This window comes from Dermacentor silvarum, chromosome 10 (assembly GCF_013339745.2).
Source record: "Dermacentor silvarum isolate Dsil-2018 chromosome 10, BIME_Dsil_1.4, whole genome shotgun sequence".
NCBI classification, from domain to species: Eukaryota; Metazoa; Arthropoda; class Arachnida; order Ixodida; family Ixodidae; genus Dermacentor; species Dermacentor silvarum.
Window position 1 is genome coordinate 105,727,905 of NC_051163.1, and position 71,819 is coordinate 105,799,723.

The 71,819-nt window shown below is 44.9% G+C and overlaps 4 protein-coding genes and 1 long non-coding RNA gene across 5 annotated transcripts in view; 3 read left to right on the top strand and 2 right to left on the bottom strand.

Annotated features, from left to right (window-relative positions):
• Nucleotides 1-551: 551 nt before the first annotated feature.
• LOC125940702 (uncharacterized) lies at nt 552-4,142 on the top strand. The gene is made up of 2 exons (XR_007463905.1): nt 552-820; nt 3,929-4,142. It is a non-coding gene; the product is annotated as an uncharacterized LOC125940702 (long non-coding RNA).
• An 11,422-nt stretch (nt 4,143-15,564) lies between these two features.
• On the bottom strand, nt 15,565-31,338 carry LOC125941085 (uncharacterized). Its single transcript, XM_049658016.1, has 5 exons — nt 31,312-31,338; nt 30,877-30,897; nt 28,865-29,090; nt 18,531-18,687; nt 15,565-15,576 (listed from the first exon to the last, which is right to left on the bottom strand). The coding sequence occupies exons 3-5, from the start codon at nt 29,062-29,064 to the stop codon at nt 15,565-15,567; spliced, it is 369 nt and encodes a 122-aa protein (XP_049513973.1). The 5' UTR covers nt 29,065-29,090; nt 30,877-30,897; nt 31,312-31,338.
• A 4,048-nt stretch (nt 31,339-35,386) lies between these two features.
• LOC119431737 (autotransporter adhesin BpaC-like) lies at nt 35,387-42,352 on the bottom strand. Its single transcript, XM_037699209.1, has 3 exons — nt 42,265-42,352; nt 40,683-40,844; nt 35,387-37,272 (listed from the first exon to the last, which is right to left on the bottom strand). Exons 1-3 carry the CDS (start codon nt 42,350-42,352, stop codon nt 35,387-35,389), a joined length of 2,136 nt encoding a protein of 711 aa, XP_037555137.1.
• Nucleotides 42,353-48,745: 6,393 nt separating this feature from the next.
• Nucleotides 48,746-50,525, top strand: LOC119431738 (putative nuclease HARBI1). The gene is made up of 2 exons (XM_037699210.1): nt 48,746-49,399; nt 50,298-50,525. Exons 1-2 carry the CDS (start codon nt 48,746-48,748, stop codon nt 50,523-50,525), a joined length of 882 nt encoding a protein of 293 aa, XP_037555138.1.
• Nucleotides 50,526-69,482: 18,957 nt separating this feature from the next.
• Nucleotides 69,483-71,819, top strand: part of LOC125941086 (uncharacterized) — an 11,616-nt gene continuing 9,279 nt past the window's right edge. The window contains exon 1 of the mRNA XM_049658018.1: nt 69,483-69,778. Coding sequence (XP_049513975.1) covers nt 69,483-69,778 — 296 coding nt within the window. The remainder of the gene's footprint in view (nt 69,779-71,819) is intronic.

The window sequence follows — 71,819 nt, forward strand, 5'->3', positions numbered from 1 at the left end:
AAAAAAAAAAAGCACATTCGATAATTGGCGGTATCTTTCAGAGCCGCGTATACTGCATCTATTTTGTCTGCTTTGGACGTGTTATTAGGTGCACATTACAAAATTGCGATATCGTTTAGTATTGCTATGTCGCAGAGTTGTAAACATGATAATTTCCAATTTTCGAGACTCTTTCGAAAGACAGCGCCGACATTAAATCAACATCTGCTTCCAGCCCATACTTGATTTTACATTGTATTTTAAATGCAAGAAACGTCATCGAAATCGGTGTAGCGATTGCCGAGAATGTCGATTTCACCATTCCTAAGTATCCGGAGCTAACGCTGCAAGCATTGCGCATTTCAGTGCGGGCGCGTCCGGAGTTTCCTTTCTCCGTGCAAACGAAAGGCTAACGGCGCCGCGACTGGCAGACATGGAAGGAGGATGAGATTGGAATTTTCTGCCTCCCCCCATGCTCGGCGGCCCTGGCTGCATAGCGCCTCTTCCTCTTCACAACCACTCTCTCTAGACGCCTCCAACTATCACGTGACAAAAGCCATGAGCGAGGGAGCTCAACCTCCCTTTGCCGTTCTCTCTCGCGACGTGCCCTTTCAATCTTTTCCGTTTCACATCTTTCACGGCGGGAAGCGGCGCCGGTTGTTCGGGCAAGTCGGTTCGCGCGTTTGTTTCCGACTTCGAAAACTGGCCGAGCGTGCTCTCCATTTTGTGTCTTCGATGCGTTAACCAAGGACCCTTGCTGACCCTCGGAGTACGCGGCGTCGCTTCTTTGACTCGGAAAGCGGATTCTGCCTCGTCGATACGGACAAAAAAAAAAAAAAAAGTGAGTACCGCACGAAAGTGCCTTATTTCTGAGAATTGTTACCCCCAAATGCGCTTTGTATGGGCATGTCACGTTCGCGCCACGCGCTCGAAAAGTATACTGTGAGCTTGCCGCCGTCTTAAACGTTGATACATGTTTGTCACAGATAAAATAATGCTTGCTTTTTCCACATTGTGAATAACTATTTCATGACGCGTTTTCGTGTTTTTTCTCGATGATCCTGACAACGTGCGAGATATAGCGCTGCACTGACAAGTTTAATTCCTAATTATATTGCAGTCATCCATGGTCCGTGGAATGCGTTCGGGACAGTTAGTGTCCCTGTGGGGCTGAAGTGCTAAAACACCCGTGTACTTAGATTTAGGTACACGCTAAGGAATCCTAGGTGGTCCAAATTATTCCGGAATCCCTCACTTTGGCGTGCCTCATAATGTAGATCGTGGTTCTGGCGCGTATAAACCTCATAATTTTTTAACGTTAAGGAGAGTCAATTACTCATGGCAGGCTTATCACAGCTGCTGCTGTACGCATGCCGAAACTTTAGGGCTTCAACTAGTGTCGCTCGTTTGGCGATACAGAACTACGCTGCTTGCTCTTCCAGTGGACCACCATTCCTGCATTAATATTGTTGGCGATCACGAACGCGATGAGGCAAACTTGCGTAGCCGACATGATTTGTTTGGCATGTTTATTGTTATTCAATTCCTGGCTGGCGCGGTAGCGCCATTAAAAAATATTCCTTGCCTCGAATCTTGATCCCCACTGTTCTCGCGTAAAATCGCGCGCTTGCTGTTGCGTGTTACTGCGCTTGCTTGTAACGTGTTATGTTTTAACTCGTATTGTACTGGTTGCGTGTGACTCACTTGTTTTAGTCTTTTCATTTGCGTTTAGTGACGGTGATGTAACTGTGTACTGCGCATTTGGTCGAGCTACTCTCACCCACGCTTCGAATCTATTGATTGCTGGTAGGCATTTCTAAAATATTGCGATCTTTGTGGGTGCTTGCTCATGGATGCAGACTCGGGAACACGCCGCTTTGCGCATAATTTTCTTTCGCGCTATCAATTTAACCCATAAATTGTGCATGGCTTAAATTAAGTCGCATCGGCGTTCCTACCGCAAGTCATAATCTGAATATGCTAAATCTCGCAGGCTGAAAACGAAACGTTAGGTGAACTCGTAACTAAAATTCATGAAAATCTGGGGCTTTACATGCCGGAAGCGTGATATGATCATGAAGCACGCCTTAGTAGGGGACTTCAGATGAGTTTTTACCACCTGTGGCTCTCTAGCGTGCAGCCAATGCACAGCACACGGACATTTTTGCATTTCGCCCCCATTCTAATGCGGCCGCCGCAGGCGGGATTTGCGCACCTTCAGCACGCCCCATATTTTGTTTCCTTGTTTGTTTCTCTGGTTAAAGAAATATCGCCAGGCCATCTACGCGTTTCCACGCTGTTGTGTTCTTTCGGGGGTTTTACGAGCCAAAACCACTTCTGATTATGAGGCACGCTGTAGTGGAGGGCTCCGGATTAATTTTGACCACCTCAGGTTCTTTAACGTGCAATACAACGCAAGCACACGGGCGTTTTTGCATTTCGCCTCCATCAAAATGATCTCGTGCTCGCTCGGCAGCGCAAAACGGCTTAGCCGACTAAGCCACCGCGGCGGGTCACGCTGTTGTGAATTGTTGCTTTGTTTCTTGTTTAACCGTTATTTTATCAGAGCTTAATTCATGGGATCGCTGGTAGCGATGTCCTCCAACGCACTTCTCTGAAAGGGAAGGGAAATTGAAATTTTAGTGTTGTTACGAACGTTTAGCAAAGCAGCTATACATCGCTTTATACCGTTGCCGCGACGTTCTCAGGCACAAGTCTGGTTGGCGCGTGCTCGCTAAGCTGCGCCAGTTGTACGCGTGGCGTGCTTTTTAGGCAATGCAAGCAAACCAACCGGTAGCTGCTGGATACGGTAGCGGCAATAGTAGAGCGGCATATGGTAAATGCTTGTTCATTTAATGTTCCAGTGGGAACCCGTGAGGTACCTGAATAATTAAATAAATTGAGGTATGTGTACCTACTCGCGCGTAGCGTCAAGCGTTGAGCAAAATCAGACACTTGCAGCGTTCTATCAACAAGCTGAAGCGCTGGTAAACAGGACGATGTATGAGAGAGTGGTTTCCTGTGATCCACTTAACGATAGGCCTTTGTTATCGCAAGACTAATTATTTGAAACGCTGAAAAGGTCATTTCTTATTCCTCTTGTGCCATAGACATGCGAAAATATAGTCTACAAGTCAGGCCGCATTGTTGTTCCAGAGCGGATTATGTGACCATATACGTGGGGTCTTTTTTTAGCTGCACCAATTTTTTTAAAATTGCCTGTGGCAGATAGCACAATTACAAACCTTGATCAAAATTACTCGATAAGGCGGCCATTACGTTACGAGAAACCAATATGCTTTCCGAATAATTTACTTAATTGCGCTAATAAACGAACTACTTTGCAGCACATATTTTTAATCTACGAATTGTAGCTAGTGGGTATGCAATGCATATCGACTTGGACCGAGATTTGAGGACTACGCTAGTTTCGATATAATAATTTTGAATGTGTCCACCGAAATGCATTGGCGTTCCAGTTAGTGTGTGCTTCAATGTATGAAACAGTGTTTTCTTAAAAATTAAGTTAGAAAACTGTGCATTTTTACTGCAAGTTTGATACCGCATATCTCGAAACCGCTGCCATCCTCAGAATTTGTTCCAAGTCGATATGCCTGGCATAATCACTAGCTACAATTAAAATATGTGCAGTGAGGTAATTAATAAAAAGTTAATTAGTGTAAGTGTCAATTGTTCAATTAAACGTTTAGATTTTTCGTAGAAGCAATAGGCCACCTCATCGAGTAATTTAGAACAATTTGGACAGCACAATTGTGCTGTCTGCCACATGTTCTTACAATTTAGTTCAGCTAAAATAAAAAGGATATCTTCGGAGATTTCAGCGGGAATGTCATTTTGTTGTATACAATAATTTGTTATACCCCGTTTCGTTATAACGAAGTTTCACTGTAACATATCTAACATCTTTTGTCTTACCTTCTAATTGCAGGTGCGAAATCTGAGGTCAAGCATCATTGGAACACGCTGAATTTTCTGCGGGTGCATCAGCCTGTGGAAATGTCTAAGCTAGTTCCCTGAATCGTGAAGTGTCCAATTTGTTATAACAGCCAGCCACAATGCAAAACTCTAGGAGGTGCATTAGAAACATTTTGCTTATGTAGTGGCGTGTTATTGATTTATTAAAAATTCTTTGAAACCTTTGACCACTTTAGCGCTTCATTTGTGTGAACAATCATGCTTTATGTTAAGCATACGTGGCTTTGACACGTGTTCATCACTTTTGTGGCTTTGCCAATATTTCAGTGTTGCTATGGTGGGTTGTAAGAAATGGGCCATAGGGATTGGTGCTATCGGTAAAGCCAACCTTTTTTCAATATTGCGAGGAATACGAAAATCCTCATTGATTTCTCTATGTAGCAGATAACAGGGAGACACTCAATTCCTTTATAATTAATGCTATAATGGAAGGGTGTTTTGTGTATCTAAATTCTTGTGCGTGCCAAACATCCATGCAAGGAAAAATTCTGTAATAGTGTTGCAGGAGGCTTTTATATTATTCCATCTGCAAATCTAGATCAGTGTTGACAAGGTAAGTAAAATGATATTGGGTCTTCCTGGACGTAATGCGCAGTGTATGCTGTTTCTAGCCAGATCACTGAAGCTAGGCAACATTTCGTTGGATAGTTGACATCTGAAGGAGACAGACCAGCTGGATTGCAATATGACCTAATTTCAGCTTCTGGAAACTACTTAAAATGTCATTTGTGCTAGTGCTTCCCCTAGGTGACAATAGATCAGGTGTTGAACTAAAGTTTAGAGAGGTCAAGTCCGTTGTACTTCATATATTATATATACATTCATAGCATGGTTATTGCTTATTTGTTTCTTCACTTTTTTCCTCAAAGTGAAGATTGCGTAACTTTATGGAATACATTGTGTTGAAATAACCTACGTCGTGTTCAAATTTCACATCCTCTCCACTTTAGATCTAAGTATATTTCCACTGTCACTATCTTTTGTAAATACTATAAATACTGTAAAACAATATTTAGGGCTTAAGTAACTAAATACGAGCGACTAGAAAATGCCATGCCTTAGTCGACCAGTAGATGTTTAAAGCATTTAAAAACGTTTTTAAGACATCCTCAAAACGTCCAGCAGAACGTTTTGTAGCCGTTTTCAAAACGTTCCCAAGATGTCTTGCAAGATGTCTTCTAGCCGTCTTTGAGACGTCTACAAGACGTCTTGTAAGACGTCTGATATCCCAAATTTGGCGGTGCATTAGACGGTCTTAGAGACGGCTACAAGACGTTTTAAGACGTCCGACAAAATCTTGGTAAGATGTCTTGAAGAAGTATTTAAAATCTTGCCAAAACGTCTTCAAGACGTCTTGTGAACGTTTAAAAGGGTTTTCACGACGTCTTACTTATCTTGTCAAGACGTCTTGAAGACGGCTTCTAGACCAATGTGTGTTCAGTGGGCAAGACACAACCTTTCCATGAGGGAGGCTATCTCGATTCATGTTCTGAATGGCTGTCTGACCCTTAAATACTATTTTCTATTAAAGAACATGATCACAGATTTGAGGAATATGTGAACACCCAAAAAACAACCGGCAACGTTATACCTTGCTGTGAAGCCGAAGTTGTTACTGCGACTCACGCAATTTGTACACGCGCTTATGTACGGAGTAATATGTCTTATACGCAATTGAAACTCGAAAATGACATACCAACACTACGCTCACCTAGTTTTATCGTAATTTCTTCAGTGAAACGTAGTGCTGTCATCAGAATAGATCACCTATACTGTCGAGAAGAGCTTTAGAAAACAGAGTAGCCAAAATTTTGAGCAATGATTCTTTTTGTTCTTTTTTGCGCCATTTCAAATGCCCGGTTTTTTTCTGAACAATGATAGGTTACTTCCTTGAGTGGGCGCAAGATACTTTCACCGTAAAGTTACCTGTTCTGAAACTTATATATCCACATCCCCCGTTCTCATTTTTAATTTTATGCAGTATGTAGGCATAGGTATCTAGAGATTTTCCGAGAAAGCAACGCCGAATATTAACAATTAGCGAGATCGCCAACGCTTTTCTATCAACAACAGAAAAAGGTATCGAGAGCCAACTCTAGCCCAAACATTGCAATTATAACTGAATCAGGTTGTTTACTTATTCTTGCAATCGGTGTCATATCGTCACATAGCAAATTGTTGCTAGTTTGGAGCCTATAATTTTATAACTGATGAGATGACCATATCAAAAATGGTTTTTCACAAGCGGCACTTCTGCAACAAGTACTATAGTTGAACCCCTTTGGTAAAGAATTTTGAACGCGAGATTCAACGGAATGCGCAGCGTTCACAAACAGCTCGTCGTCCTCAAAGGTAGCGCAAATTGCTAGCTTGAGGACGACGAGTGTGTACGGGGAAATGGTGAAATTTATTGCCATTGGCTACGAGTTCTTTGACACTAACATCTTGGGCACTGCTGTCGCAGAAAGCTCTGTATGCAAACTGCTGTGGGAACATTCAGCTTTTAGAAAGCACTACAATGCGTAAAGGTGTAGTCTGTACTTCAGACATTCAAAATATCCACGTTAGAATAAATCACAACAGCATTGTCCAATTTAATGTGCTCAAGTGTTTCGGAATTTCGCCAGGTCACCGCTAGTTCGTGAAAGGGTTATGCTACATTGGCCAGCATTGATTTTACATCGGTAACATGAATACACTGCTGGTTGCAAAAGAAGCCTAAAAGCAAGACATCAAGCCCAGAAAAAAATGTGATTGTGATGACGTGTACCTGGCAGGTGCTCATTGAGTGAGTCAACCCTCTTGTTTTTCGTGCATTGTTTTCATGTATTAAAACCACTTTCGCACTTTTAAAGTAATTATCCATCATCGTAATTATTGAACACAAGCCACATTAGCTCAGCAATCGCGATTTCAAACAACACATTGTATTTTTTCAGTGCAAGGGTGGAAGTTTGGACAAGTTAGCCGTAGTTTATGGCGGTGTTGTGCGCAGTGCATGAATAGCTTTAGGAAGGAATAGTACAGAGCTTAAAAAGTGATTTTTGCCTTCTGTAATCTTCTTTCGTAAAGCCATACGTGCGCTGAAAAATACAGTCGTTTTTTTTCAGTATTTAGTGCGCTGTCTAGGAAATCTTCTACAGCAGAATTATTGTTGTTGAGCGATACATCACCGTTTCACAGAACATCTATTGCCTTATAAGGCCCCAAAATACGTTTCCTCGTCAAAAAATATGACAAAAACAGCATGATTATAATAAGTTACCATTTTACCCCAGTAAAAAAAAAGAAGGATTTCTGAATACAACGATCCCATTGTAATTACGTTAAAGCTTATGGTTACTGCGAAAAAATAGGTGTAAAACCTACCCTGTTCCCTCAAGGATGTTCATTCCAATTACATGCTGAAACAGTGGTATGTGAAGCCCATATTTGAATTAGGAACTGTCGCGTCGTAGTTATTCACAGAAGTGTTCTGGACGCAATTACTGTTGACTGCAACAGTTGTGTCACACTGTACTGCTTTTCCTAAATGGGTTTATGCTTTCTGCAGTGAAATTTCTTAGCCAGATAACTGTATTGTGAGCTTTCCACTCCAACACAAGCTTCCCCTTATGGCTTACCTTATATCGAAAGCTTTCTTCATCGTCGTATACAAACATTCTTAGCAACTCTTTGCTGTACACGTAGGACGTCTTTTGTTCCTTGTCAATAACTTTCGGCGAGAAGCTCGTGTTCTTGCACACCTGTTTAAGCAAACAACGAACGGTGGTCAGTGGCAGTTCAATCGCAGGTACAGAAGTGATACTCACGGAGCAGATTGAATGAAGCTGCTTGAAACAGGCCTATTTAGAGCGTATCACCATTGATCCATTATTACCTTGCAGTTATTGCGACCAATAATGAGTGGTCGAGGATATTGAATTACATAAAATAGCGCTGGATTCATTGCGGTAGCTACGACACTGGTGATGTTACAACCATCTGGTGACGTAATGACAATCCGGATTAAACAGAAGTGAAAACATTGTTGCACTAGTACAGCGCCGTAGGCAAATAGAGCAAGAAAAAAACTCCAATATAGTAAAACGTTCTTCCTTCGATGTGCGTGGACTTCCTCGTTATAAACACTAGCAGGAAATATATTCGTCTATGTGTGCAACTGTCACTGCGTGAAATATTACCAACATAAAGCTTGACCACGGCATCAGGCGGCGTATCCAGCATAGCTTTTAGCGTGCACTATGGTCTTAGCCATATTCGGTTATTTTTTTGCATTTGCGTAAAAGAGACATGTAATAAAGACAGCAAATAAACATAGATCAGTAAAGTATACTTTGAGAACAATATTTTCCTTTATTTGGCGGGAAAGGATTGATTACCGCTGAAGAAAATGGAACCAAAGATTCTTGTATTTTCTACACAAGCTGAGCGTCCTTGTAACTGTTTGTGGCGTAAAAGGTGAGCGGAAGAGAGATGAGACAGACAAAACTAGTGACTGCATGCACACAATTGTATTCCGTGACAACGCGCGCATGTACTGATATCCTTCGATGCGCAGATCCAAAGTGAGCAAAACACAAATACACGCAATTCGACGCGCTATCGCGCACTGATATTTATAATAGAAAAAGACTCATTCTCTTCACATTAAACAGAAGGGACAATGTTGTCCAACTAAGCTCGATGATTTAAGTGCGGTTATGCGAGTTATACGGCTAAGTGACTACAAGACGAAAGCAAGACAAGCGGAACATATTTTGCTCCACTTGTCTTGCTTTCGCCATTCCAATGTTTTCAAAACTTGAAACGTTTAGCGCTTGCTGCTTTAATAATGCAAGAGTCCTTCCTTTTTTTACACTTAATAAATTGTACGATCACTGTCAAAATGCTAAACATCGGCGAGCTATTGCGAGAATTGTCACACTGCCTGCAACCCCTGTTTTTTGCTTTGCTTTTCTGCCTTACCAGGCCCGACCTGATTTCATTACAGCAATATAGTTGTTATTTTTGGGGACATGCTGTTTACTAATGAGCCTCATGTTTATGGTATTATATTTCTTACAGTTTTTATGGTTATAATAGAAAACCTCGTAGAGTAGCCCAAACTCGCAAAATCACAGCCGTCATTTTACCAAAGCAGAAATTGAGGCAACGAAACTACAGTACTCAACGGGAGCAATAGTTCTCGAAACATAGAGGCCATTTCCGGTTTCTCAAACGTTTTCTCAAAATTTAGCATTCTCCTGACGCCTTCATGAGCCTCGCCAAGCAACGGCCCCGTCAAGTGTGCGCCTGGTTATATTTCGAACTCAAAAACAACCCACTTGCCATTCTGAACACTTGAAAATTTTTTTCTAAGTGACCATGGTCTGCCCTATATTATTCGTGCAGACGTATGCAAAAATGTTCAGATGGAAACTGAGCTCTTCGCCTACAGCAACGAGTTTGAAATTTATTTCCATGCCTCAAGGAGCGACTCAAAGGTAATGTGCAGCAGTGAGAAATATCTTATAGTGCCTTCAATAGACACATCTCCTTCATGGTTCCTCAACGAGTCCTAATTACCACTCAGAATATTTCTACGATGTTTCATTACGACATGCTTAACATGCCGAAAACGACAAACGTCTAAGTCCCCTGCAAGAAAGCATAATAACTCTTAAATTGATAATTCTATGCTGCATCCCAAAGGTACTTACGCTATTTCTTCAGCATGTTACTCCTATACACTTCATGCCTATCAAGACTACTTGTGCTCTGTATGTCAGAAAATATCTCCTGCTAAATACCTTAAAATTAAGAAACCAAAATTAACAAGGAATCGGTAACTTGAAAGAAGAAGTCAGGAATATGAATATTTAACCCGCATACTTTGAAGTTTTCTAACATGTTGCTGGTGACGTGCCAGAATGTATCTCATCTTTTAATTTCAGAAGATCCAATGCCTTCTCTCCAACAAGTTTCATCTTCTCTTGTAGCGGACATTATTTCACTGGTGCATGTTGCTAACAAAGCTTCACTATAGCCCATCGGTCGTTGCCATGGCCACAAGCAAAGGGCGACAGCCCGCTACATGTACTTTCTAGACCACTTTGCTTTGCCAATGGATGACCAACGCTACGTCTCCAAAATTATATAGTGCCAACTGGTAACTCGATATTAAAGCTCTTTTACATGAATGAGACATCTTTTATTTGACCTAGCAGTCTTGAATAAACAAATTGATAGCAATAATGACAAAATAAAACTGATACTTTGACCTCACAGTCACAATAAACTAAGCAAAAGCTGCGCTCTACATTTGATGTTTGCAGGATTTGGTAGCAGGATTTGGTTTTTCCAGCGTTGTGGGCGAACGCTTATTCTGTCAATTAGCATGCGTATGTAATGCGAAAAAGCTTTAATTGCGTTCTGGGCATGCGCCATTAGGAGACGCTATTTTAAAGCGTATGAAATGGGCATTTTGTAATGTGATTCCGTCAATTATGCTCCTATTACGCTTGCGTGGCGCGCGACAGGATTAGCGGTGAACGGTGCATGAGCCCTTGTTTGCCGCCTATATGCTTCTCAATACTTGTTGATACAGACGACACAGAGCTCTCGCTGCCGTTCACGGCGCTGGTATGACAAATTGTATGCATACCGACAGAACTTACGACCCGAATGCAAATGGTTCTGCGAAAGGTGGTAATGTGTACCGAGACTTCCGAAACGAGGAGTGCGCTGCCACACAAATGATTAATCGCAAGCAAGCTGGTAAAGGAACTCACCTTAACTATGCTGTCCATCTGCTTTTCTGGTATCTTGGCGCATCGCTGGAGGAGAGAGAAATTTCCCGGACGGTCTTTGACTTGCGGGTCCGGATAGGCGGGCGCGTACCACCGGCCGGAGAGCGCCAGTGAGATCGCCATCACTGAAGACACGCTGGCAGTCTGCATCTCCTTGACACTGGCCAATGCCGTACCCTAAAGCAAGAAAAAATAATAATAATGTACCACCAATTTGAATAATTATTGCAGAGACAGCACTTTTTTCTTTCTGTGTCGCCGGTGGCAGCACTGCGAACGGCGCTTCGATAATTTCAGCATGGGGGACTAGCATTTGTCGTCGGCTACGCTCCGGATGGAATACCTACGTTTGCTGCCGCTTTCAGTGCGTGTTCTCGTATCATGGCGCTCTATTATCACTGTGTATACTATTTTCGGATGTAAGCTATCTATTTTATCTATGTAAGTTATATTGCTGGAAGTAATGCCGGTACAATTAGGCCTAGAAACGTTACATATTTTAGGAGCCTTCCATAAAATGGCGCCCGTCGTGGTGAGGCACGCAAGTCGCCAAACATCTCGCCGAGTGAACTCGAGTTGGCGCAGATTTGGAGCCGAAGCGGAAGTCTCAATCGCATAATGGTGGGTTGACATTGCGCCTACATTTTTACACATTTCTTTCTACACAAGTGAAGATATCGTTGACATAAACATCTCATAATTTCACTAAGAAGCAGGTACTTTGGACCACTGGTTTCACTACGCTTCATAATGTCTCATAATCCTCAGGCATGGTTTACACTATCTTCTTGCATAAACATTTTATGATCAATTTCAATTTGAAAATGCAAAATGTTAGCAAAATGGAAACACATCTCTTCAATTCACCTTTATCAAACACGAAAGCAGTCGCAAATCATCCCTTTTGATGATTTGCTTATGATGATTTGATTGTGGTTTGCTTAAGATCCAAATCGTAACCTTTCTGCTGTAATGTCCTACGGGACGATGCAGGTAACTAATAAATAAATATTCACAAAGAATATTCAATGGCATTAAATATAAATTATTTTGTTCATTGAAGGCAAAAAGAAAAAGAAGAAAGAACAACAGAAAAACTTGTCTTTCAGGTGGCAATGCGCACAACTTTTTTATTGCATTCTGTTCGTTCCCTTCTCACCTTGTCTGTTTAGCACTTCGCTTACACATTTTTCAAGCATTACCAAGCTCAATGTTTTCAGTTCTTTGTCTTACAGCTTCAAAATACATATAATGCACTTATAGAAAAATATGCATATCCAACGTAAATCTTGCAATCAATGCTGATCAAAGCTTTAGTGATGTGGGTAATAAATCCTATACAGACTGCGATGTGTCCAATTATGTTTATTTTCATCGTATGCAATGATCGAATAAATTCATGCAATGCTAATGTTGATACCCTTCAAAACTTTATTTTCATGTGATGTTTATGTGCTATACCGTTCACAAGCTAGGTCAGCACTGTCGCACACGACTGTAACTTTCTTTTGCCTACTATTTTCGTCCGCCTTACTATAAGTTCTACAGACTTCGTAACCACCAGAACCTTCTTAACCAGCGGCCATCAGTAACCTCTGGTATGTGAACGGCGGCGCTTCGATGAGTTTTGGTCGACATTCTGGCATTGGAACTCACTGATACTAAAATCGAACGCAACTTTTCATACTAAACGTGGAGAATCTTTCTTTTTTTGCAAGTGAAAAAAGAATGAAATATCAGAGAAAGCCGGGGCTTGGCAATATAGGCGACGCAATGTTTGTCTTCACACATATAACGTGCTTTTCAGCAAGTTGGGATTTCATCATACCCGACCAAATATCGCTGCTTATTTAATGCCACATCACGGCAAAATGGCACATTTTGCTGCAGTGCGCTGCATGGGCGCATCGAAGCGACAGCTTAACTCCTAGAGTACGGCATAAAATGCTTTCTGTCATGTACCTAATGCACTGAGTGGCAACAAAATTGAAATTTATGTGATCAACGTAGCGTGCTGCCGACCACCGAGGCTGCGCTGTTCACAGGTAAACACGGAATTTCTTGCAGCGTATAGATGGAAGTACAAGCCCAGTGCTACAGGTCGTCGTCAAAAAAAGAAAAAAAAAAGGAAGGCAAGCTATAATAAGTGTGTCAAAGCCACGGAACGAACTACCTTACCAAATTATCTCTGCCATACTCGCACACGCTTTAGGGGTTAGCTGACGACTCGAGGGGTGATCCACGCTATAGGCATATTTCCGACGGTCCCTCTGGCGGCAACTTCCTCTACCTTGTGGTGCATAGTGTTCTAGAATGTTCCGCACACTTTAGCTTAAGATTGCAGTTTAAAGAGACCTTAAAAATTCGAGCAAAGCAGCCCGTGCCAACCCCCTCAAGCAGTTTTCACGCAGCGAGCACACGCGGTGCGCCAGCAGAGTCCCCCAGCTGACGTCACACGCGAGATGATGCCACTCGCGTAACTTCTCGGGGAGAATACGATATTGTTTAGTCAGAAATGTAAGTATTTTGTGGCAACGGGGGCATCAATAGCAGCGCAGACGTCACTATATGTTTCATAATTGCAGAATAACGAAATGACCGTCTAGCAATTATCAAATGCATTTTCCTGTATTGCACGATGGTACAAGTTGGCATGCCTTCATATTTTGTTTATCATTAAAATAAAAAGAACATAGTCACAATTACGGAAGTGAAGGGAGGGTTAGAATGCTAAAAGAAAACCGAGTGGTCTTGAATACGCTTACAACATGCCAGCTGCACCCTTGTCTCTGCACGCGGGTGCATTTTACTAAATCTGTGTATGTGTTATGCACAATAAACAAAAGTACCACAAGGAGTTGATGAGAATTGCTTCCGCAGCTTGCAAACTATATAGATATAGCATCGCTCACCATGCTGAAGAAGTAAGCAGGGGACGGAGGCACGGAAAGGAAATTGGCAGGCAAGGTCAAACAGCTAGCAGATACGCTGTCATCCGCGAACAGCGTTCCCATAGATATGATAATATCTGGCAAGAATATTTCTCTGAAAAATGGAACGAGGAGACAGTTACAATACACTTACAATTTGACTGATTTATCTGTCTAGTTTGGTTAATTTAAGGGCACAAAGGAAAATAAAAGGCCACGTTAGGCCGACAGATCATTGATCTAGATGTAGATGACTTGTATTCTGAATATATACAAATTATATTAAATAAATAGGTTTCGTAGAAAATTGCCATCAAATGTTTCGTTGCTGCTCTTCAATTTCAATCACCCACGCCCAAACTAACGAGTTGACGCAATCCCCAAAGTGTCCTTCCTCTCTGCTGTTCTCCGTTAACGAGCCACTGCAGACGTGACAAGAGCGGTACCATAGTACAAAATAGGCGGCGCCATAACGTCTTTTCATTTTTTTTTCGTTATTGTTTGCGGAAGTTCTGTTCTCGCTACGAATGACCACTTCGTTATTACAGAAGCCAAATTTTTTTATTCTAGCTCAACGTAGTATTTTCTCTGAAAGTAACTTTTCAGTTTAAAGCACAAACGCAAATAACAAAAAGGGAAACAAAAAAAAAGCAAGTTTAGGTGTAAGTGCGCAAGCCTTTAGAGAAAATTGATTTTCTCTTGCGCACAGCCTTGTTCCGTCGTCGCACACAGCTTGACTGTCAGGCTCGTTAAGAGCATTCCACACAGACTTGCTCATAGAGGTCATTTCAGCTCCTCGAGAGGACATATTTTGCCCCTATAAAGATTAGAGTGCAATTTGTGGAGCAATTTTATTTTTGTGCTATCGTTCGTTTAGACTAGAGCTTTCTTGAAACTCTTGGCTCTATAAGATGCTACACGCTTTTACGCTGAAGCTCGCACATCCCGGTTCAGTATTCCGGCCACGCAAAAACGCAGTGACAGTAATGGAGTAGCCCAATCCGCGCCGCTTGGCAAATAATATTATTGACCATGTCCCGTAGGAAATTTTCTATCATCAAGTGTGGGTTTAACCTCCCAAAGTTGCCGTAGAAAAAAACCAAGGAATACGGCCGAGAAATTATGGCGAGAACTCACCGAAAGGCCCGCAATGTCTGCGTCACCCATCCATGTTCGGGAAAAGAAGTAGCTAACACCATGTAACATGGCTGCGTCTCAGTCCTCCTGTATTCCAGCATAGCCGACACTGCCTGCGAAGACAAAGAACGTTGTTCAAAATAAGAAATGATGAAGAGATTTGCCATTATTGGTAACTTATTACATCATTCCTGCCTTAGATATCAGCTAATCGTTCCGCATCGCGTGTCGTACCACACATAGGTTCCCTTCATTTGCCGCTTTCATTAATTATGGTGGAAGTCTCTATTAAGTGTAGAATTCCGTGAAACAACTGTCTTCCATTCAGCTCCGCCACTCAATAATAAATAATTGCGATAGGCTTTCAACTCCTCCCCACTTCTCCTTTAATGGATGTGTAAATGGCAATAAAACACGCGTTATTTTTGACCAGGCAAAGTAGAGAAAACAACCAAGATGCATTGGACTACACTTGTGTCGGACAAATGAGAAACTCTTATTTACCATAAGCGAATATGAGAGGCTCTCATGTGACCTGTTAAAGTTCTGATTGTCGATGTGATGTACATCAATATATGGGGCAGCAGTCACACTATACAACAAGATTCATGAGAGAGTTTGTGACCAAATATAGCGAACCTTGTGGCTAAAATACTGCAGTGACGAGACGGTGCCTGCGGTTGCTCAAGGGGCCTTCGAGTAGTTGTAACTGCACCTAGGCTAGCAAACAGTCACTCTTCCCCCTAAAAGTATGTGCCAAAATCGTGTCATTACAAACTTGGCTATATTTGAAGTTTCTGGATAGTGACCAGCCACTTGAAGCAGTCATAAGGTAGGTTTATATTTATTCATAAAGTACGGAATCCGGAATTTTGATAATAGGCTGCAACTCATTTTTACACAGTCCTGGGTTGTTATTGCCAGAATACTGGTATCTTTCAAAATAGAAGTATAACTTCAATGACTACGTTATTGAACTAATGGCATAAAGGGAAATAACGAAGAAGCTAGAAAGTAAGCAAAGGACGGGCAACAAACTTTCAGCTTAAAGCTAATGCACATAACGTTAACAGCTAGAACGTAGTTACCGTGCGTATTGGAGGTGAAGTGCGAGTGTATGGTGCTCTGTGTGAGAATGAAAGGAAGCGGTGACGAGCATGCAACACACCCACCGCGGTGGCTTCGCGGCTAAGGTCTTGCGCTGCTAAGCACGAGGTCGCGGGATCAAATCTCGGCCGCGGCGGCCTCATTTCTACGGGGAGAAATGCAAAAAATGCCCGTGTCCCGTGCATGGGGGCACGTTAAAGATCAAAATTATTGGTCAAAATTATTCCGGAGTCCCCCACACTACAGCATGCCTCATAATCAAGTTGTCGTTTTGGGACGTAAGAACCCCAAAATTCAGTTTAATTGGAGCAGGATATGTAATGCGTAGAGCATACGACTAGTGGTATGGCGTTACAGCAAATCAAGTGCCAAGAGAAGGAAACTGCAGATGACGGCATCGGGGGATTGGCTAGACCGGTGAAATTATGGCATTTACAAAGGAGGTGTTCTGTTTAATGGCGGCAGGCTTCATCGAATAAAATAAGTCTGCGTGAACATTCTGCTCTTCAGTGAATTTACAACGCGTTGACGGTAATAATAACGCAATCGAAAAGCTAGCTGGTAACATTTGTCACAAATTCAGAGAACAGCGATGTTACAGTAACCAACGTGCTATGTAATAAATTAAGACCATAAAGATTAGGGAGTTTATCCCTTTATGGAATAAGATGATAACGATCAAACGGCAACAGTTTCGTGGCGCAGTTTGCCACGCAGGCGTGATGCACACACAATTGTCGGATATATTATCATTGCTAGCAATTACTGAACACAGGGCGTAGATAGGTAAAAATAAATTGCTTTGCAACAATGAAAAAAAAAAGGTTGTAATATTATTAGGTACCAGAGCACTAACACTTGCGTTTCACTCCCAGTTGCGAAAATGTTCTGGGTTGTTGAAAGATCTTCTGCCGTGCAATAGACGAGTAACATAACTGTGACCCATCGGTGCCAAGATATTATGTATACAAAAATCAAATAATTATAGAATAATTTCAGATGGCAATGGGACATCAATAATGACCAAACAAACTACCGACAAAATGAACCGCGCTCAGCTTATTGCCTCTTCCCCTTTCCCCCTCACCACCTATCTCATTGCTTTTTAAAACATTTTAAGCGTATAACGTGCCACAGAGCACTTTAATTATTTACCCCTGGATAAAAGGAGGGTTCGACACTAGTTCGGTGATTGTACGACATATAATGAGACAGCGCATACGACTTGTACTAATTGAAGATTCGAATAATAAAAAGCTAGCGAGTTTTCTTACGCCAAACGTTATATCTAGACTAGACTGGTAGTCACTATGTTCTTGGCAGAAAATAAAATAGGAAATTTAATGTTCTTTGAAGAAATCAATCAGGATACAAACCGCACTGTTCGGCCAGATAAATATACATCACTTCGAGTACCTTCGCTGAAGGAGGCCAATTACGCTTGGTCGTCATGCAAATGAAACTGCAAGGGTACCGCACTCGTAGTAAACTTTAATAAATGATATGCTAGTACGCTGGTCAGAATTTCAAAAGGAATAGTGAAACACTAATATTTCAAGGAGTACACGACCTGAGTAGCGTTGGCTAGTGGTTGGCGAGAGTTGAAATGTCCACACAATGGCACACAGAGTGTACTCGTCTCGCCTCCAGACCTAGGCATTGCCACGCATTCGGCAAACAGCGTTTTTCGCTCAAATTTACTTACATTTCCAGCATCAACAAATTTACGCTCCCGATCATTTGCAGTGTTACTATAGCCTGAATGGAGCTGGGCAGGCCATGTAATGCGTAGGATGGAAAACCGGTGGACCATTAGAGCTACAGAATGAATACCAAGAGAAGGGAAGTGCAGTCGAGGATGGCAGAAACTATGTTGGGTAATAAAGTTAGGAAATTTCCAGGCGCAAGTTGGAATGAGCTAGCGCAAGACGTGCTAATTGGAGATCGCATGGGAGAGGCCCTCGTCCAGCAGTGGTCATGAATATAGGCTGATGATGATACAGGGTAATGATGATGATAGCTTGATTTGCCAAGAAATGCAAATTGGCCTTCGTCTGCGCCACACGAGAAGCCCACACATCCCACCCTTGAGCAAGTAATGAAACCCAATATCAAAGGGCATGCTTTGTCGCACTGTAGAACACGGAGACGACCAGTTAGTAATCTGGCCGCCATCGTTCGGCCAATACTCAAAGCGAGGGGGTAAAAAAAGGCAAGGTTTCTACATTTTTTCGACAAACCGGCAAGTATATATATATAACACTGCAAACCTTAATATGGAATAATAATTACCACAAAATGGGATCTCTGCGAAATTTGAGCAATATCAGAATACCGCTGAGCTCTTTTGTGTCAACGTACATCCCCGCCCTACAATTGCGAGGCCTGCACAAATATCTTCAACTGCTCTGTCAAGTTCTGTGTGCGAATGGTGAGAGTGCAAGTACATTGCCCATTTTAGCAAGTAGCACGAGGAGCTCTAAGCCTTCGTCTGACCTTACATACTTGACGCCTCATTCTGCAGACACTAATTATGAATTGCAAACATTTGCATAATTTGTCGCCACATCGAGGCTGCTCGTCTTGATACCTTGAGAACTTGTAGGAGTCCTTTGAGGTCCCGCGCCCCGAAGTTGTACAGATGAGTGTTTAAGAATCCAAAGTGCACGATCTTCTGAGTGAGGAGACGATGCAGCTGCCGCTCCGTGGCCGGCTCCTTGACCAGTTCATGTACGGCGGGCCAGCTCCTGAAACGCGCGTTATATGTATCCCTTGATAGAGATGTGTACGCACTCGTGTACGCCAATATAATACATCAACATACATTTGTGTGGCATACATTTGGAACACACGCATAAGTTTTCCACCTGCAAGCTCGAGTCTGGCAGAGAACAAGAATGACAAAAAGTGATGAGACGGAATTTAGATGGATTTTTCCATGCTTGTTTGTTAAGGTCTGGAAGGAGAGTGACTAGAAGGGACTCCAGAAACACCTCCCCGGTGGTGAAGTACAGTTGTCTCGGAGAAAAAATGCAATCACAGTCTCCTACAACCTGAGAATACGGAGCGAACACACTTCAATGAACCTTGCATACACATACGTAAAAAGCTACAGTTTCCTTTGTGCTCGGTCATCGTTAGCCAACTTCCAGCCCTGCCATGACGGCGGCAGACTGCTGCGCGGTGCTGCGAAGAGTACGGGCGCGTAGCAGGTTGCTCGCCGAGTTGCCATGCTTCATTTCATAAAATAATTTACGTTTGGGTACGTAAGCTGTTTCACTTTAGCCTTATAGCACACAGATACAATATTCAGTGCTTTGTTTACGACTTTTATATGGTCCCTCTTGTTCTGTGCGCTAAAAGGCTTACTACAAGTATGGTCGCTACAGTCCTTGCACTACATCGTACGTGCTTCTTTATCGGGAACTCTATGAATGTACGTAATATAGAGCACTGCACGGGCCGATTTTGTCAGCCTGGGCCCGGCCCGGGCCCGATTTTACATCGGGCGGCCCGCCCGAGCCCGACCAAAAGTTTTATGGCGAGACCCGGGCCTGGCCCGGGCCCGGAAGTATTCTACGTTACCCGCCCGGCCCGGCCCGCCGCCTCTTTACCTTAGGCCCGAGCCCCGCCCGAGCCCGGCTCGAAACCGGCCCGAACCCGGCCCGAGACAGGAAAAGACAACGGAATGGCATTAAAAATATCAAATAAAGAAGAGAATGAAAGGAATTTATTCTTAAGGCATAAATACATGTAATATGCGATTATGAACACAATTTGAGCGATCTGAACACTAATACCAGCGTGCGAAGTAGTACGAATGACCCTGCCGAGCAGTATGACCAGCAGTTTCCAACGGCGCGACTTTGATACCGCCCAATCCACTTCTATCGCCACAACGCCGCAGTATTTTTTTCCACGTCGGGCGCCTGAGTGCAAAGCATGCGACGCCCCAGCCGCTCGTTCCACTCAACCGTATTGTAGTACACTATAGCCGAAGCGCAGCCACGACAGGTCGTGAGCGCAGCGCATGGATGGAGTAAATGGAGAAAGAAAGCTTCTCGTTCCTCCATGGTGCAGCGTAATGAGCTGCTGCTAGGCGGGTGATTGATAACAGGCGTGCAATCATAGATGGACGCAGTGCCATATTTCAGCCGCGTGACGAATTATCTTATCTTACCAGTCATAGTTTTACCAATTCGCATTTGAAGAATCAGCAAGTCGCGAACGCGCTTACAACGCGCTGAAAGCATTAATAACACTGATTTAGGTAAGGAATACAATGGCATCCTTTGGTTTGAGGCGACTTCAGTCTTTCTGGACTTTTACATTCTGTTGAAACAGCGCAAAATATGATGGAAGAAGAGAAGGGAAGTACGCAGGAGTAGCACTGCTATCTTCCAGCTGCGCCGGGCCAACATGTTTTTCAGAGTCGAGACTCGTGAGGATAACTCGCTGCAACATGCACCACCAGAAAGTCCGAGCCCGGCCCGGGCCCGCGTCGAAATAGCCGAGCCCGGCCCAGGCCCGGGTCAAAAAGCCCATGCCGTGCCCGAGCCCGGCCCGAGCCTGTGAAAAAACTGCACTACCCGGCCCGACCAAGGCCACGGGCCGGGCCGGGCACGGGCTTTCGGGTAAGCCCGAGCCCGTGCAGTGCTCTAGTACGTACGTCACATAATCATCACCACGCATATCCGCGAGATGGCGATACTTTGTCGTTTTGTGCTTACCTATTGGTCAATAATGTACGCATAGAAACGTTATGAATGTTTGCTTAATAAACGAATTGGTCTATTGATGACGTATGCTTCATACAATAGGAATATTAAGGTATCATTTGCTGTAGCGCCAAGTAATTTAATTGGAACCATGCCCAGCACTACGGAAACCTAGAAAGGTAGTAAACATAGCAGTGCATGGACGTGTCTTGCTATAAAACTCAGTCGGCGTCTACGCGAGCCGGCATTCCTTGTAGATAACTACCGTCGCCGCTCGGAGGCGACGATGTGACTCAACTTTGAAGACGTGTAAGGGAGAGTGCGCGATGCCGTTGGAGCTCTGACAAAGCACTCACCGTCACGTCGGATATACCTATGACGCCTGCTAAACTCTCAGATATAGATTATACTGCGCAGCAGCACAGGCCTCATTTGCTTGCCATCACTGTCATTGCTTTGCCTTCACAGCGAAACTGTCATTCATAGAAGACTGCACATTTATGGACTTGTATTTGTGAATGTGCTAAGAAGCTGCCGACTGCTTCTTGGAATATACGTTTCACTTCCGCGTCATGACTAATTGCTCTAAAAAAAGAGATCAATCAATTTTTCTCTATCACACGGCCTTTTGAATACTGCGTCTCCAGCTTGTGTGTTTGTGTCGGCGGCTATCTGCTGCATGAACCTTCTTAGAAAGCGTGAGGACAGCCTGGGCGCACCATGAGTAGTTTATGAGAATTATGCGCATGCTGAAATCTTAGCTTCGGGTTGGCTGAAGCAGTGTGTTGTAAAATAGTACCAGGTCAGCTATCTTAACTTAGTATCGTGACAAACTCGCAAACAGTTATAAAAATAGATGATGTCAGAGTCCTACACTAACAAGTTTTTGTATGGCAAGAGTAATTGGAGATCGCTGGGAGAAGTCTTCGTCCGGCAGTGGGCATAAAAATAGACTGATGATATTGATGAGGATGGTGATTATGTTAAATGTGGAATGCTACACTAAATGTTAAACGTGGAAGTACCGTGTAACTTCTAATAGACTGCTGGGGCCGTAATCTGAAACGATACGCATTGGCAATAGTATCGCCTCGGCAACAATATCGCTGTCATGGCTCGCGCTGATTTGCTGGTTGAGCAAAATTGGATGACGTCGTGCTCAATCAGCCAAACAGCTCATCAAATTTAGCTAAAATAGGCAATCAGCGCGCGCCATTGGCAAAGGCGATAGTATCGCCGAAGTGGACTAGAGTACGGCCCTTGTTTAGTTCAATCAGTGTCCAGTGCCACTCAACTGAACGGCAGTTGAAAGTGCCCGTGTAATAGGGGTGTTACACAACTTAAATAAAAGCACCATAACAAAAATTGAAGTTTGCAGCGTCAATGCACGCGCGCAATCATAAATTATTTCATGGAGTATTCATGGAGCCAAAAATGGAGAAAACGAGAGCAACTGCAGCTTTTAGTCCTCACGACTAACATTTAGTCCCCAGAGGGACCAACTGGAACAAGATGGCTGACATGTCCAAAATCGAAGGACTAAGTGTTTAGTCTCCGGTTTGAAAGCGAGCAATGGAAGCACGAACGGCAACGCTTGCTCTCGTCATGCAACCGTTGCACTCCTACAGAACGCCGCATGCATGCTGCATTTGCACGCGCTCACATGTCTATTCACGAGCCAGATTGTCGTGCGGGCTGGCGTAGGGGGACTACGTTTTGCAAATTTATACGCATGCACACAAATGAAAGAAATGGTTGCACCAAAGCGTCAGCGGCTGAAGCTGCAGTCGAGTCAGCTCATTAACGAACAACCTGCGACAAAAATAGCCCGAGAACATCGCAATAAACTGCGAAGCTACGCAGCCCCCGTACAAGGTCGCGACCAACAGTAGATTGCGAGAACCACGGTTGAATGACTGTTCAATTACGGCTCTTTGTTGAACGACTGCATATATATAGTATCTCAGCAAAAGCTGCGACTATGATTGGTGCTGGGATCTTGCTAACATATATATATATATATATATATTATATCACTCCCTTCACACCGCGGCACGCACGTGATCAGAAGCAGTCCTCTTCTTTAGCATCCGCTGATAACAAAAGCAGCGCTGGCTGACCACACACAGTGCAGCCGGTATGGGTAAGACCCGTGTCGCTCACTCCGAAGAGGAAGAGCGCGCCTTCGAGGAGCGCCGGCCCCCTCAACAGCGCGAATGGGTGCGAAAGCGACGAGAAGCCGATACGCGTAACGGCCCAACGTGCTGAGGCCGATGCTGCAAGGTGGTGCGAATCTAGTCGCCTAAACTCGTTTTCACTCGCACGTACAGAATACGGCGCGCGGCGATGCAACGAAGTTATGTGTTGTGTATTTCCAACCATTTAACATAACCACCAAAGTAAAAGAATTTGAAATATAACGAAGCAAAACCAACAGCCTCGCTGATCTTCGATCTTCAAATAGTGGAAGGCTCTGATTTTTTTCTTTTTTCTTTGGGGGGGGGGGGTTTCGGGGAGAGGCTAATAATACCGCTTATTAGTCTATCATATCGAGCCCAATTTACAGGCAAATCGCAGTGTTACATAGTTTGCCAAAAATTTTTATTTAAAAGCAATTCTGGGTTTTATGCGAAAACCACGATCGAGGCACACTGCAGAGATCGTTTCGACAATTTCTGAGCCTCCAGCTGATGTTAACGACAGCAGGAAGTTATCTAAAACGAAGTGATGGCGCAGGCAGTCAAAATCATTGAACTCACGCCCCAGCGACCGCTTTCAAAGGATAACGTAACCTGATCTCTAAGGCCATGGTTTTGCTGGCTGCAGACCACGGAAGCAATCCAAAATAGAAAATACGTGATAGAATTTATTTCTACGATAAACTATAGCGTAAAATGTGGACTGTTCGGTGGTTTGTTTTGCCTCGCAACATATATACGTAGCTGGGCGTACCACGGCACGAAACATGAGTTTACTGATTAATATTGTTGGCATCACGGAGGCCACAACAACCTCACAAGTATGCAGGTGGCACTGTTGTTTTTCCTCAGTCTTCAAGATGGCGGTCGTCTGTGCGAGTGTAACTGCGCTTCACGATGTGTTTGCTTGATCGTGTGTTTTTGTGTTTGCTGTAATGAAATGGGACGTAGTTAGCGTGCACAAAAGTGCCAGAAGATACCTCGTGTCTCGCGGCAAACTCGCCGTATGCGTGGTGCGCCAGGCAATGTGGACCAACGATTTTTATGTCGTGGCCTTTGTCTGGTTGTCGTGGAAAGTTGGGTGGACGTCGAAAAGAAATAATGCGTATTGTTAGCGTGCCTCAGCTCGTCTACTACGCAGCGACATCTATGATGGGAGTAATGTCGTCGACGCAGCACCGGCAACTTGGAGAGCGTCGTACCATTGAAAAGGTAAGCAGTCGTGCTTGCTAAGTACACGTGTGCTGTTCGTGCTCCTCGTGTGTGCATAGCGTACCTTGCGAGCGTAGGAAATAGAACTTCTGCGACAACAGTGAAACCTGTGCTTGTGCATGCTGCGCGCTGTTTGTCCGAATTTATATACGCAAATTTATTGCTTTGATGCGAAATTGAATATCCTGATAAGCGTTTTCTTCCGATGAGAAAGATTACGCTCGGAAATAATCGTGTTCACCTGTGCGTGCGCTTCCGCTTTTCTGCTGAAGTTGCATAACAACGACTTATCTGTATCTTCACTGATTATTACGGCAATTACGTTTTTTCGCTTATAAACGCTTCGACGTTGTAAATAATCTATGCTTACCAGGTTTTCGGTTTACGAGCAGTTTGAGGAGAAAACGAAAATGTAAGCAGTCACAGCTTGCTGCTAGTACAGCTTTCTTTTCAAAACAATAGGTGTTGCCATAACTTTGACGTAACTAAACATGACAGGGGAAAGCTGTTTAAACTAAGTCATGAAAGCAAACTCTAGTATGCAAACAGACATTTCTTGTTATGTGCTGCTGCGTGCGTGTTCAAAATTTTACTTTGATGAAGGGGTCACTATTATCATGACATTCTTCGGTGACTTGACCTTGTGCTCCGTTGCCACCCTGCACTAGTCCAGACATATTTTCGTGACTGTTTTTATGTGCACCTAACATGTGTTCACAATATGACAGTTTTATTGTGCCAATCAATGCTGTAAGTTAACACAGTACTCATTTTGCAGTGGTGAGACCATGACCCTATAGCGGTGTCCACATAATGGCAGGGAAGTGCAGGGATCCCACAGCCACGGCTACAGCAGCACAGGTTGTAATCTGGATGTCATGTCAGGTATGTATGAAGTGTACGTGTACCAGAAACTACGATCTCAGTATGATTTGTGTATAAGCTTATCCACATATTGCTCAACTCAGCTTACTAAATAGGCTAAATCGCTATGCAACGTTATTCAACTTGCTGCCTCTTTGTGTTCACAACATTATGCACACATTATCGTGTTCTATATAAAACTAAACCTAACATGTCTTGATGCTTAGCATTTGTTTCTCGCTTCAATTACTTGGCTGCAAGTTCACTTTTATTTTTGCTTTGCACACAGTATATTACACTCCTTATTTTGGTTTTATTGTTTTGAAACTGTTCCTTGCGCTGTAGCTTTTATTTCTGTATTTTTTCTCTGCTTATGCTACATACATGAACAGTTTTTGTCCATGTTAGAATTCGAACTGTAGTGTGCCAAATTTGTCACAGGTCTAAGTGTGCAGCGTGCTTACCTTTGCTTACCATTGTTACTCTAACATTGCTATTTACAATAATTTCTGTCTTTTTCTCAGATTAACTGCCACTGGCAAATACACATATGATGAGCTTAAATTTCTTGAAATGTGAAGGTGTAGCGTTGCGACAGCTGAAGTATGGCAGCAATGTCGAAGCTAACTTGCGCCATTACTACAGTATGCTAACGGATACCTATTCCTGTATTTGTGCATTTTCTGAGAACCAGCTGTGTCCTCTAGGTGAAATTTGTAGCGTCCTCTTCAGTTTGCCGGTCAGTTCATCTAACTTTTCAGGACAAAATTTACACTGTGAGAGAAGGCAGACCATTACTAATGGGGCTGGCTCACACTTTTTTTTTATTTATGCGGTATGCCTCACTGATTTCAAGTGTCAATTTTCCACTGTAGGGTGAAACATAGGTGACGCTCGTGTAATCTGGCCAGAATTCATATTGCTGCAATGCACGGCCAAGACGGATGAGCATACTGGTCTTTTGAATCAAATATGGTTGATATCTTAAGTACATACTTAGGCATTGGCCAGTCTGCACTATGTGCATTTGACCACATGTGAAAGGAGTACAATACACTGCCTCGGACACACACTGCACAAATTTAGTGGCACCTTTAACCAAGCAAGCCTCGCTTGCCTGCTCGCCTTTCACAGTTCCCTTACAGACTGTCTTCCATATCCTGTCTACATTATTTCTTTCTGGTTATATATGTGCATAGCAGTCCACAAGCGAATTGAGAAAGACATCCAGGCAAGGAGAGGCTTGCTTAGTTAAAGATACCACAAAACTTGTCTTGTATCCGTCAGGGGTTGTGTGGTCTATTCCTTTGATGATGCGTATATTTGGTCAGATTTACATGGGGCAGACTGGCCGGTGCCTCAATATGTGCCTGGGAGAGCACCAACTGTGTGACATAGTGGACATAGGCCAACATAGTCGACTTGAAAGGCATGAAAACTATGCCGGTAGCTCATGCAAATATTCTATAACGCCTGGCACTTAAATTTCTCAGGGCTGCATTGGGTGCCCGTACACCAGCACTCCTATGCTTGTTTCCACGCCAAGTGATCAGATAGTGAAGATTTTCCAATTTCCGCTAGCAATCCACACACACTGCTGCTCTTTGTCGAGTGGAAACCAATACAGCCAAAGTAGTTCACAACACGTACACACCATAGCTGATTCATGTTGCATGTTTGTACAGCCAAGAGAAATTTGGGCATACTGTAACTACTGCTACACCCAAAGGCTACACAGCGGTTCCTCAACGGCTTTATGTGAACCGACATTGCATAAACTTTTCACACAACTAACATCTACAAATCGTTCTGCAGCAATTGATACACTGTGTATTCCTGTGGTTCATTGCCAAGTTTTGTTAATTTTCTGTCCTTTCACCTTGCAGGGTACACGTGCACTCACTTCAAGACGATGACCCTCCACCTCAAAAACAGCCTCTCCTCGAAGTTAGCACTTCGGTCGACCTGTTTATGGATTGGATCGAGCCGTGAGGTTACAGGTTGCCAACGTAACGCAAGAAATCGTGGGATTTGGTAGATTTGTTTTAAATGGTCAATTTTGTCGTTATTCGAATCAACACAACGAAAATTATTAAAAAAGTACACTTGTGTTACAATCGAATAAGTACCTTAATTTTTGAATAATTTAATCTACCTTCCTTGCAAGCAGTGCAGGTTCGTGCCGCTGCATTATTCAGGCGGTCTGTACCCGTTTTTTGGGCAAGACATGGTCACTGCCTATATTCTTAGTTTTCTTTTGTTATACAATGCCCCGATTATAGAGCGGTTTTGTGTGTTCCCCTCCAAGCCTTATAATCGGGGTTCCACTGTAATTGCAGTGTAAATTGTCTTTCAATGCCTGTGTTCATGTATGAGGTCTTGCAATCAGGGTGGAGGGTTTTCATGCCTAATTTGTGAAAACTTTTTGTTTCAGACCTGAAGCTTACAGCTTCAGATTGTGCGCTTGACTGTCAAGCGTTGTGAAGGAAAGTGTGGAGGCTTTTATTTCCCCTTACGTAAAATTATATGTAAGTTGCACGCTGATAATAGACCTGTTGCATGGACCACTCATCTACAGCGTGCCTCAAGATCATGTGTTGGCCTTGACACTTACAACCCTATCATTTATTTTTGCACCACCCGGATGCGTCGCATCATATGCCCATGGTAAAATACGAGGGCAATAGCCTGCTGCAAGCAAGAGCCCTCCATGTACAGCTCGAATCGATCAAGATCGACGAAGGTGACCTTGTCTCTGACCTCTCCACGCAGATTGCCCTTTACTGGATATTCGACATTGTTTTTGCGCCAAAGGCACAAAGAACATTTGACGATATGCCGCATGGTCGGTGTTAACAGTGGTGTGCGGCCAACTCCGCTTGTGCGCGTGTCACACATGTTGCTACTGTAAAAAATAATAAAGTGTTCTATTGTTTAAATTTTCTCCATATTTTATGTTACAAGCACCCAAGCAGCTCTTGTTCTTTGTCTGAAAAACATGTTCGAGATAAAAAAAAAAATTAATCCCAGCCCAAGCAGCTCTGCTCATGTCTTGGGCCTCTGAAAGGCATGTTCGAGGCAAAAAATTTACCCTATAAGGAGTAACAACAGATATGGAGTGCTGAACAGTTCATCCCCTGGGGAGTAACTGGAAGGATGAGCGGTTGGTCCTCGGAAAGTAACTGCAATGACCAACATTTAGTCCTCGGGGAGCAGCTGGTGGGACTAACATTTAATCTTTGGGGAGCAACTGGGGAGACTAACATTTCATCCGCCAGGGAGTAACTGGATGGACCAAACGTTAATCTCCAAGGGAGTAACTGCTAGGGGACTAACAGTTCGTCCCCTTGCCGTTGGTCCTTAAAGGAAGTAATGGTTGTGGCAACGCAGTTAGTCCCTCAAAGGACTAACCCCTATACCCCCGTCAGTCTCTTTTGGCTTAGAGTGTACCTGCGATTCACATTGGGCTTGAAGAATTTCAATTCCAGCCCTCTATCGAGTAATCTAATGAAAAACTATGATAAATGCCAAATATATTAGCCAACGTTATCATCATACCATATAACAGTTCTCTATCTGCTTTATACTTCCGACACTCTTGTTGTTGTCACTTGATACGACCTGCCACCGCACTTTTGCCAATTTGCTTATTTGATTTATTCGTCTGCTTCTCTAACTGGTACTTTCAGAGTGAAATTTTAATAGTATCGTAGAGTCATTGCTAACTCCAGGCGTGTGATCGAAATCCGGGAGTTTAGAGCAAGGAAAACTTAAAGCTACTGCACAGTTTACTACAAGTTCATCACGCGCCCACCATATATAATTTACCGCTTTCCCCTTTCTCAATACTTCCGCGGAAGCGCCACCCTGCTCAAATAAACGATCATTCACATTCATGCGCCTGCTGTTCTAGAACTTTCTAAAAAGCTCACATGTACTCAAACCCGACGCCGAACTCGCTTGTCGTGTAGAATGCGGCCATGTCAAGGAAGTGCCGGAAGTTTTCCTGGTACGGGCCGCCTAGCTTGTTTCCCCCGTCCTTCTCCATGGCGTCGAAGAAGATGTAGTCGCAGAGTCCGTCCGGGGGAAACTTCATCCACGACTGCAGCTCGTCGCCGAACACGCAGATCATGGGCGCGCGACTGGGCAGTGCCTTCGCTGGAATGGGCAGGGCGCGGGCGACGTTAGAGGGCACCCAACATAAGCCACGCTATCCAAACTGATCTCGAACTCCGATAGAACCTAGCACTGCTCGCGTTATGTGTAGACAGTCTAATAGCTGGCGAGAAAAATTAGCAGAACTAAGAGACCACGCACGCAGGAAAGGAAGGCAAAGACAAAGTCTTCCTTTCCAGTGTACGTTGTCGTTTCGTTGCGCTAATTGTCCCCTTCTTCAATGCAATACCAACCTGCCCAGCAATGAATTCTTCTTGGTCTAAATGACTCGGGTCAGGAGTTTCATCTCGGAAAACTTGTTCGTTCTCTGCCAACAGCCTCTCAAATGGAAAGCGCGTTTTTTTTTGGAATTCCGAGAGAATTATCCAATTTATTCTGACTACAACAGAGCCCGGCAATATTTATATACTCTACCAGTATATTTGAGCAAGTACAAAATACCTTATGCATCTATTATTTCAAACTATTATTGAAAGGAGGGGGTTTTACGTGTTCAAACAACGATAATTCCCATCGAGATGCGGGCACCGTGATGGGAATTGAACGCGTTATCTCTTGCTTAAGCCATAAAGGCGGATATGCATGAACCTTGTCACCTTAAACAATTCCCTCATTTTTCAGCTCTTTGCCTTTTTTTTATTTGTGCTCATTTTCGCATGTGTGTCGATCCGTTCACACTTTTCTTGTTTACGCTTGTGCATTGGTGTTTACGTTTGGTTACGTCTATACTTAGGAAGAGGTCATAAATTAAGATGACCAGTGCAAGCGTGAGTTCACTGCCATGCATGTGCTAAACTTCTACAGTAGTTTTGCCACCGCCGCTATCACTACACTTACATATACTGTGCGCACGTTTGCTGGCGTAATCGCCATACCATTTCAAAGACTGTATATTCATTGGCACATGTGTCATCAAATTGAATGCGCGCCACTTCCACCCACAGTCCATCTCATTTAGGCCTTACTAAAGCACTGAATTTCAGTGGTGGATAATGAAAACAAAGAAAAAAACAATTTAGGCCACTTAAGTGAGGCATACTGAGCAGCCGAAAAAAAAAACGACGCCCCTGAAGCAGCAATGGTGAACTCTCCCGGCTTTGCAAAGGCGTGAGAAGTTAGGGCATGCCAAGGCTTTGCTGCCTCACCTTTTGCTAACGCCCACTTCCTCGGCAATATTGAACGAAATATCGCGCTAGTGGAAGGTGTCTCTGCAGTGGCCGCGCGTATTATCCTACAGTCCGGGGTAACTTTTTTCTGCATCGATGAACATCACTGCTGAAACTTTGACCACCATGTTCAATATACAAGCGGGTTTAATAGGGCCTGCACGCATGCTGGCTGATACGACGCTTGCATGCTAAAACAGCGCTAGAGACACACGGACGAGAGAAGAACACAAGCATGAGCGCTCGTCCTTGTGTTCGTCTCTCGTCCGTGTGTCTCTAGGGATGTTTCACCATGAAAATTCGAGTGGCTGTTTGCCCGCTAGTGCCGCTTCCGGTAAAGCGGGACGACTTTCCGCTTAACTGAAAAACCAGTGAAGTTGCTCCTAGACCGATCACGCTCGTCGCCTAGTTTTTCGCCCACTTTATTCATGCAGCGAATGAATTTCCTGAAGGCTTCTGCGATTTCTCCCCTCTTCGAGGCTAGGTGTGAAAGTAGCCTTAGTGTTTTATAGGGATACTAGTAGCAATAACAGGTGTGCTTCAAATAGCACAACTTGACCGTAAGAAAGGCAGACATAAAAAATAAAAGTGAGTTTACTCACTGACGTCATCGCGGCCTGCACCTGAAAAAAAGTAGCAATCGCAGATGAAACATGAATTTGCTGACATGAAACTATAAGTATCAGAGACAGAACCGTCTTTAAACTGCTTATAAGCATAGGTTATAGGTGGTCTTGTAGGTACTTGCAAGGAATGAAGCTTAGTGTATGCTTGGGTATCGGGGCGGATCTCTGTGGCTGTGCGATACTTCAGTGGCGAGCGTAATGCCTTCACTGAGAGAAAATAGTATTGTCATTGTAAGCAAGGAATTTACGCGTGTCACATATTATGTATTTTTCTCCGTTTTCAATTGAGTGGCCCAGGGATCGATAGTCTAGTTACCGTGTGGTTTTTTATCGCATTATACAATTTTATATGCTACTTTAAAGTGTTAACTAGTTTCAATGCGTAAAGGAAATTTTCACAATTTTACTCACGTGTCGTTGGAGGTCGGGGGCGTGTATAGGGAGCTGGAAGTAAAAACGTTCATCCGGAAATGTCAACAACTAAGGAGTAAAGGTACTTTTTTCTCATATTACCGTATTTGCACAATTGTAAGAGAACCTACTTTTTAAAATTGAAAATATGAAGTGAGGGGTCGAAACTAAAACTGGGCTCCACCAATAAAAAGGAGACAAACCAGTTATCACGGACGCTACAATGTAATTACAAGTTTATGTTTTCTCTACAGCTCTACCCGTAGCGTTCGGCTATTCTACGCGTTTGTTCGGAAATGTTGTTCAACATTTTAAAAAGCTTTACAGCGCACACAGAACTAATGGTTTTGTTGATGGTAGATGGAAGACCCGCTGTTCCATTTGCGGCGGCACTGACTCTCGGAATACCGGTGCTTCCGGGAAGTATCGATAGTTCATGGAAAAGCAGACGCCGCTCACGTGTTTCTCTTATAGGTCTACGTGTTATTTGACTGCCGGCCATATGTTATGTATAATTTTTTGTTGTGGACTTTACCATTCGGCATGCAATGTTTTTCCCTGACACATGTGATATGGGGGGAGGGGGGGGGGGTCAACGTACAATTATGTAAATACGGTATATTCACACTCGTACTTTTATATATTGTTCGGGTGACGCGTTTCACCGATCTAACACGTGTTACCACTCAGCCTAGGACGCGCCTGCATGTATCGGGAGTTTCTCGAATGTTATCGATGGTTCTATCCGCTGTGTGTTACATAGGAAAATATGTAGACAGCCTTTTTTTTAACTCGTTTAGGCGGTATTTTACGACTTTATCATCGTGGCCTTAAGCTCTTCAGCGCTAAAGTCTTCATTGGTGACTAATTACCAATAAGCTGAAAATGCACCTCTGCGGTTGTAAATAGCGTTGTAGCTACTTCGAGGCAATGCCAAATAATTTCCCTCCTGTGTCCTTTTTATGCACTCTCCTGCATTACTGCGCGTTTACTCGTGTCATGAGCTATTTCGTCCCCACTTCTGTTGACATGAGTTTCTCTTAGTTGTGGCAAGTGGCCGTGGCATCTCCATCTTAGCGTCACTGATGCGCCTCTTTTTTGCAAATGTGTCATTCGCAACGAATGTTTTTTTCTTGTTTTTTTATGGAAGCAGGGATGGGTTGTTATTGCAGCACACATTTTTTCAGAAAATTTCTCCTACCCACATCCTGGATATGTCAGTGATTCTGTACCTACATAATACACCGCAACAACACCAACAGTAAACGTTTTCGTACAACTGCCTGATCAAGTCATCGAAGAACTATAATCATTTGAACGCTTGGTACTAGCAGGGCGAGCCATCTGTGTACGGGGATTTCCTGACAGCGCAATACAGCAGATGATGCAAAGTCAATTTAATATTACTCGAGGTCGTTTCGTTTCGGAGAAACAGCAAAATTTTCAGTAGCCTAATCTATGCTCTGGTTCACACTGTGGCTGCTGAACAAATATTAGACATTGAGAATAATAGCAAGAGGACAACACTGATGTCCTTGTGAACGTCGTAAGAAGCGCACGCTGTCTACGACGTCGGATAAGACGCCTAACTTACTGTATCCGGCCATGGTGACAGCATCAGATCGTTCAGGTGGATGCGTTCCAGCCCCATCCATATCAGTGGGCTCTGTAAGTAGGATATCAGTGCCAAAGTAAACTTAAACAGCCTAATTTGTAGGTATATGGGAATAGTAGTTATTCGATACCTAGTGGAACACAAAATTAAATATTGCCAGAACCGAAACAAATCGAACATCCAATACTTTCTGAATAGCTTTGGAATATTGTGCGGTCCTCTCAACATTAACCCTTTCAGCGTGACTGACGTACTGGTATGTTTTTGCGTTTCTGTCTCGCATTGTTTGTTTTTTTTTCATTGTTTTTTTACATTCCTTTTGTCAGATAGGAAGGTGAGCACCACCACAGGAGAGCGTTCGCCGTTATCGGCGTCATATTTCTGATCGTCTGAATTCGGTGACGTGAAGTAATGAACATTCGATGTTTCGAATAGTGAATGTTAAATTTAGGACCAAATCGGGTAGTGACAATACAATTCCAGGACCAAATTCAATCAGACAATATTCGATTCGCTATTGGAAAGTTGTGAACGTTGGCACAGCGCTACAAATTTGAGTTTTGGCAATATGACAGTTGTTTACTTTTTTACTTATTCGGGGGGTTGGGGGGGATATGTAATTAGAAGTGGTTAAGTGGGAATTGTGACTTACGGATTACTGGACGTACAGATTTCCACATCCATTAGAAGAGTTAAGACATTGGCTCACTGAGATTAGAATAACATTAACAGAAATCGATCGTAATCTAATGGCAACCTCCTTAATTAGCCGAATTAGAACTTTTATTCTTTCCTTTCTATTCTGAAAATATTCCGTCCGCTTAGACAATAGCTTACGTTTTCGGAATATTTGGTCATAGAAGACGTGGAATTCTTATGGACTAATTTTTTATATCTCCGAAGCAGTAATGCAGACACGGAGCTTTTGCAATGCGCCTCCTCAAACAACTGCAGGCGTTGCTGCATGAGCCGGGGCATTTCTGCCTTTGTCACATCCCGCACGAAAAGTGACGATGTTGTTTTCTGTCAGCTGGTGGATGAAAATTGGTAAAGGACCGTTTAGGCATTTTGAATTTCCAGTCTTTGGTTTCTCGCTAAGGATGCCACCACTGACTTAGTCTGCCTTCTGTCGAAAACTTCTGTAGATCTCTTTCTCTCAGATGATAAGTAGCATCGTCTCAGGACAGATATGTCTAAAAGGAACACAAACATTTTATTTTGCTGTATGGCTAGTTGGTGCGTATGCAGCAACAAGCCCAATAAAATACAAAAATACAGTGGAAGTGTATCTTTCAGGCTAGCTTATCTAAGACGCATTTACTGGCAAGTTCAGAGGGTAGTTTAGCTTAGCTTGCTAGGCTAGTTGGGCTAGTCGGTGCATACGCATCAACTAGCCCAGTTTTTGAGATAGTTGCTGTAGTCCCGTGTTATGTTAGTCCAACCTGCGAAGCTGGATATGCTCATTTTAACAACGGAGCTGTTTAAGCCAGGCGCCATGTGTCAACCGCGAACAGAAAATGTGGACCGATCCTGGAGGTGGTGCAGAAAGGGTCTAAGCGCAATGACACATGCCCATGTTAACTAGAGAAACTGAGCCTGAATAAGTGAAGCTAAGCATGGTTGGGACTACTTAAGCTTACTCAGTCATCGATAGCGAATCGATAGCCAATCAATAGCTAATCGATAATCGATCAAGAATCAATAAATTCCGGAAAATGCTGGGGATGACTTGGTATTGCTTAGCCTAGCCCAAAAGCCCGGACTAGCTAGGTACCCATCAGCTCCACTGTCACTTTAGCAGTGCGCCTCCAGTGCAAGCTACGCTGACCAGATCAAAGTCACAACCTTCGATAGATATGCGAGACATGCATCGTGTCATTGTACATGCGAAGGAAAAATTGCTATTTTACTGGTTTCCATGAAAAGGGGAAATTTTTATTCTGAGAAGAGCGTTTTCTTACAAGGTGTTCACCACTTCCTTTATAAATTTAGTTTTAGATATAAACTTAGGTAAATGCAAGAGTTAAAAGGCTGCTAATAAAAAAAGTTAGTTGCCAGCCCTGGCAGATTTGCCAAGTTTGCCTCAGTAGTACAAACTACTCATATATTATCAATTTTGTTAAGGCGAAGTACCATTTCAATTGGCCTTGAATGCGTCAGTAAATTATGGCTGCTAAGTCTTCCATTCTATTCTGCTTTTTCTGGCGATGTTAGATTTCATACTCAAAGCGACAACTAAGCTTTGTTATTGTGACAGCGATATTCACCTCCCGAGGCGAGACGCAGTCGGCATGTATGGAGTAGTGAAATATAAAGTAAGAAGGGAAACCGGGTGCATAGGAAAATGCCGCGTACATATTTCTCTTAGATTTGAATTCTAACTTTCATTTCTGCCGTTAGCTCATTATCCAGATTCACGTAATTGTGCCAGCGCTACACAGCGAACCATAAATATGGTGACTAGTGCTCACTCTGGCAGCTAATCTTGATGGCGTTACTATCTGGCTTACCGTCTCCACTGGCAGCAACCTTTCTAGTATGGTCGCCGACCTTCGTGGTATTAAGTGCTTCCATCATGTCAGCTTCAGTACTCGTGGAATAATGGTCACTGGCCATGGTAGTATTTCCAAGTGCTCTTGTCCCATTAGGTGCAGTATCCGTGGCAACATGGCCACTATGTGTAGTGCTATTATCAAGTGGTTCTGTATCTTCAGCACCCGTATGCATTGCTGTAGAGTCGCCGGGTGTGTTAGTAATATTAGCCGATTTCGTATCTTCAGCTTCCGAACTTGTGGTATGGTCGCCGACCTTGGTAGTATTCGCAAATGGTTCCGTCTCTTCAGCTCCTGTAACACTGGCAACATGGTCGTCCCCTGTTCTATTCTCAAATGTTTCCGTAACTTCCGCTTCACTACTAATTGCTGTATGGTCGCCGGGTGGGTTGGTACTCGCAATTGGTTCCGTCTCTTCAGCTTCATGGGCAGTGAAAGTGTGGTCGCTCACCGTGCTATTAGTTTCACGTCCTTCACTCTCTTCAGCTCTTGTGCCCGTGGTAACATGGTCGCCATGTATGGTGTTATTTTCAAGTGGATCCGTCACTTCAGCTCCGATACTCATTGCTGTTCGCTCACCCGGTGTGCTGGTAATGTCAATGGACCCCGTCTCTTTCTCTCCAGAAGCCTTTGCAGTTTGATCGCCGGCCTTGGTGGTATTCGCAATTGGTTCCGTATATTCAACTTCATGAGCAGTTAAAGTATGGCCGCTCACCTTGGTATTATTTTCATGTGCTTCAGTATCCTCAGCTCCTGTGCCTGTGGTAACATGATGACCATGTAGGGTGCTATTTTCAAGTGGATCCGTCACTTCAGCTTCAATACTCATAGCTGTATGGGCGCCAGAAATGTTGGTTCTGTCAATAAATTCCGTCTCTTCATCTCCAAAACCCGTTGCAGTGTGATTACCTGCCTTGTTGGTACTTTCAATTAGTTCAGTCATTGCAGTTCCATAGTTAGTAGAAGGCTCCATGCTATCCATGCTGATATATCCATGTGGTTCCGTCTTTTCAGCTCCACCACCAGTAGCAGTGTAGTCACCACCCTTGGTGACATTCTCAAGTTGTTCTACCTCTCCAGCACCTGATACAGTAAGAGAACCGGTCATAGTGACATTTTCAGCAGGTTCCACCGCTTCTGTTTCTAAACCAATGGCAGCATTGTTGTCAGACTTAATGGTATTTTTAACCGGTCCAGTCTCTGCAGCTCGAGAACCAGTGGCAGTAGAGCCTCCACTTGTGCTGGTGTTTACAAGTGGCTCTGTTTCCTCAGTTCCAGAAGCCGTGGCGGTGTGACCACCAACTTTGGTGGCATTTTCCCCAAACTGTGTCTCTTCAGCCGCAGAACCCGCCACAGTAATGTCGCTAGCATTTTCGGTATTTTTCATAGTTTGCGTGTCTTCAGCTTCAGTATGCGTTACCATGTGGCTTACCGCACCGGTGGCATAATCATAAGACTGGGTTTGTGTAATGTTGGCAGCAGATAAATTATGGTCACCACTCACGCTGGTATATCCAACAGGTTCTGTATTATCAGACGCAAAACTAGCGCCTGTATAGTCGCCAGGCTCTGTGCCACTCGCACCCGTCTCATCCCTTTTGATCTGAATACTTGTGGGTATATGTTCGCCAGGCGTGGTGGTGTTTCCAAGTCCTTTCTTTTCGTCAACTCCGGATCCCGAGGCTGTGTGGCCGCCGCGCTTGGAGGGGCGTCCTCGAGGTTCTTTCTCTTCGATTGTATTCTCGCCCTCTTTGGTGCCATATCCTACATCATCCTGGTCTTCGACACTTGCGCCTGTATATGTGTGGAAAATGGTGCAACGCAATGGATCAGTTAATTGCAAGATAGAGAAAGCAGCGTATCTATGTACATGGCTAATCTGCGGTCACAACTTGGGTCGCAACCCTCCATCACATGTCTAGAATGCCATATCTTCTTGTATGGTCTGGCGGCACTTCGCGTTGCAATGATACATGCATCCGAATTCTGTTGGGCAATAAGTTATCCCAGCTGAACTACTCGGCTGTTAGATACTTCTCAAAACCTCCGCGTCGTTGTTTCGAGGCAGTTTTTGACGTTAAACGCCTTTAAAATCTGTAAGAGGGAGTGGCTTGCTAAGACCACGTGTAACGAGAAAATGTTGGAGCCCTATCACCTGTATCTTTGCAACAACTAACCACGCACCTTACTTTTGTGTAGTTGTAGAGAGGAAAGAACCCATTACTCGATCATATATGTGTCGTGTGCAGAGATGAATGACGCCTTTGCCGCGCAACGCATGACCAAATTGGAGCTACTTATAACCTTTCGCTCGCTGTTGAGAGAGGCATGGCTCGGCTGTATGTTTGTCAATCCAAGCAGCAGTGTCATGTTCAAGAGAGCTCATTCAACCATAGAAGTTAAAATTCATCAAGCTCCCACCAATCTTGCGGTGTAATACCTACAAGTGAGCAATCTTTTCTGTCAGAAATTTTACGCTTGATTGGTTATGACGCCCCCATGTTCGCGACGCAAAATCCAGAAAGAGCGTGAAGAGATTCGGTCAGCAAGACAGAGAGATAATATTTCACACCCACCACAGATGACCACGCCTAGAAAGTTGGCCACGTCAACTACGAATAGAAAGCGACCGCGCCTGCTAGACTACATCGTAGGACTCCCACTACCTGCGTCATAAGTTAAGCATGTAAGCTTTCTAATTCGTGAATACATTTCATGCGCATTCCTTTGGTACCGTTGTGTAGAAGAGAGAAGCAACTACTCACTAATGCCTGTGTCACGTGCCCAGACGGCGCCATTGTTGCGCAACGCATGACGCAATCGGTGCTCAAATTAGCTTCAAGCACGGCGTTCAGAGAGGTTTAGCTCGGCAGTGCTTTTGTTGATTCGAGCAGGGTTGGTATCGTTTTGGAGAGCTCGCTATGGCATAGTAGTGTTGCTTATCAAAGTTATACTGGTGCTAATTAAGTGTTATAAGGCCTGCAATTGTGCAACCTTTTGCAAAAATGTAACGCTTGCTCAGTTACGACCCCACTGCGTTTGACAAGTATGTTCCAGAAATGGCGTAAAGATCTGCCGGTAAGAAGACCGCGATGTCCAACCCCTTTGACTACGGCGGAAGGTGTCCGTCTTCATAAGATCAAGCGCAGGAGATTCAGGCAAGCGCAGGAAGCCTAATCGTCTACGAGTGCGGCGGGCTCGAAAGGCATTGGACAGTCTCGAGCACCATAGTGAGTCATATTCTTAGACAAGTACCGAAGTACCCTCTGCGATACAATCCGGCCCAATGCGAATCGAAAGCGAGCACGATTGCATAATTAGACCTTCAGACGCCTACTAGCTCTAACTTAAGTTAGGAATGTAGGCTGTCTTATGCGTGAATAGCTGTTACTTGTGCATATTGTTACGTCGTTTCTGTACCCTAATGACCATACACCATCTGCAGCACGCACAAAACGCTTCGCGTACCCCACAGCAACTTTGTCCCTCACACAGCCTACCCGAGTTTTCTTCAACTTGGTCAAGCCAGTTTTTCTGTGCAAAGTATCTCACCATTTACGTGGGTCAACGAGCAGACACCTACCGCCATGTGCAGTTAAGGATGGAAAGTATCTAAGGCTTCACTCGGAGGGCACGAGGGGGACTATGGATTGGAACCAGCCAAACGGAAAGTGATCTTTACGGTGGGTCCCACATGCGCCAGCTCTTCAGGTGTTGTCTAGCTACAGAGACAGGCCTCTGCGATAAACCTGTAATTTTCCGCCATTGTGCTTTGCAGTACATATCCTTTTAAATGCGCTGCATTTCATTGCCTAGTCAGATAGAATCAAGGTCAAACGGGGTGCTACCCAAGGTCACAGAGTTTGTCGCCAATGCGCGCATCGCCTAGCGCCGCTCTCTGGCCGCTATTCGCTAAGCCCCTTCTTGCTCAACGCGCGTGCGCACGCTCTACGACGCGCCCGCTCGCACGCCGCTTCTGGCTTGGCGCCTCCTTGCCCCACTCGCTGGCACGGGTCGGGGCGCGAATCTCCGCGTGGCTTCCATTGACTCGCCTAATGCAGACCCTCCGTCAACGCTAGCGCCAATGCCCTCATTAGTTACGGCCCTAGCAAGTGGGCGATACTTTAGTGTGCTTACGTCGCAACATGTCGACGCGTAGGATTGTTTCAGTCGTCATGGCAACAGGAAAGGCAGCCGCCTGGCGCCTTCTTCCCCCTCTCGCTTTTATTGTGATAGAAATAATATGGACACTACAGGCGCATTATTGCTGTCGCTATCGACGTCGCCGTGATGTTCCTATAAAGTCCAAGGGCGATAATACCATCGGCCGCGAGCTCTATGCTGTATGTGCGAGTGGAAGCGTGTAAGGGGAGCCGACGATCGAAGCTCAATCTCGCGCGCCCAAGTGAGGAAAGCGGGCAGGAAGCGCTCCATCTTCTGTCGCGCGCAAGGCACGAGGGAGTTGTACTCCAGCAGCTATTGCGGAGTGCACGGCCGCACGCGGTCACGCGAGGTTTATCTTGAAAGCGATCTGCGTTAGGGGCAGAGCCTAGGTGCGCCGACGGCTCATACCTTTGTGTGTGCTGTGTTCTCACCGCTCAGTTTGGGTTAAAGCGATCGACAGCACGAAGGTCACTTCGCTCGCTGCTGCTGGCGCGATTCCTCACGCCAGCCTTTTGACAGCGAGTGTCCGCGGTCATTCTTCTTCTTTCTGGGGTTTTACGTAGGTAACATAGTGTGGCCCATATTTCAGTACTGCCCTCTATTCACCTCTCCTAGCATTGGCAATGGTTGCAGCTTACACCGAGTGTGTAAGAAGGAACGTATTTAGTTATCTCACAGCCCTGTTTCACAACAGAAGCACCGAGCAGGCCGCAGGCAGGAACGCGAACTGCTTTATTTTGGACAAGTTATGCATTTATACGTGTAGGTAGACAACAGAGTAATCGTTATCCCATACAGCTCAGGGTCATTGACCTTGGTTTATTTCTCAGGGACAGGCATTATTTTATGTAATGGTTGCTATATGTTTTCTAAATATTGATATATATATGTGAAGCTAACGTGCCGGATATAAAATAATAGGTATATCACGATGCTATCTTGTCTCCTTGTCTTGTTCTACGCCATCTTACTCTGCTCCCTCGACTCTTTGGAAGTGGGTACGCTGTGTTCTTTTAAGAATGTCTCTCAGCAACACTCACTTGCAAGTCGGTTTCCCGGAGGTTCATGGCGCCCGCGGTGAGTGGCACGATTCGCCGCCGCCGTCCGCTCCGTGGCGACCGGTATTCGACGGACCGGTACATCGCCCGCATGGCGTCCGCCTGCATTAAACAGACCAGGAAAGATGTCACTCTTCTTCTTCTCTACAACAGAAGAATCTTGAAGTCTTTACACCTCAGATTATACACCAAAAACTACAGGTCCCATAAAAAGTATCAATAATTTAACGGGAGTCTCCAGCAGCCGCGTTCTAGGAAGCATGTCCCTCCTGGGCAAAAACTGGATCCATTGCTACGCGTTTAAGCCACCTTGGCCCTGAAATGCGAAAAAAAAAACAATGTATCACGCTGAAAAGTCCAGCATAAAGTTTTGAGGTTTCGCATCAACTGTTAGTAAATGTGAATGAGCTGTAGCCCATTGTTCTAACAGAACGCATCGCACTGTTTCCGTTTGAATTTCACGTAATCATGTTCGCGACACCATCTGCTAGTTGCTGCAACATCACTCCGAGACAAAGCATGAAACGGCCCTCTTTAGCTTACGTGAGGAGACTGTTGAGTGAGCTAGGGAAAGGAAGGCTACGCAACAAGATGGCGTGAATGTGTTTTCTATATTGTTCGTCGTTTTGTTCGCGGCATTGTTATAAACCGTTCAGTCGGAAGTTTGTTTATTAAACTGTCGCTTCTATTTATAAACCATGTTTGTTTCTTTACACACACTGTACTTTTAAGATCAATGCGGCTTACAATAGGCAGCATTTATGGCATTCATTCACAGCAATGGAAAAGTTGCGTACTCACAGTGCAAACCCGCTTCTACATGTACCGACTGTGCGGTCACTCAACACACACATGCGCTTTAACAATATTAGCAATAATGTTGCATATATCCTCAACGTGACACGTACACTTATACTCCAGATTTGTTTTCTCACGTTCCACCGAAAAAATTCCCAAGACAATTGCAAGTATTTCTGCAGACAATGCCGTCAGTGAACAAGGCTAGTGAAATCTTTCCCATTGCTAGCCGGATGCTTACAATCTATAGCCTGTCTTCCGTGAGTTTTTTTGTTCTGTTTGGTTCTGATTCTGATTGTTCTGAATGTTCTGATTGGTTGCCAGAATGCGATACAATTTTTTTTCCCTAGACGAAAATTGTCCTCGGGCGGATTGAAGCGGTCTCGTCCTAACTTTTTGTCGCATACTCCCTGGAAAGAAAGCTCCATCTGTGAACGCAGCCTAAGCCTCCCGTTCTCATTCCCGAACTCACGGCGAATTTTTTCGGAACCGAATGCAGCGAGCGTTTCATGAGGTGCTTGTGCAGGCACAAAGTTCATTCCGGACGTTTTAAGTTTGCGCGTCTGCTTCTATTCTGGAAGTTTCTTTTTTTTTCGCTTTTGTTCTCTCTTCTTTTGTTCTATTTTCTTCTTTTAAATAACACTTTTTTATGTACTGTACGCTAAAGCTGCGGGCCTGTAACAAAAAATGAACGTTAACGCGTTAAAACTATATTTTTATGAATTCATCAACCGTTAACACGGGGTTATACGTGTCTACTACTCACCAGCTGGTCTGCTGTCAGCCGGAGATGCTCGCTGAGCGGCGATGACCAGGTCGCGAGCCTTCGGCTGGTGCGCTGTCAGGCCTGGCATAAATAGAGAGACTATGTGCCAGCGTAAAGAGGAATTGGAAGGATCTAAGGTGATAGCTAGCACATTATTTCATGCTATGAGGTGCCTAATATCTCGCGCGTCGCTATAGCTGCGCAATAAATTCGTAGTGGCAGTCCAACAGTCGCATTTCGAGAGCACAGTGTCGGCTTCCATGTACCTTGAATCTGGCCTCCTAATCTTTACCCGTCGTACCACGTAAATACTCCTCAGTCCCGAAGCCCGCTTGCGGGCATAATAACTTTTGAAGCGGATTTTATTGCCGACTGGTATATTATTAACGTGAAAACACAATTTGTCATTTGAATACCCCGGTTAGATGCTGGAGACAGCATCTCCAGGTAAATGGAGAAGGTAACCGCGTACTTATGATTACTGCCATGAAAACCGTTTTTATTGGCCAAAAGACACAGATGAAGATCTAACATCGCATGGAACGTTGGCTTATTGATGCCGCATTCTGCATTTTCTTGTCAGCTCGCAGTCATCGAGAGGTGCTAGATAGTTGCCTTTTGTCGTCTGTGGCAACACAACGGCCTAAACCGAAGTGGTAGGAATTTTTACAAAAGCTTACAGAGTAATGTGCTTAAACCCCTTTCACACAGTTCCACAGGCTTCAGACTTTAAATCGGAGTTGGATATTTTACTTATTTGCAGCTGAGCTAATCCTTAAAAGGAATAAATGGGAATAACTTATTCCTTTTAAGGAATAATCCTTAAAAGGAATAAATTGGGCACTATGGGGCCAAGGAGGTTAACTAAGCAAGGCTTTATTATTCTCTCATGCACCATAATAAGAACCTAATCATGTACCTCGTTAGCCAATGTCAATTTTATTGCATGTGCTTTGTCGATGTCCATACGTTCGGCAGTTTCTGGGGAGGTCAATTTTCGTAAGTGTGATTTTAATTTTTTTTTTAGGTTGGCCAGCTGGCTTAGGCACCGTCTTTCTTATTTTTTTCGAACTTTTTGTTTATCCTCAGCATTACGATGACCTGACGATAGTACGAGTACTTGTCGAGAAGCGCGTCTGGTTAGGACTAACAGCTAGCAAGGATGCACATTTACATCTAACAACGCAAAACTAATAAAGATCACTCATGGTGGATCTGTATTTTATTTCGTGTCGCCTTGCACCCAATAAGTCCGGCAGTCCTCATTTTCCTTTTATGCATGTCAGTGTTATTTGCAGAGAAAATTCACAACAGTCCTTAACCGTCTGCTGCTATCCTGACTGCCTTGTGGGAATGCGTCGCTAACGTAGCGAGTAAGTACACATGCGACACTCGTTAATCAAGTCAATATCCAAGTGGACTGTTGTTGCGGTCAACGCCAGATAAATGAAGCAGACGGCAAGCTGCTCTCACAATTATCAAAATTAAATGTTGGCGCGAAAACAAGTTATTAAAAATATGTCTAATGGTCGATCACACCAGAACGGCGGATGCATGCTATAGTAGTCGCTGTACACCCTCTCGGTTTCAATATAGTGCAGAGTTTCAGACGCCTTTCGAACTTTCCTGAAAATTTAAGCGGAGCTTGCGGATGATTGACTAGAAATTTTATTGAAACAGTCAAGCTGACCTGATCCACGTGTTCCGTTTCGCAAAGCCAGTTACTCTCTCTCTCTCTCTTTCTAATGAGGTAGCCGTTCTGAGAGAGTCAGAGTTCTCTACATTTCTGCATTAGAGATGACTAGTTTGGAACTCACCTCTGTGGTGCGATCGAACGTAAATTCCGCATAGGGCACCGATAATCAAAGCGGACAGAAGTCCACTCAGCATCAACCATTTGCACGTGTTAGAAGATCTCGGAGGTTCCCTGCGATTTGGTGATAAGGGTTGCAATGTACTTTATAGAAGTAAGCTGCTGAGACAATATATGCCTAACGCTCAACGAATCAGACTACGTTAAACGACGCACTTTTTCAGTGTCATTATTTGCCATCAACGGGCATCAAAAACTGCATCGAGACAATGGGCGTAAACACACCCTGGCACCGCATGCTACCAGCGCCTCAATGACGTGTAATGCTCGATCACTGCGCCACGGTATCTGCTTCAGTGCCATCGCGCGCTTCGTTTTGTGCCGTGCGGTTGCGGAATTTCAATCGGTTATTGTGGTTCGACTCAAAAGCGCTTGTTCGTTGTTTTCGGTGTGCGCTTTTATACGCCGTATTAGAATATCCGGCGTTTCCCAAACTAAATGCGCCTAGAAGGCCCAAGCAGCATTGCTATGTTTTAAAATGCCAGCCAGTGCAATTCAACGGCAAGGAGCGGCATTAATGAACTATCAAGATGACAAAGCTTATCAATAGGAGGATCAAAGTGCCACGTGCGCTTTCACCACGGCGAACCGATGTCACGTGGTCTAACTTTCAAAGCAAGAACAATTGCAGCACCAGCACCGGTGTTTCCAGTGTTGCCCCTCGCATTCAATGGTCTTAAGATTAGAAAAACGTGAGCTCACCGCTCCTTTTACCACAGGTGTTCTAGTACGGGTCTGTTTACGGAATGATCATTTTAATGTATTACAAAATTTTTAAAATTTCCTGTTGCAGATAACGTAATTCTATTCCTTGAGCTATATTATTCAGTGAGGCAGACATTACTTCCACAAGAAATTGAAACGCATTTTCAACTAATTAGCAGAAATTGACGATTTATCCACTTAATTAATCACTTTACGGCACATATTGGAATTTACGAATTGTAGCCGGCGAGTTTGCAAGGCGTATTTCCTTCGAATTAATTTCCAGCATGACACCACTTTGGAGGTATGCGCCATCAAACTCGCCATACAAATTCAAGGTTGTATCACTTACTTTTTTTTTAACAAAACGGTCTGTTATGCATTTGAGCACAAAATTAAATGGAACGCCCATGTATTTCGTCCTACACTTTGGGAAATATTATCTCGAAGCTGGTGTCCTCCCGGAAATTCACTTCAAGTGGATCCATCTTGCAAACTCACCGGCTGCAAATCGTAAATTGTAATATGGGCCGTAATGTTGTTGCTTAAAAAGTAAATTAGTGAATTTCTGTGAATTACTTAAATATAAGTTCCGATTGCTCGCGCTAGTAATGTCCGCCTCTTCGAATAATACAGCTCATGGACAAGAATTATGCTACCTGCCATTGACAAGTTTTCAAAACTCCGTCAAACTTAAGCATCATCACCCTGTATATTGCTAACGCGTCCCTGAATAATCGATTGCTCGACATCAATGTCACCACTTGCGTCGTGGCGGGCCCGATACCTACCATTTGTATACTGTAAAACGACTCGACCTGCTACTTACGTGGCCTTTCCAGAATCTGAAGTCATAGATGAAAAAAGAAACAACCAAATGGTTAGCAGTTAAGTCTTCATTTCAGAAAAAGATAACACTTAAACCCCAGTTGTGTGGCAAGGGCGATTGAATTATGAAACATGTTCATGAATGCATGAAGATAACTTGTGACCAATGCCACGTATAATCACAAACATTGCATCAGGTGACAGGTTGCATAGAAAGAATATATACTTAAAGGACCCTGAAACGATTTTCACGATTTAGTACAAACGTACTGAGTCGTTAGAGTAGGTACTTGTGGTCATTAATTGACGCATCTAAGCGTTCCACGTAAAGCGTGTAATTTATTATAAGGTATTAAAAAGGTACATCGCTACCGATCGCAGCACGCCAATCGGCTGAGTTTTGTGACCAAGTGACGCGATTTGACCATAACACGTCAGTATACGGCCAGCTATCCGATTGGCTGCCCAGGGCGCGTATTTCCAATTGCTAGTAGATACAGCGCTCGACCGCTGGCGCCACGCTGCGCCGCTCGCGCGTACCATGTTTCTAGCCGCCGCCGTTGGAACGGAGGAGGCGTTGACGGAGAAAACGCTGGGCTGGTGGTGACTAGCCTGCTGTTGGGATCGGTGGTATTATAAATGCATCACTGTTTTGATGATCCAAATATAATCTCACTATCAGGGAGGGAGCAGTCTACCTGACTGGAGCAGTATTTTTTTATTTGGGGTGTTGCTACGCTGCGCTCCGCAACACCCCAACGACCGCCGCTTCGCGTCGGCGCCCGGCACCACGGCTGCCGCCGTGCCACCGGGGTTCAAGCGACCGTTCTGGCAAACAGAGAGGAAAAAAAAAGTTGTCGCAGTTTCACCTGAAAGGCGAAGCATCAATTGCGATAGCAAATTTGAAGAGAGCTATACGGAGTAATGATAGCAGCTTTATCAGCTGTATAAACTTGGACATGCAGCAGCACCGGCAACACGCAGAACTGTTGTCGACGCCGTCGGCGTTTTGCCCGCGTTCGCTCAAAATGCGTGCGGCGTTGGTGACTGTTGCCGGAGCCTCTCATATAAATAGGCACTTGGTGCCGCAGCTAAACGTCGCCTCCCTTCCCTCCCCCTCCCCCACGTCCTTTCGCGCGTCGGAAGAAGGCACGTTTGCTCTACATATATGGTGATTGTAGAGGAGGAAAGAGACGCCTACTTCTGCAGCCCTTCAGAAGATAGCGCCAACCTTTCCCTTTCCCTCACGAACCACTTATCATCGCAGCCCTTAAGGGAGCACAGCGCAGAACACGCGTTTGTTCTCCGCCGTGCGTTCACTCCCCGTGAAAGCACGCGTCCCTCGCGCCCTTTCACTCGCACATACAGCGTTCGGCGCGCGGCGACGATTTCATCGGCGACGCGCGCGCGATTTCTGCCGACGGCGACGGCGACGCCGACGGCAGAAATCTGCTTTTGAGTGTCCATATAATTGCTATCGCAATAAAAGGAAAAGCGTGATATTACGAAAAAAATTTAGCCAGGGCGGGATTTGAACCAGCGTACGCATGATCCCGAAGCGAGCGCCGTAACCACTCAGCCATACAGTCGCGCTTCCAAGCGTTGCATTCATGCGAACCATATGATTGCGTTTGAGCGCCCTCGGCGAAAGAAACCACCTATAAACGCGGTACGCGCGAGCGGCGCAGCGTGGCGCCAGCGGTCGAACGCTGTATCTACTAGCAATTGGAGTGTTGCGCCCAGGGCACGTCATCGATTATTTTTCGAACATCATGGTGAACAAATGTTGTTCGTAATAGTTTAGATGTTAGTTAATTTGTGTCTATAAAAAGAAAGTGACAGAAAGAGTATGCACAAGGAGATGTATCACTACATTAAAAGCACTTCCAACCCACAGCAAGTGTCGTCTGCTTGTGTTAAAACGTGCTCCATGTTGACGAGAGCTGCGCAGTCAGTGTTGGTCTTGTTCTTTCTTTTCGCGAGAACCATGGTTCGCCCTTGTTGCGTTGTGGGCTGCAAACGTAGCGATCGGCGACATGTCAAGCTGCGACATCGTGCCCCGCTCCAAAGCAGCAGACGAGCGTAGTGGCTGCAGCGCATCGGACTGTCGGTATCCAAACGGCGCCAGCATCTACGCGTTTGCGGCCGTCACTTCATGTCGAAGGATTGCCACAATAGAGATTAGCGTGCCCGGTATTCAGGTAAACGCAAGCGCAAATGTACTGGCAGTTTTACCACGTTTTATGTGATGAACGGAAGCGCAAACGTGAACTGCTTGCACGGTGCCAGCCACCTGGCGGCACAAAGCTCATCCAAACACACAGCTAATATAGCAGTAACCAAGTTTATTCTACTTTGTTGCTGGCTCAATTTTTCGGCTGGAGCGTAATCTTGAACACGTTGTTTTTTATATGTGTAAAATGTTTTACACTTGGTTAGAGCAATATTAGCTCTGTATTTGGTTGGTTAAGCTCTGCGGCACCAGATGACTTGACCGTGCATGCCGATCAGGCCACTCACGTACATCTATGAAGCTCCTTCATCACAGCCTTATGGAGGGGCTTTAGTTTATGCCTCTGCCTATCCGTCAAAACACCCAGCTCGCCTGTGGTTACCGGAATACCGGACACAATCTGCGCTGCGACAGAACGCTCGCCATGCAGGCTGCTTGATCGCTCTCGCTGGGCATCGACGGCCAGGCGGCTATCGGAGAGGTTGTACTGCCTTCACGCGCTGGCTCCAAGACAACCGGTAGTTCACAACCTTACGTCATAACATGACGTAGAGCCAACGAAGGCGGAGCTTAGCCCCGATCCCTCGGCTAACGAGTTGAGGAGGAAATGCATGGCTAAGGAGGAGGGTAACTTTTAATCATCCGTAGCTCTCTTACCGCCGTATTCACAAACCAAACTTATACTTATACTTATGACTTAAGTCAGCGAACAGCCCTTAACGCGTTTCAAGAACCAACCTTGTACTTATCGCAGAACTTTTCTTGTACTTATCGCCGTGATAAGTAAGGCTTGGTTAAGGTAGCCTCCGACCTACCTTAACGCTCCCTTGTAAACAAACAAAATGGCGGCGATGGTCGACAACTTCGCGGAGTTCGTTAACTATCTGGAGCGTCATGAGGAACTAATGCGTGGGGCAGCCTTTTCATACGCGTCACCGGCACGGCGAGTGCTCAGGGATCGCTTGAATCCCATGGAAGTGTACGACGACTACGAGTTTTTGTGCCGTTATCGATTTACAAAAAGGACCGTGCAGCAGCTGCTCGATAGGCTGCCTCTGCGGGAGAACACCGATGGACGTGGGTTCCCTGTGCCGCCTCTCCTGCAGCTGCTCATCACACTGCGCTTCTATGGAGCCGGCACGTTCCAAATTGTGACCGGCGACCTAGTGAATGTTTCACAGCCGACAGTGTCACGGGTAATCGAACGCGTATCGACTATGATCGCCAGAAGCCTATTTCCTGTGCTTGTGCAATTTCCCGCCGCTTCAAAAATGAGCGGTGTAATGCAAGATTTCTATAGAATAGGCAAGTTTCCCGGTGTGAGTGGGTGCATTGATTGCACCCATGTGCCAATTAAGAGCCCCGGTGGTGACCACGCCGAGGTGTACCGCAACCGGAAAGGATACTTTTCGATAAATGTTCAGATGAGTGCTCGTTACAAATATTGCAGTGGTGGTTTGATACGCAAACAGAAGCGGTACATAATGCAGCTCGTAGTACGTTTTTGTAAATGTAACAGACGTAACAACAAATAAATCACCCCGCTAATTTACGACGCGGTTTCACACCGCCAGTATACATATGTGCTACGACAATTGTCGAAGCTTCGAATTTGCTATGAGGGTAACCTTAACCTCCACCTATGTCGCGGTCCTCATCGACAACTACCGCGGCCACCACTTGAACCGGCAAGTTCTTGCTCAGCATCGGAAAACGTAATTCCCATGAAATCGCAGCGCCTAGTATTTTGATCCAGTATAATCTCGATTATGTGTGTATTTTGGGACATCGCAAAAAAAAATTCTGTCACTTGAAAATTGTATCACACAAGAACGTAAAAAATAAGTAGATTAATGCAACGAGAGCAAGGACACCTGAAAATTCGTCAAGCTTATAATCGCTAAAGTCGGCTTTGTCGGGATACTGCGTTGTTATGCGAAGACTGCGTCATGTATTTTGTTGAAAGGTGACACGCGTTCCTTAATTATACACGCTCGCACGTACCGCCAGAGATCACGCGACGGCGGTTTGCGACAAGCGGTTTCCAACATCCGAAATTTAGCACTTTGTAGGCTGATGTACTTGGGCCGGGACTTGCCAAAATTCGTATCGGTCATGATCTTGTAATCGAGATTCAACTGCATAACCATACCACAGAGCTACACTTTGACAATGACAAAAGTATTGTAGCATCTACTTTTATTTTAGTACTCTGGTTTCTTGACGTTTCAACAAGTGTGTTCGTGCATATTGAACAATTAATATGAGCGTTATGGTAGAGCTTTACTTATGACAAAAAGTCTACAACCAGTCAATCGGTTCACCTCTACAGAATTTTCTCTGTGTTATTGCATTTTGGATATCGCCTTTATTAACGAAGTTGCCATTTTGCAGGGAATCACGGGGCCCGACCTACAATTATATGATGTAGTGGCTAGCTGGCCAGGGTCTGCCCACGATAGCAGAATTTTCGACAGCAGCCGCGCCAGAGTGCTGTACGAGACGGGTGCCATCCCCGGTATTCTTCTCGGAGACATGGGCTATGCCTGCAGGTCATATCTGATGACTCCTCTCAACGATCCTGCCCAAGGCACCCCAGACTACAGGCAAGATAGTTTTTAATTTCTATGAAGCAGTGTAGCTGAATATCGAAATTATTTTGAAGAAGAAAGCGTGTCCTGAGAAACTTAAAAGCTCCTGCAGGCAAAGCAACATATCTGAACATGCAAGGTTAGACAAGAGCCATCACAGAATTGAAACACTTTTTATTTGCTCATTTTCAAGAATGTTCTTGCGATTCATTTCAAAAGCTCTAAACTCAAAACCGAAGGCAAAAGGCGCAGCGCATCAGAAACACACAAGAAGAACACAGACAACACACACATTTGGCGCCAAACGTGTGTTTTCTGTGTTCTTCTTCTTGTGTCCCGTTTCTGATGCACTACGCCTTTTGCCTTCATCATGACATACCAACAAGCCCAACGTGCAACGTTAGTCAAAAGCGAAATCTGTCTAAAAGAAAGAATGAAAATAACACGTCATGTAACATCAAACGCCATTCCTAACCTTGATCTGTGCCACTGTATTCACAGATTGCGAACAACACACATAAAGGCAAAGAGACATAATGCAGTTATTTTTTCAGGTACAACAAGTCACAAGCAAAAACAAGAAACAGCGTGGAACGTGTGTTTGGAATTTGGAAGAGGAGGTTCCCGTGCCTTCAGATGAAGCTGCAAATTGACACAGACACCTCACTCATAGTAATCACTGCATGTGCGGCGCTTCACAACCTTAGCAGAATTCTACATGACCCATGCCCTCCGAATGTACAGCCCCACACTGCACCCAGTGTTCAACAGCCTACACCAACTTTGCCGAATGGACAGCCGCAGATGGCAATTCAAGACTCCAATGGCTTCGGAACTCGCTCTCGTATTATAGCAAATTATTTTTCATAAATGCATGTAAACTTTGTATTGCACTTTATATTCCTTTTTATCAAACAAAAATAGATAAGTAGGCAGCTTCAACTGGTGGACGCCAGGTACAGAGGTTAAGCGCTAGAGCGAAACACAGAATGCAGCGCAGTTTTGTTTGTGACCCTAACTAGAATCCAACCAGTCCAACAAGTACTCTTATATTTCACTTAGCTTGTCAAATGACACAAATATGGACAGGTGTGATATGACGATTTATTAGACGTCTCACGCAATCGAGGCAGTCCACGAACGCTGATGGTGCGCACAGCGACAGACGCAAGAGCACTTCTTCCTCTTCTTCACTACAATGGCCCCCGGGAGAGAAGATGAGCCATCCTGGCGACCTACGGCGTAGGTAGGATCAGGGGGTCATAGTATGGCTGAAGTCGGCTGACATGAACCGTGTCACGTCCGCGATGTCTAAGGTCGTGTGATGGCGTCACAGGCTCGACAACGTAGTTAACAGCCGAGGTACGGTCGATGACGCGGTAGGGACCATCATAGCGTGCAATAAGTTTGGTTGAAAGGCCAGGGCTGTGAGGTGGGATCCACAACCAAACAAGGGAACCAGGCGGAAAATGTGGTGTAGGCACGTTACTGTCATGCCGCAGCTTTTGGCGACCTTGGGCGGCGGTCGTAAGGGTACGGGCGAGCTGCCTACAGTCCTCTGCGTATTTGGCGGCTTCAGACACTGGCGTGCATTCAGAAGCGTCGGGTCGGTATGGGAGCAGGGTGTCCATTGTACACGAGGGCTCGCGGCCATATAACAGAAAGAATGGCGAAAAGCCAGTGGTAGCTTGTGTGGCGGTATTATAGGCATACGTTACGAACGGCAAAACAGTGTCCCAGTTACTGTGGTCCGAGGCAACGTACATAGTCAACATGTCTTCGAGTGTGCGGTTGAACCTCTCTGTCAAGCCGTTCGCTTGCGGGTGGTAGGCGGTAGACTTGCGGTGAACGATGCTGCATGCAGCGAGAAGGGCTTGTATTACTTCGGACAGGAACACATGCCCCCGGTCGCTGAGCAGTTCGCGTGGTGCTTCGTTCTTCTGTCGAAGAACGAAGTTTCGCAAGATGAAGAAGGCAACGTCACGCGCAGAAGCCGCCGGAAGTGCGGCAGTCTCGGCGTAGCGCGTCAAGTGGTCGACGCCTACAATTATCCATCGGTTACCCGAGGGACTGTAGGGAAGTGGCCCGTATAGGTCTATGCCGACGCGATCAAATGGCCGGGCCAGGCAGGGGAGCGGCTGTAACTCGCCAGGAGGGCACTGTTGAATTTTACGCCTTTGGCACGCCGTGCAAGCGCGTACGTACTGGCGCACGAAGTGATGCATGCCGTGCCAGTAGAAACGTAGCCTCAGCCGAGTGTACGTTTTCAGAACGCCGGCGTGACCATTATGAGGAGCGGCATGGAAATAAGCGCATAGGTCAGTACGCATGTGTCGTGGTATCACAAGCAGCCATTTGCGACCATCAGGCAAATCATTTCTGCGGTAAAGGACGTTGTCGTGGACAGCAAAGTGAGCGGCTTGGCGACGAAGTGTTCGAGAAGAGGGTGTGACGGATGGATCGTGGAGGAAATTCAGCATAGTTGAAAGCAGGGGATCCTTACGCTGCTCGGCCGGCATATCAGCGACGTTGATCGTCGACATGGATGCGAAGGGCGTTGACACTGAAGCCACATCGGAAGGTAGCGGTGATCGGGAAAGCGCATCGGCGTCGGAGTGCTTTCTGCCCGATCGGTAGACAACGTGGATGTTATATTCTTGTAAGCGAAGTGCCCAGCGGCCGAGGCGACCTGACGGATCTTTCAACGAGGACAGCCAGCAAAGGGCGTGGTGGTCGGTAACAATGTCAAAAGGGCGACCATATAGGTATGGACGAAATTTGACGACAGCCCAAATAATGGCCAAGCACTCTTTCTCTGTGACAGAGTAGTTGGCTTCTGCCTTCTTTAAAGTGCGACTCGCATATGCGACGACGTACTCGTCGTAGCCGTCTTTCCGTTGCGGTAGGACTGCACCAAGTCCGATGCCACTAGCGTCCGTGTGTTGCTCTGTGGGCGCTGTCGGATCGTAGTGTCGAAGAATCGGCGGCGAAGTAAGTAGACGACGTAGTTGCTTGAAGGGTTAGTAGGTGGCATGCGACGATGGCAGAAGCGCGCGACATGGCCGGCGAAACCGCAAGCGAAACATATGGGTCGGTTGTCGCGTGTGCACCAAGGGTTCTGAACTTGGCTTCGAGGCGGAATAGGAGGCGACACAGGAGTTGGCACTGCTTGAGGTCGCACTGTCGCAGGAAATGCGAATGTCGGCGGCGCAGGTCGCGCTGTGACTGCTGCATAGCTCAGAGGTGCCGCCACGGGAGGACATGGTTGAGCCAAAGGTAGCGAGTCGGCAAGTTCCTCGCAAATGGCTCTCCTAATGGGAGCGGCCAGAGATGTGTCAGGCTGTAGGGGTCGATCGCTGAGAGGCAGCATAGACAGTTGGCGCGCCACCTCCTCACGAATAAAATCCTTAATGTGAACGGAGAGTGAGGATTCTGGCGAGGAGTTGGAGGGAAGCGTGAGGCCCGAGAGAGAGTGGCCGGGTGCAACAGCGCTGCGCGCAAGGACCCTCTGGCGACGCAGCTCATCGAAGCTCTGGCAAAGAGTGACGACAGCTGCGACAGATAAAGGGTTTCGCGCGAGAAGCATTTGAAATGCGTCGTCCTCGATGCCCTTGAGGATGTGCTTCACCTTGTCCTCTTCACTCATGGTAGAATCGACGCGGGCGCAAATATCGACGACATCCTCTATGTAGCTGGTGTAGGTCTCGCCGGGCTGTTGAGCGCGCTGGCGTAGACGCTGTTCAGCACAGAGCTTTCGTAAGGCTGGGCGGCCGAAGACTTCCGTGAATGCTGCCTTGAAAGCGGACCAGGTTTCGAGGTCCCACTCATGATTGCGGAACCAGAGGTTCGCAACGTCAGCAAGATAGAAGATGACGGAACGTAACTTCGTCGGGTCATCCCACTTGTTCTCACTGACGCTCTCATAGGTAGAGAGCCAATCTTCCACGTCAGTCTCACCGGCTCCGCTAAAGACGGGGGGGGGGGGGGGGTCCCGCTGCCGCTGGACGGCGCCGCAAATGATGGGCGCGGCGGAAGCTGCAGGCGGATTGTCGGTAGGCTCGAGCATGGTAGCGGCTGAAGCAGTCGGCAACGTTCGGCTGCGAAGTTCCAGGGTGAGGTCGGGGATTGCAGCACCTTCCACCAAATGTGATATGACGATTTATTAGACGTCTCACGCAATCGAGGCAGTCCACGAACGCTGATGGTGCGCACAGCGACAGACGCAAGAGCACTTCTTCCTCTTCTTCACTACACAGGTAACACTGCCTAGGTCAGCAAAAACTTCATAAGGGTGGTTCATAAGGTTCAATGAACCTAAAGCGAAATTGAACTCGTCCAAAAAACAAAAGTGAAAAGTAAAACAGTTAAAAGAAGCATATAACATCGCCTCTTCTCAAGTCCTCCCAAAGATTGGTCTATCAAATACATGGCGCCGCGCCACCAACACTCGCATGTTATACATACATATGCAGCATGAGCAACACAGCAGCACTGATTGCCCGCACTCTGCTTGGCCCTTCCTCTCATTTGGCAAGCTCACGGTGAAGCACAACCTCAACTGCGACAACCTTCGTAAATGCAGTATTTTGTAGCAGAATGATTATAAACTAATATGCACAGTTGGCAGTTGTGCACTGCTTATCATCAGCAATGTAAGGTTTGCTTGTTGTCGTACCCTTTTGTAACTATCTGCACTGATAGCATACAACTCTGCACTAATTGCACACAACTGTCACCAAATTCAAGACCATTTATGACGATTAAATATGCTACTTCCCCATGAAGGGATGTCATGCACTTCTGAATGTTACGAATGCAGGAGCTACCTAACGTTTGCTTGTTTTTTACAGGCACAATGTCATTAAAATTTCACAACAGCACGTTTCAGTGCTAGTTGTCTTTTTCAATCGATTCAACACTGTTGCACGTGATTACCGTGTACAAAGCCTTTGAAATTGGTGGTAGCAAACATCATGCCTGTGTTTCCCAGAATAATTGTATCAAAGGCCACGGCGGCCGCATTTCGATGGGAGCGAAATACGAAAACACCCGTGTACTTAGATTTAGGTGCACATTAAAGAACCCCAGGTGGTCCAAATTTCTGAAGCATGAAGTTTACTCGTCATGACCATGAACTTCACACGAAGCTGTTTCTGAATGGCAGCAAAACGACACTGACATCTATAATTGCCATTTTTCAACCAAATCATGCGCTGACGCTGCAAATACAGTGCGAGGATAACGAGAGAGCACTACTACTACGTAAATAAACTGGCAGTAGTTCAGTGGCTATGGTGTTGGGCTGGTGAGCTTGACGTCACAGGTTCTATCCAAGCTGCAGTAGCTAATTCATTGTGATGGTGGTGGAATGCAAAATTGCCCGTCTATTTAGATATAGGGGCATGATAATGAACCTCAGTAGGTAAAAATTTTCGGAGTCCCCCTCTACGGCTGCCTCATAATCAGATGGTGGTTTTGGCACCATAAAATCCTATATCTTTAAAATTTTCATTAACCCTTTGCGGTCCGTTGTCAGGCAGGGCCCGACAACACAACACGGCCGTAGCGGTCCGCTGTCAGGCAGCTCCCGACAAGGGTGTTCGGGGGTTAAATTGCGCATTTTTTTACTGCGACCGGTGCGCATTCTTTGTATACATGATGCGCCATCTCTTGAGGGATAAATAAAGTTTGTTTGTTGAATTTTACTTCTTTTTGCACTAGGGTGCAGCACAATGTACAGCACGGCTTCTGGATACCAGAGTTCTCACTTGCGCGCGCAACAGCACGTTCGCGCGGTTCGCTGAGAGCATGACCACATTTTCACCGCGTGCGTTTTACGGTGGTGCATTTACTGAAAGCTTCTACGGGTTTCCATTGTCAATAGCTTTATGTTGAGGCGCACACAGCTGCAGAATCATGGTGAGAAAGAACAGCGACACCTGCAGTACCGCCGCAACCTCACCCTACAGCTGGTGGGTGACGTGAGGGCTAGAGCCAAAAAGCGAGGCCCGTCTGCGCGGAAGGAGTACGAGGAAATGCTAGATGGGAGGAGCCATTTCATCTACAAGTGCCCAGGCCGAAGCAGCAAGGACTGTGCCGCTTGTAGCGATCGAAAAACAAACGGAGGCAGGAGGGAAACGGTGTTTTTCTGCAAAACCAGCAGTAACAACCCTGCCCTGCACCCAGGAGAATGCTCCGAGCGGTATCACACGCTGCTCAAATATCGGTAGAGGAGTTGCCTGCAGAAGGCAAGAGAAAAATAAATATCCTGAGAGTTTTTCTTCCACAGTTGGTGGTTTTGTTAGCGGCGCCAGAAACTGGCAAAATAGTTTCGGACCGGAACAGCCGGAAAGTGGGTAAAAGTTTCGGACCGCAAAGGGTTAAGACACCTTTTTTTTCCAATATATGAAATATTTTTGTTCTGCCTTATTCGTTTTGTTTTTGCAGAAGCTTTATCTTAAGCTCAATAAGGGCCTTTTTAGCTTTTAAGTTTTCCATCACTTGCGAATGTTCTGCCTCTCTTTTCTGCAATCTGTCATTGTGCTCATCATGAGCGAGCTGCATGCGAAGTTCATGGTCCTTACGAGTTACCTTCATGCGAAGAAAGTGCTCTTTGCTCTTTTGTTGCGCATCTTTTGAGATGGCAGCAAGCCGAGCAACGAGCTCGCTCGTCACGGCGTCATCCCTCGAACTGGACGGCCGGCTAGCATTTAATCGCCTTTCACGGCGGGCTGGTGGCACCGGTGCCACAGCAGCTGGCAGAACTTCACTTGGCGCAGCTGCAGCTGGGGGTGATGCTGGCTGAGTTGTTTGATGGCTAACTGGCCGAGCAGCTTCACCACTTTGTGGCGCTGGATCGTCCATGGCCACTTCATCTTGGGTGTGTGGCAACTCCCATTGCCACAAGTCGTCACACTGCATGTCGGCATCTGCAAAGTTGTTAGAATCATAGTTGATATCAGTGTCGTTTACACAATGCTTGTACTTTTACTAGCCACTTCAACCAATGCACTGTGAGCTATACGCAGTTTTGCCTTGCTGCAGGATGCAGCAATGTTTTTGCATAAAATACTTCACTCTGCTTGCTATTAGGATGTGCTAAAGAGCATGACACAATGTAAGCCCATGAGCAGACAAGAATACAGCATGTGCCTGCTGGTGCTTCCAGCTGAAGCAGGTTGAATGAAACGGTGAGTGATAACTATGCGGTTGCATTTAAACTTTTGCATACAAGTCGCTCACTCGCATATTGGGACTCATGCTGTTCAATGAGCCATAAAAAATATTTAACTAGACAAACGGTGTCTGTGCTGACACTTGTTTGCATCACAAGCAGGCTTCCTGTGTATATTGCTTGCTGAGGGCACATAATACAGAGGCAATTATGGGCACTATTGCATGAGAAAAATAAAGCAATTCAAGAACATGGGAGAGGTCTGCCTGATATCAAGTCTACTTGCTATTCCACATGCGTGTGGCGACAAGTGGAATATAAACATGACCACATTTCACAGCATATGCACCGACGAACATACACAGCTAATCAATTATCTAAGATAGTACAGGACACAAAATTGATGATGTTGCATGGTCAATTTGCATTTTCCTCCACAAGGCATGGCCCCTCTCGTATGTTCAGTGCAGATAAGATAAGGACGTTTCTTCTGGACGCAGTGCAAGAGCATATTTACCTATATGCCCCGTACATTGGGCACACACAAGTTTGGTGGCCCTAACCACTCCACTGTAAAAAATAAGCACTTTATGTTTGCAACAGTGACATGAAATCAGTGAAGTAATGCACAAACACACCTGTCAAAACCATTTTTGGAAGCCTTCAAGACAGATCCAATGAATGCACAATTCCTTGTAGTGTACCAAAATAAAACCCATTCTGCACTGCCACAACCTCATCAGCATGATGCGCCAAAGTAATGTCAGCATTCTGACATTAAAAAGTAGCTTCAGTTTCTTGCAATACTGCTGCGTACAATGTGGAATACAAAACAAGTTGTTCATTAGCCACCTGCAACAACTCATTTGGTGCCTTTCTGTATTACCAAATCTGGTTTCCAAAATAATTAGCCTAGATCGACTATTTCAGATTAACTTATACCCACCATCTGCATCAGTGCTTCGTCCCGGCTGCGACGAAGCCAGCAGTGCTGCTACAGCTGGTGTGGCCTCCACTCCAGGCCCCGTCCGGTCGCTGTCACACGGGTTTGCCAGACGTGTGGCCATATGTGATGCCACCGCACCAACCCTCCGCAACTCGTCACTCATTTGGCTTTCCGCCGGAGTGCCACCACCTTTGAGAGGCAAATATCAGCGTTAACAAATTTTCACAATGACTAAAAATTTCAATCATGTCTCTTCCATTCAACTGCTTCGAAAATATTGCCAGAGACATATGCACACATCATGTAGTTGCCTTAAAACATTTTGGGGTCCTGCTAGCCCAGCACAAACAAAATATAGACGCAGGGCACTGTGCACATGCTAATGAACTGCTGCAGACAAGTTTTGCTTGCTCCTGGTTTTTCGTTACGGCAAACGACAAGCCTACACGCAAAGCTACATGACGGCGGTCGGCCAATGACTCCATTTGCATGCTTTGCAAACCAATAACGAAGAGTTCCTGTAACAGCAATACGTCCTTTGACAGCCTTCAAGAAACCTAAACACGAGCAAGTTTGCCAGTCGTGCAAGTGTGTCGCAGAAAACAGACGAGCGCACGCACTCCCAATGCCTTTGTTTGCCTTCATGTTACAATCAACCAAGTTCAGTGCATCGTTATTTCTGGTGTGGAATTTACTACGTCCTGGCCACTGTTCTGTATGCACGCGCACAAGCTGTTGTCGGCGCTCGAAATCAGCTGCAGCGATCGACTCCCGTGTTTTCCCGTGCATTTCGTGAACTCGAGAAGCAAGTTGGAGCAATTTCGGCACATGAGGAATAATATAAAGCTCACCTGTTTGAAGAGTTCACGCGTGTCTTCAGCTTTCGCACGGCGCCACTTCTCCTTCAAATTATCCCAGCATTTTTTGAGCTGCTTCGACGTTCGTGGCCGCACGTTGTGGTTGCTGTTGAACTCATCGACCAACTTCTCCCACGTCTTCTTCTTTGCATGGATAGACACCGCGTCGGTTTTTTTTTACATTCAAGCACATCGCGGTGTCTATCCATCAGATCCATGAGGATGGTGCGCTCCTCGTCCGTAAAATTAATTTTACGCCGCTCCATCCCGCACGAGTTTTATAAGTTAAAAAAGAACACTAGAACTATTAAACTGATAATAAACTGATAATTAAACTGATAAAAAGTAAGAAATATAATGCACAACTACTTAAAATATAAGAAAAAGAAATCGTACGAAAAACAAGACAAAACAACAGCGGAAGGGGCAAAAAAAAAAAAAAAACGTGAGCTCGAGAAGCCGGTGTACAGAGGAAAGAAAAAAACGTGCGCTGCGTCGACTAGGTTAGATCAACGTGGCCAGACGTAAATGGCGGACTCACCAAAAACAGCGAGCATTTTACCACGTTTTGTCAGGCAGTTGTACATTATTTATGTACAGGTGCTTGTGGGCGCGGCATAATTGCTTTCTTGTAATAAAGGCAGTTTATATCTTCTCAAGCTAAATATTTCGTCACATAAAATTATCCAGCCTCGCTCCCAGGTCAAACACTTTACGAGGTAAGGGTGCCTTTCATAAGGCGCACTTATGTCGCGTTAAGGTTCGTTTTCGAAACGCACCTTGTTCTTTCCTTATACTTAACCTGTTCTCGTCCTTTCGTAAGTAAGCCTTATCGCGATAAGTTAAGTTTGGTTTGTGAATACGGGGGTTAATATGAGACGCTTAACTTAAATTGTGACGCGAATGTTTTACTGTAGCTGCACCCTACGCGTCTGCAAAATTTGTCCGAACTGTTTCAGGGACCCTTTAAGTGTGCGCGTCGCATAGAGTTGTTTGCCATTCATTACCCGTCTCTTTAAAGCATTCCTTGACAGATCCTAGCGAGTCATTTTTTTTCGTGTTTGTTCTTTCCTTTTTCTGTGCAGCGCTTTTTTGGTAGTATTGAGTGTTCTGCGTTCCACGGGAATCCACAAGTTGTCTTTCTTTTTATTGAATATACGTAAATGCACTCGCGGTGGTGCATGTTTTGCACTGGTGACATTAGTTACATTACCTATCTCGATCGTATGTGAAGGCATCGCAGGCTTCCGTTCAATGTTTCTGCTATTTTCGCCGCATGCATCTACGTAATACTACGCAAATACGATCGCAACTTTATAGTCTACACACCACACTCACCTTTTTTGAAGGCTCGTATAACACAGAATGTGGCAGACTTATATTCTTAAAAAGGCCGCATTAGCAAACGGCAACATTCACCATCTATTTACGACTAAGTCATATTTGAAATGTTACGTCTTCAATTAACTTCGCTGAAAAAGCCAGTTTCTTGGCATCAAGAGAAAGAGAATTCACTGACGATTACGATACTCTCTAATGCGTTATGTTAGCTCAGCTGTATACGTGTTTTCATTTCGTGATATATTGGCTGGCGCGTACAATTGGTCTCGTGCAGCACGTTGCAAACGAAACGAAGTGTGACGCGACTGCCTCACTAATCGGGGGATCACAAGAGGCAATGAGTGGGTAACGCGTGGGCGTGATTCACATTAGCCGCCGCAGAAAGACCTCCGCTCACGCAGTGCTTTGTTTGTATATCTCGTAGCAGTAGACGCGCTCACCGCATGCTTGTCTACGGCGTCATCGGTGAACAGACGACGCGCGCTACTTTGGCGCCATCTCGTAGCGATTGTCGCCACAGAATTCGTCGTGCACGCACTACGCTATTCTTCTCACGTTTTCGCCATACCCTCCTCCGCCGCTTTCCAGCTCGCGCTCTCTTCGTTATCACCGTCTTTCATCCCCTGCTGCGCTCCGCATTCGCTCTTGCATTCTTCGCTGTGCTCGTTCACTCGGTTACGCAGAGGGACGCCGCCGCTCAACTCAAGAACGGGCGCCTAAGAGTTGCGCTCTAAAAAGAGAATTCAAGTGTACAGGAACTGCAACATGGCATTCTTTAAAGTCTTATAGCTTATATTTGACGAGTTTAGTGAAACAGTCCCATAAGACCCAGCACGTGGATCTGTAATTTTTTTACCATGATTAAGCGCACTAAAACGGTGTCACACTCATGGCTCTTCTAGTTAATTATCATGTAAGTATGGATTTTGTTTCAGAACCTTCAACTTTACCGGCGTCGAGAATTTTTTCTTCCCCCACACAAACGATTGTTCAAATTTCGCAAACATAAAAACAAGTATATACATTATACATGGTTGCGGCTTTCATGCTAGCTTTAATTTAAATCATCCACAGGTGTTTTAACCTAATCTTTGTTGAAGTACCACTGAGAGTTAGGTCTGAAGGCGCCGCAAATTAACATTTAGAATTCAACGACTCTATAACAGGCCATCTATATACTATATTTGCTGCGACATCAGTACATTTATTCGGCATCAGCACAAAAGTGAGAAGCAAAGTCCCACGCAGTCCGATGAACCATTCCTGCGATGACAGTTTTTCAGGCATCAATAATTACATTACGCAGCATTTTTTTTACTTGTGCTAGTTAATGTGAAGCAACTCAGCGATATTAATACTCATATTGACGGACTATAACTTTTGTTTAACGCGTCTAGCCACTTGGGTCTAGCCACCGAATAGCACTGTCAGCAGAAGGCGCGGGGCGCCCATACTGTAGCATGAATAACCATCAGATATGGTTGCGCAAAAGCGTTTCTTTACAACCTAAGATAAGTAAGACAGGCGTAGCATCCGCCGAAATGGCGCGATGAACTTCCACTTCTTCAGTGTTGACCTAAACCTCCTGCCTTCGTCAGTCTCATCGCATTACCCCGCGGGCAAAGAAACTGGTAATATGTCTAAACGCTAGGTAACCACGATGGAATGAGTTTGTGTAACAGCGCGAAAAATAATACGGAAGGGTTGACGGTAGCGATAGAGTGAAAAGAGCGCGGCACTCTTTTCACTCTGTCTGCGCTGTTTTCACTCTGTCTCTATCGTCGTCCCTTCCTTGCTATTTTTCGCGCCGTTACACAAGTTGCAATGAACCAACTAGCCCAGCAAGCTACCATTATGGAATGAGTCTCCCACGCATTGCAGTGCACCTTGCAGATCATGTGATTGGCATATAACAGCCGCTATGTTAGGACACGAGCTGACACATCAAACGCGCCACTCAATACTGCACTTTCGCGGCGATCAGCATAAAAACGATTCACAAGGCGTGCTTTCATAGACTATTTGCAGCGAAATTGAAAGCTATGCAACCTTTTCAACTCACCCATGCTGAGAAGGTACACGGTGCCGTTGCGGAGCAAAGCAGAACGGCCTGCTGTCACCTCGGACAAATTCTTCTTCTACCTCCTTGATGATAATGATGATGATGATGGCTGTTTTTTCATGGCTCGTACCCACTAAGAGGATAGGCCACGAATCAGGCGGCAGGGGTTGCTAAAGAAAATTCTTATTTGAAAAGGAGAAACGCCAAGTAAAAGAAAAAACAAACGGAGCCATTAGAATAACTGCTAGACTAGTATGCGAGCGAGCACAATAAATTTAGGGTAAATCTTAAAAGAGATTATAATGAAGGACAAAATAAATACAATGTTAATAAACAATGTGTCGCAACTAATTTCAGTTAAATGAATGCTGACCTGCTAGATAGCATAAATATATACGATAATTAGCACGGTAATCGTTTTTTGTCAATTTAAATAAAAGACTGCGCAACAAATACCTCTGTGACTATAGCCTAATGTCGAGGTCCCAAACGATAATATTACCGATATACTTATTCCTAATCAAATTTTTCTAAGTGAAGCATCGAGTAATATATCTTTCTCTGGTTTGAATATCGTCGGCATGATAAAAAGTAGTGATCTGTTGATTCAGTCTCCTTACAATTCTGTCATGGAAGGGACGTCGCCAGAGCAGCTCTATGTAATAAAAATTCAATTGCTGGATATGACAGCGTAATCTGGTGTATGTAACTTCGAAATGCCGATAAGGACACCACTGCTTGTTTCAGCAAAAACAGATATGCTGAATGTCTGGGGATGTTGCCAGCGATAACCTGTCTAAATCATTTACTAGGTAAAATTTCCTGTATCTCGATGCAGTGACGTAAGCTGTATCCGGTAAAACAGGAATCAAAGGTGCACTTAAATACATTCTGGCTAATAAATGTGCCATTTTGTTTAAGTATTAACCGCGTTGGTCGGGAACCCAAAGCAAATTATCTTTTTTTTAATTTGTAGGCACTAAATTTTGGAACATGTATATATAGCTGTATTCGTTGCCGTGAAAAGCGACGAGCATATCGAAAGATAATTTGTAACCACGACAACTGACGATTGATTAACGGGTAGCATGCGCCACGTTAGAACAATCGCCAATAATTCTGCTATGAAAATAGGCGCGTAATCCGGAAGGCAAATAGAAAAGGACCAACTAAGAGAAGGACAGAAAATGCCTATGCCAGCCTTCTCGTCTGACAGTGAAGCATCAGTGGCTATTACACTGCTTGTTTCCAGGTGATGAAGGTAAACTTTCCATTAGTAATTTAAATATTGGAATGGCATTAGTTTAGCCTTTGAGGCGAAAATATTGTCGAATTCAATCTCGAGGCTTATCTTGCATTGACTTGTTGGGTGAATACGTTGCTTTGCACATTCAATTGTCTTAGCTGCGCCTGTACGTATACGATCTGCGGGTTGGTGTAGTCGCGACCAATGATTATTAAAAAAAAGTACTTGGTTCATTCATGCGAACATATGTTGACTTTCTTTGAGGAGAATCGTAAATTTTTGGATTCGTTTGGACTGAAAGAATCCTGAATCCACTTGTTAAACATAGTTTTCGTGCTTCCATACACAGAACTGTGTTTGCACCAAACTTTAGGCAGTCCAAGGTAAAATCGCAGAGCTTTCATTTCTAATAGTATCAGAGGCTGAATTTTATAAGCGGAGCTGCCGAAAAAGAAGATGCACCCAAATTCCACGATGGGACGGACACACGTTTTATTCAGGGTGTCTCAACTATCATGCACCAAGATTAAAAAATATACAAATACCACGTAGCTGGACAGAACCAAGGTAATGTTGTTTCCCTTCGCTTGGAGATACATTATTTTTTTATTCCGCCTAATTATTTAATTAGTCTTAATTAGTTATTGAACTTTTCAAATATTGAGATTAGATGAAAAGTGTCAATGAGAAAATTGTAGCGCAACGTGAGAAACTCCCGATACAGCTTTCTGTTGCTACCAAGAAGTACACAAAAACTAATATCAATAGTCTTTTCATAATTAACAAATTTTCCAGAGGTGATTCCCCCACCGAACTATTGGAAATTAACAACATTCAACCACACGAACTTAGAAGAAAGAAACAGAGACTTGAATTCCTTAAACTACTTCACACCAACAATTTATCCCTCGATCATCTGAACATTTATCGCAGTTATCAACCAGAACTACACGTCATCGCAGACATGATGCATTAACCCCTTACTTTGCAACAACAATCACATATAAGTTTTTTTTCCCGCGAACTGTAACCGAATGGAATTGTATGATTGAATGCACTTCCTAATCTTGTAATTTCATGGTTCTGTTTGCTTTGTCAGTATGATTTTCATTGTATGTACCACATGTCGCCCTCCCTGCTTGGACCACGTGTCCGCAGTATTTAATAAATACGTGCTACATAAAAGTGTTTTTCCGACCGTCTAAGAGGCCTGCGAATACACACAAGATTGCCCGCGACTGGCCGCTCGAGGCACTCTGCGCGTATTCGCGGGCTTCTTTCACGCTCGGAAAAACACTTTTATGTAGCACGTATTGACCAACAGAAGGCTGTATCAGAAGTTTTTCATGTTGGTGCATAATTTTCTCATTGACATTTAATTGATAATTAGGGCAGTACTTTTCGAGTTCGATAACTATTTACAATTACCTAATTAAATCTCATTAAATAAAAATTTACTGGCGGCAACTTCACTGTACTGGAAAAAATATGCACTAGGTTTTCTTTGAATAATGCAATTGCTCTTTTTTTTTAATCTTGCTGCATGATAGGTGGGAAACCCTGTATATGAATTCACATTTCACGTTCTTCTGAGCTGTCCCATTACCTCTCCACCTCTACCACGTGACCGGCTTCCCACACTTCATATACATACACTTTTTTTAACTTTGACCCTGCCGATGCTAACGCATTGTGTGTATTCCCGGGCTTCTCTCATGCTTCGAAAAATACTTTTGTGTAAAACAAATTGAGCAACAGAAAGCTGTAGCGGGAGCTTTTCATGTTGCTCAGTTTCTCATTGACACTTTTCATCTAATTATAATATTTGATAATTTCATTAGTTAATTAGGACTTATTATATAATTCGCGGAAAGAAAAAAAATAATCTGAGTATGTCCAAGCGGCGGCAAACAACATTACCCTGATTCTGTCTAGCTACGTGGCAGCTGCATATTTTAACGCGGCAGCGTTAATGGCCCCGTGTCGCAAAAAAAATCCGGAGTCGGCGTCCGTGGCGGAGAAAATTATACCGAACCACCCCGACCGCGCAGGCCCTCCATGTTGCGCAAGGTGTTAGTGCAGGAGAAGATAATTCCGAACCACCCCGACCGCGCAGGCCCTCCGCGTGGTGCAAGTTGTTAGTGAACAAAAATTGAATTTCTCACATTGAAATGAAACAGAAAAATGGTAAAGTACGACATAACCACAATATACAGACATGGTGGCGTCGTACTGCTATTTTAATATGCGATAAAACATAATTCTGTTACGAGGAAACTCAAACACAAACCCCTTTTGCCAGCATTTCTACCATACTAACAGCGGCGCGCTCGGGTAGGCTACTTGCGAAAATCTTCTTCAGATGGCGCTCGCATCCTCGGCAGGTCAAATTGGGACTTGGCCTGCCCTGCCTAATGCGTTTTGGACACGCGTGCGCATTGGGGCAATAGCCAAACAATTAATAGAATAATAAAAAAGGTCCTAGGACTTTCACATATTAATATAAGACGACTTATATTGCCCCTGAAAAAACGTCTTCCCAGCAATGCATTTCTGTTTAAAAGTGAAGCCGACTTTAAGGGGATTGGTGTAAGATTGGTCTTTGTAAGCTGGGTTTCCCGGTTCTGCGTTGCAGTGAAACCTACTCAAAGAAGAATGTGATGCGAACGGGTCCCGATAACGCCATCGCGTTGCATTCTTAAAGGCGAAGCTTAAGAATCCTCCAATTTTTTAAAGTCTTGGTGCATGATAGTTGGGAAACCCTCTATATCCTGATATATTACTGATCTTAGGCAACCACCCCATGGCACGAGTTGCCTTAGACGCAGCTTTTGCAATGTGGATTCTGCAGTTTGGTCTATAGCACCATACCTGGTTCCCAGATATTTAAGAGAATCCACCTGGGAAATTAACTCTTGACGATACATCACAGAAATGGCAATGGGAAGACTAAATGAGAGAGAAGTGCACGTCTACTGACCTTCAGCGACGTTTGTATATTCTCATTCTAAGTTTCAATAGCACATAAGTTATTTTGTAACGGATGATAAAGTGAATGTAGGTCATCATTCGTTGCATACAAAGCGATGTCATCGACATAAACGTGTACATAAATACCCTGGAGCAGAGGAATAGAGCTTAAATATATATTAAATAAAAGAGGAGATGCTTACCTTTGTAGCCGGCGTTTCTAGTTATAGCCTAAACGTTGTGCATCCGCTCAAAAAACCCTAAAATTCTCTTCCCCTTAAAAATTTGACCCTCCTTGATCCCCAACATGTGGTCCATAGGACATTTTCAAAGCCTGCAGTATCAGTAAGAGCAAGCTTTGATGTTTTTACAACAATTGTCCCATACCGACGATATCCATAAGACCACAGTCCGCTGGATGGTGCTGCCGGATATACGATAAGCGTATCCGCGCCGAGATGGGAGAACAAAGGGAAAGAAAAGCACAACTGTCACGAACCACGGCCGCTGGATAAAAAAAAGAAAGTGTGGCCTGCCGCGTTAGGCGGGCTGCCACGGGAGCGAACGTGACAGCCATAGATGCATTCGCGCCTGCTTGGCTGGCCCGAACGGTGCTACCTGTGGGGGATGGGACGCGTCGGCATCCACGGGCGACGGCCTTCCTCACACGTTCTTGACATTTTTCAAGCGAAGCTTGTATTTGCTCACAAGTTTAGGTGGCATTGTAGTCACGCAAAAACTCACGTGCGGCGCATACCCGCATTGGATATGCAGGTATCAAATAGGGATAAGCGGGTAAGAGCCAGAGACAAGAAAGAAAGAAAGAAAGAAAGAAAGAAAGAAAGAAAGAAAGAAAGAAAGAAAGAAAGAAAGAAAGAAAGAAAGAAAGAAAGAAAGAACGAGCCGGTGCGGGAAAAGCTGAGCCGGCGCCGGCTCACATGACGCGTCTGTCTGCGGCGACTGCTCCGAATGCGTCCACGCGTTGCCTCTCGCGATCTCCTAATTAGCGAGGAAGTCGCCCCACACTTCGCTCCGCTTGCAACGTGCCGCACGAGACAGATTGTCCGCGCCAGCCAATATATCTCGAAATGAAAACACGTATAGAGCTGCGCTCAAATTTCGTATTAGGGAGTATCGTAATCGTCGGTGAATTTTTTCTCCTTCAGAAGTTAACGGCACGCGTCAATTAACAGGGCCCAACAAGTTCACCGAGGTCTATAACCGCTTCGGCTTTGCGGCGGAGCTGATAACGCACAACGCGTCCAAGGTGTTCGTGGATGCGTGTGCGGCCTTTGACATTGAGCACCGCAAGACAACCACGTATTACCCACAAGCCACCCGACCGAGCGCACTAACCGGAACCTCCAGCCTTTGGTCGCGGCCTGTGCCCGGCAACACAGGGATTGGGATGTTTGTCTCAACGAGATAGGCTTCTTGCAGTCCACGGTGAATCGTTCAACTGGGTATTTATGTATTCACAAAGAGAATACATAAATTATTTACTGATTTATTATTTATTTTTTAACAAAATTGTAATTTACGTTAATTTACTAATTTATTACTTTAGAAAATTCCAATTAAACTATTTAAAATTTATTACCTTCTAGCTTGCTCTCAATTTAAAACGCACATGTTTTCCTATTAGAAAAAAAATGTATCCAACATCAGTTTGTTTCATTCGATAATTTCAACTGTTCCCTCACAATACTTTTTCCCTCAAGTTTTCTGCCCCCGCCCCACCCGTTTCACCACCGGCTTCTTGGGCTGTGTTCCAATTCTTTCCATCATCGTAGACAGTCTACTTTGACGTCTACGAAGACAGCCAACACAGCTTCGAGGCCAAGTAATGGAACGCGTTTCGAGCCGTCTGGAAGACGCTTCTGCGACGTGACGCCACCTCGCGGCGACAGAAAGAAAGTTGAGAAAAGCAGACATTAGTTCGGTATTTTAAGTATTTTAGCCTGCGAACCCATGAAAAACATGATGTGACTTACATTTAGGGTACAGAAAAGCGTGTCTACGTTTTTGTGTGCGCAGACAACCTTCCCGTCGAGTTTCTACGTCCTGCCCAGTCGCCATCTTGTTTAGACAGGAAAGTAGCCTGCATCGTTCTTGACTTCGATGCTGTCTTCGCGATGCTGTCTACTTTGACATCTTCGTGAGAATTGGAACGAGACTTAAGATGGCCGCTGTCCGCTTAGCTGTCTATTTAGCCGTCTAAGGCGAGTATTGGAACACACCCTTGGCCAGTCTTCCTGTAGTGGGTATACGCCATGGTATAGGAAGCAAGCAAGTGATCAATTGCCGGGCTCTTGGATAATTCCGCGTAGTGGGCCAGTGCTGTCATTTGGGAAACAAGCAAGCGAGCAGTAGTCGGTGAGAGAAGAAGAAAATGAGACACACGCCAGCCTCTGCGTTGGACCTGATCGTGTCCCCGCCCTCCCGGCTCTGCCGGCGTCGTGTAGTGATAGATGCAATCACCGACGCGTCAAGCACCAAGTCCGCACCTCACTACGCTGCGTTCGTGGTCCTCGTTGCATCCTGCATGTCCGCGTCGCTGCTGGTGACGCCCGCTGTCTTGTTCCGGCTGCTAGGGAGCGCTGGCTGCGGCGCCCGGTGCTTCTCGCTCGAGCAAGACCTGCTCGTCTCCATCGATCACAGCGTGCACCCGTGCGACGACTTCTACCGGTTGGTTTCGGCACGTTGCGTCTAATTAGCTCCGTTGACTTTTGTACGCGAGGCCAAGAAAATAGCCTGCTTATCAGGCTTTTTTCTCCTATATTCAAATTACAATCCGACACTATCACGTCTGTAGGTTGTAGTTAAGTCATACTTTGCGATTTTTCTGACAAATTTTACTTTGAGAAATTCAATTTTTGTTCACTATAGCGCCTTACGCTACGCGAAGGGCCTGCCCGGTCGGGGTGGTTCGGGATGATATTGTTCGACATGATTATTTCCACCAACGACGGCGGCGCTCACGCCGACACCGACGCCGGATTTTCTGCGACACGGGGCCCTTAAGGCTTTCGTGTTAAAAGTTGACAGTCACTTAAGCATACGCTCAAGAGGATGAAGGCCGAAAGCCTGTGCGCTGTCGATACATTCATTAAATTACTTGACATTCTCATTCGAATTTTTTGTTGGATCTATTACTTGTTTTTTCCCGCCAAAGGTCGTGGGAGTCTACCTCAATTAACTTCGCTCTTATTAGCACCAAAGTCTGTGGGTTCAATTCCCACCAAAAGTCGTGGGCTCGGATACCTTAATTAACCATATCTTTATTAACTGTGTCCACTTAATTAACTTTGTCTTAAAAACAATAGACAGAGGAAGTTATCTTCGAAATCGTAGTTTCCACGGGACCCGCCATGGTAGCTTACTTCTATGGTGTTCTCCTGCAGAGCGCGAGCGAGGTTGTGGGTTCGATTTCCTGTCGCGGTGAACACACTTCGACGTGAATGGCATCCAAAAATTTTCACGCATTTAGATTTACGAGCATATTAAAGGGTCGCTGACACTGCCGTCCGACAGTTCTCAGTTCATCATCGAAACTGAGTAGAGTGCCCAATGTAATTATAGACACAAGAAATGGGGCTCTCAGCGCACATTCTAACTCGAAATTTCAGTTTCACATCACTGCCCCTCAACCCGCCCTACCGACAGGTACCGAAACAGCTACCACAATTCCATGGCTGTGTGACGCCGAGAAAGCAGGGACCACCGCTGGGTCGTCCGAAATCGCATCGGTCGTCGTGCTCCGCCCGTCATGACACCCAACGACCCAGCAAGGGCGTCGCCATTGACTAGCCTCGCAATTCGGTCACTAGCACGATTAAAATCAACAGAAAACCTCCGAGATGCATATACAAAACCAAAACGACGCATGACCGCCATGACGCATATGACGCTCCGGCAATCAGCTCCGGTGTTTGCAATATATAAAAGTATGACCTTCGAGATTGAGATTTGGTTTTGCTATCTGAGAGAGCCATTTAACGGTGATGTCAATTCATTTCATCACCATTTAGTGTCGCCAGATTCGTTTACGGTTCAACTGCGACATAAAACAAAATCAAATGCAAATCAAATCCAATGCGCTCGAAGTTAGCCAAAGTGCGGTGGAACGCGTAGTGTTTTAGCATGCAATGCATAATACAAGCTCGAAAATGTGTGTGGCTCCTTAAAGAAACTCCAGTTGGTCATAATAAACCACACCCTTTCTCATAAAGGGCAAAGATTGACAAACGACGGCTTGCTGGTTGCTCGTGTGTAGGAAGTGAACCTCGAGAAGGCGGGCGCAGTCTTCAAAGATTTCACGACCTCATTCTCGCGTAATTGATGTGCATGTTGTGCAGCTGTACCATTTGAAACAGTATTGGTAGAACACGAAGTGCAACCACACAAATTGCGTATAGACCATGAAACAAACCGCGTTTAGATGATTTTGCTGCGTTGCGGAGTGGAGTTGCGGTACTAGGGATGGTCGATTATATTTTTACTTCATTAACAATTATTCATTCATCATTTTAGCCTATAACTGATTAATCACTTTCGATGCAGGGCTTTTATTGAATTTATATATTAATCAAAATTTTTGCCGGGCACTTTTCAAAAGGCTGCAACACTCTTGTAGGACCCAATTTTCATGTTTGAGAGGTGGAACCAAGTTTGAATCACAAATGTATAAGCGTTTCATAGAGTACAATCTTTAACTTATTAAAGGCTA

What these genes read in the sequence shown, in the direction of transcription:
- LOC119431737 (XM_037699209.1), bottom strand. Translation starts at nt 42,352, where the DNA reads ATGCCAGGCCTGACAGCGCACCAGCCGAAGGCTCGCGACCTGGTCATC. An exon ending in GGCTGACAGCAGACCAGCTG is followed by an intron (nt 40,845 to 42,264) that starts GTGAGTAGTAGA and finishes CTTCTGTTGTAG; the next exon opens with AGAAGAAGAAGAGTGACATC. An exon ending in TCCGGGAAACCGACTTGCAA is followed by an intron (nt 37,273 to 40,682) that starts GTGAGTGTTGCT and finishes ACACATATACAG; the next exon opens with GCGCAAGTGTCGAAGACCAG.
- LOC119431738 (XM_037699210.1), top strand. Translation starts at nt 48,746, where the DNA reads ATGGCGGCGATGGTCGACAACTTCGCGGAGTTCGTTAACTATCTGGAG. An exon ending in GGTACATAATGCAGCTCGTA is followed by an intron (nt 49,400 to 50,297) that starts GTACGTTTTTGT and finishes GCCATTTTGCAG; the next exon opens with GGAATCACGGGGCCCGACCT.
- LOC125941085 (XM_049658016.1), bottom strand. Translation starts at nt 29,064, where the DNA reads ATGATCTGCGTGTTCGGCGACGAGCTGCAGTCGTGGATGAAGTTTCCC. An exon ending in GGCGTCGGGTTTGAGTACAT is followed by an intron (nt 18,688 to 28,864) that starts GTGAGCTTTTTA and finishes CGCGCGTTTCAG; the next exon opens with GAGCTGGCCCGCCGTACATG.